The following is a 71,716-nucleotide window of genomic DNA, read 5'->3' as shown; positions in this document are numbered from 1 at the left end:
GCTATGTGAAATCCAGAGCTGCTGCACGCATGATTGTCCCAGCAAATCTGCATAATTATAAGTGATTTACTGTTGCCAGAGGAAATCAAGGTTGAATTAAAGTGTGAAGTTTAATCTGAGAAATACTTGTCCTGGTTGTTTGGATTGTGTGGGCTACATTTTTGGCGACCTTGCCAGGACCTATTAAACCAAACCACATTTCCAAATTCAGACTAGCAGATTGAACTTGACTTTGATTCTTCCCACAATTTCACACATCAGATTCCTCCAAATTGGATCCATGTAATTTGGAGTGAAGTTGCTTTTTGTCATTCATCGTAAAGTTTTTCTTGAGAGCCAGTAGTTATGTAATTGCCGTATCCACACTACCAAACATGTACTAAATTTTCCTCTCCCATGTGATATTTGAGATAGTTGGTAGCGCGACTTTCATTAACTTTGGACAAGCGTTCAGCGATGGCGGCCGGCAGCGAGTTTCAACCGATCGGACTTGCATGGTGCAAGAAAGACGATGTACGTCCCTCCCATTCCCTTCTGCTAGTTTCAAATCCCATCGCTATCTCAACTGACTCCATATTGGTTGCACTCTGTGATGTCATCCAACATCTAACTGGTGTCTCCCGACGCGAAGAATCGGGTAAGACTCTCCTTCTTCTTGAGTTTGACCAAAATACGTCAGATGTGGTTCTTCCGCCAAGTGGTGAATTGAAGGTGACATTGTCTGGGCGAGAAGTTGTGTTTGCTGTTCATCGACTTACCAGAGTTCGAAGTGACAAAGTCACAATAGCAGACCTCAAGGCCAGGGGTTTGCTGTCGTCTACTGATAAGGATGAGAGTGCACAGCCTGCAGGAGTGGAAGGACCCACTGTGGCATTACAAGCAGCTCTCTCCAAGTGCAAGATAGCTAGTTCAAGGAGACTTGCTCCATTTTCAGGTGTTGCTACAGGGGAAACCTTTGATGCCTGGGTGGAAGTGGCACAGGGACAATTGGATGAAGAGGATGAGGAGGCTGAGAAGAAGAGGCGTATCCGGGAGGCCCTCCGGGCCCCTGCGGCCAACATCATCACAGACCTGAGGCGTGAAAATCCCCAAGCCACATCAGAGGATTATCTCCAGGCACTTGAGCTAGCATTTGGAGACACTCACACTGCAGATGAGTTGAGTATCAAGTTCCATTCTCTCCATCAGAAGCAGGGAGAGAAACCCTCCGAGTTTCTGACACGTTTGCAGGTCATCCTTCTGAAACTTACACGAAAAGGTGGTGCCCCGGCTGACAAGACAAATAAAATGCTACTTACCCAGTTCATGAAGGGGACACTGTACAACGAGATGCTCTTGGTTAATCTTCAGCTGAAAGACAAGATTGAGACTCCACCTACTTACCTGGCACTACTCAAGATGGTCCGACGAGAGGAGGCTGAGCAGGCAGAAAAGGTGTCCCTGCGAGAGCCTAAGCCGGTGCCTCAGCCTATCAAGACGGCCAAGCATGGAAAACTGAGTCAGGGAGAGTCGAAAAGAACAAACACCAAAGAATCAACGCACCAACGCCCAAATTTCTGCTTTAAGTGTGGCCAGGACGGTCACTATCGCACCAGATGTGATAACCAACCTGACCCAGAGAAAGTGAACGAGAGGTTTGTTAGCTTCTACCTGCAGGGAAACGAACGGGGGCGTCAGAAGAAGGCCGATTCGGCGCCCAAAAATTGAGGCCACCTAACAGTCGACCCGTCATCTATCAACCCAACACAGACATTCCAGAGGGGTTGGTGGGGGATCTCCATACAAGACCCTGCTACGTGGATGGCATGAGGACCGAGGCACTACTGGATAGTGGTTCACAGGTGACCCTCATATATCGAGACTTCTTTGAAAGTCTTGGTCTGCCACTCCGTCCACTGCAGGATCTTGTGTTGCTGCATGGTGGTGATGGAAAAATGCCCTATCTTGGGTGGACAGAGATTAACCTTGGATTTGATGCCACTTTTTGTGGGACGGACCGGGCCTTCCCTACCTTGGCCTTGGTTGTCCCAAATAGCAAGAATACACCCAACTACAAGTTGATTGTGGGGACAAACAGTGGAGTATTTCGCGAGTGCTATTCCTCCCTTCAGGGTGGGCCGCAAAGGGTACCAATAGACAGAGTCTGCGAAGGTATTTATAAAGAAATCCGTGGTCTGCAGAGGATTGGATCGGAGGGGTTGATAGGCTATGTGAAATCCAGAGCTGCTGCACGCATGATTGTCCCAGCAAATCTGCATAATTATAAGTGATTTACTGTTGCCAGAGGAAATCAAGGTTGAATTAAAGTGTGAAGTTTAATCTGAGAAATACTTGTCCTGGTTGTTTGGATTGTGTGGGCTACATTTTTGGCGACCTTGCCAGGACCTATTAAACCAAACCACATTTCCAAATTCAGACTAGCAGATTGAACTTGACTTTGATTCTTCCCACAATTTCACACATCAGATTCCTCCAAATTGGATCCATGTAATTTGGAGTGAAGTTGCTTTTTGTCATTCATCGTAAAGTTTTTCTTGAGAGCCAGTAGTTATGTAATTGCCGTATCCACACTACCAAACATGTACTAAATTTTCCTCTCCCATGTGATATTTGAGATAGTTGGTAGCGCGACTTTCATTAACTTTGGACAAGCGTTCAGCGATGGCGGCCGGCAGCGAGTTTCAACCGATCGGACTTGCATGGTGCAAGAAAGACGATGTACGTCCCTCCCATTCCCTTCTGCTAGTTTCAAATCCCATCGCTATCTCAACTGACTCCATATTGGTTGCACTCTGTGATGTCATCCAACATCTAACTGGTGTCTCCCGACGCGAAGAATCGGGTAAGACTCTCCTTCTTCTTGAGTTTGACCAAAATACGTCAGATGTGGTTCTTCCGCCAAGTGGTGAATTGAAGGTGACATTGTCTGGGCGAGAAGTTGTGTTTGCTGTTCATCGACTTACCAGAGTTCGAAGTGACAAAGTCACAATAGCAGACCTCAAGGCCAGGGGTTTGCTGTCGTCTACTGATAAGGATGAGAGTGCACAGCCTGCAGGAGTGGAAGGACCCACTGTGGCATTACAAGCAGCTCTCTCCAAGTGCAAGATAGCTAGTTCAAGGAGACTTGCTCCATTTTCAGGTGTTGCTACAGGGGAAACCTTTGATGCCTGGGTGGAAGTGGCACAGGGACAATTGGATGAAGAGGATGAGGAGGCTGAGAAGAAGAGGCGTATCCGGGAGGCCCTCCGGGCCCCTGCGGCCAACATCATCACAGACCTGAGGCGTGAAAATCCCCAAGCCACATCAGAGGATTATCTCCAGGCACTTGAGCTAGCATTTGGAGACACTCACACTGCAGATGAGTTGAGTATCAAGTTCCATTCTCTCCATCAGAAGCAGGGAGAGAAACCCTCCGAGTTTCTGACACGTTTGCAGGTCATCCTTCTGAAACTTACACGAAAAGGTGGTGCCCCGGCTGACAAGACAAATAAAATGCTACTTACCCAGTTCATGAAGGGGACACTGTACAACGAGATGCTCTTGGTTAATCTTCAGCTGAAAGACAAGATTGAGACTCCACCTACTTACCTGGCACTACTCAAGATGGTCCGACGAGAGGAGGCTGAGCAGGCAGAAAAGGTGTCCCTGCGAGAGCCTAAGCCGGTGCCTCAGCCTATCAAGACGGCCAAGCATGGAAAACTGAGTCAGGGAGAGTCGAAAAGAACAAACACCAAAGAATCAACGCACCAACGCCCAAATTTCTGCTTTAAGTGTGGCCAGGACGGTCACTATCGCACCAGATGTGATAACCAACCTGACCCAGAGAAAGTGAACGAGAGGTTTGTTAGCTTCTACCTGCAGGGAAACGAACGGGGGCGTCAGAAGAAGGCCGATTCGGCGCCCAAAAATTGAGGCCACCTAACAGTCGACCCGTCATCTATCAACCCAACACAGACATTCCAGAGGGGTTGGTGGGGGATCTCCATACAAGACCCTGCTACGTGGATGGCATGAGGACCGAGGCACTACTGGATAGTGGTTCACAGGTGACCCTCATATATCGAGACTTCTTTGAAAGTCTTGGTCTGCCACTCCGTCCACTGCAGGATCTTGTGTTGCTGCATGGTGGTGATGGAAAAATGCCCTATCTTGGGTGGACAGAGATTAACCTTGGATTTGATGCCACTTTTTGTGGGACGGACCGGGCCTTCCCTACCTTGGCCTTGGTTGTCCCAAATAGCAAGAATACACCCAACTACAAGTTGATTGTGGGGACAAACAGTGGAGTATTTCGCGAGTGCTATTCCTCCCTTCAGGGTGGGCCGCAAAGGGTACCAATAGACAGAGTCTGCGAAGGTATTTATAAAGAAATCCGTGGTCTGCAGAGGATTGGATCGGAGGGGTTGATAGGCTATGTGAAATCCAGAGCTGCTGCACGCATGATTGTCCCAGCAAATCTGCATAATTATAAGTGATTTACTGTTGCCAGAGGAAATCAAGGTTGAATTAAAGTGTGAAGTTTAATCTGAGAAATACTTGTCCTGGTTGTTTGGATTGTGTGGGCTACATTTTTGGCGACCTTGCCAGGACCTATTAAACCAAACCACATTTCCAAATTCAGACTAGCAGATTGAACTTGACTTTGATTCTTCCCACAATTTCACACATCAGATTCCTCCAAATTGGATCCATGTAATTTGGAGTGAAGTTGCTTTTTGTCATTCATCGTAAAGTTTTTCTTGAGAGCCAGTAGTTATGTAATTGCCGTATCCACACTACCAAACATGTACTAAATTTTCCTCTCCCATGTGATATTTGAGATAGTTGGTAGCGCGACTTTCATTAACTTTGGACAAGCGTTCAGCGATGGCGGCCGGCAGCGAGTTTCAACCGATCGGACTTGCATGGTGCAAGAAAGACGATGTACGTCCCTCCCATTCCCTTCTGCTAGTTTCAAATCCCATCGCTATCTCAACTGACTCCATATTGGTTGCACTCTGTGATGTCATCCAACATCTAACTGGTGTCTCCCGACGCGAAGAATCGGGTAAGACTCTCCTTCTTCTTGAGTTTGACCAAAATACGTCAGATGTGGTTCTTCCGCCAAGTGGTGAATTGAAGGTGACATTGTCTGGGCGAGAAGTTGTGTTTGCTGTTCATCGACTTACCAGAGTTCGAAGTGACAAAGTCACAATAGCAGACCTCAAGGCCAGGGGTTTGCTGTCGTCTACTGATAAGGATAAGAGTGCACAGCCTGCAGGAGTGGAAGGACCCACTGTGGCATTACAAGCAGCTCTCTCCAAGTGCAAGATAGCTAGTTCAAGGAGACTTGCTCCATTTTCAGGTGTTGCTACAGGGGAAACCTTTGATGCCTGGGTGGAAGTGGCACAGGGACAATTGGATGAAGAGGATGAGGAGGCTGAGAAGAAGAGGCGTATCCGGGAGGCCCTCCGGGCCCCTGCGGCCAACATCATCACAGACCTGAGGCGTGAAAATCCCCAAGCCACATCAGAGGATTATCTCCAGGCACTTGAGCTAGCATTTGGAGACACTCACACTGCAGATGAGTTGAGTATCAAGTTCCATTCTCTCCATCAGAAGCAGGGAGAGAAACCCTCCGAGTTTCTGACACGTTTGCAGGTCATCCTTCTGAAACTTACACGAAAAGGTGGTGCCCCGGCTGACAAGACAAATAAAATGCTACTTACCCAGTTCATGAAGGGGACACTGTACAACGAGATGCTCTTGGTTAATCTTCAGCTGAAAGACAAGATTGAGACTCCACCTACTTACCTGGCACTACTCAAGATGGTCCGACGAGAGGAGGCTGAGCAGGCAGAAAAGGTGTCCCTGCGAGAGCCTAAGCCGGTGCCTCAGCCTATCAAGACGGCCAAGCATGGAAAACTGAGTCAGGGAGAGTCGAAAAGAACAAACACCAAAGAATCAACGCACCAACGCCCAAATTTCTGCTTTAAGTGTGGCCAGGACGGTCACTATCGCACCAGATGTGATAACCAACCTGACCCAGAGAAAGTGAACGAGAGGTTTGTTAGCTTCTACCTGCAGGGAAACGAACGGGGGCGTCAGAAGAAGGCCGATTCGGCGCCCAAAAATTGAGGCCACCTAACAGTCGACCCGTCATCTATCAACCCAACACAGACATTCCAGAGGGGTTGGTGGGGGATCTCCATACAAGACCCTGCTACGTGGATGGCATGAGGACCGAGGCACTACTGGATAGTGGTTCACAGGTGACCCTCATATATCGAGACTTCTTTGAAAGTCTTGGTCTGCCACTCCGTCCACTGCAGGATCTTGTGTTGCTGCATGGTGGTGATGGAAAAATGCCCTATCTTGGGTGGACAGAGATTAACCTTGGATTTGATGCCACTTTTTGTGGGACGGACCGGGCCTTCCCTACCTTGGCCTTGGTTGTCCCAAATAGCAAGAATACAGCCAACTACAAGTTGATTGTGGGGACAAACAGTGGAGTATTTCGCGAGTGCTATTCCTCCCTTCAGGGTGGGCCGCAAAGGGTACCAATAGACAGAGTCTGCGAAGGTATTTATAAAGAAATCCGTGGTCTGCAGAGGATTGGATCGGAGGGGTTGATAGGCTATGTGAAATCCAGAGCTGCTGCACGCATGATTGTCCCAGCAGGATCTACACAGTATGTTGTTGGGCAGATAAGGAACAGGCTTGGAAGAGCCGTGAACGGGTTACTGGACTCCACTGTCCCCAGTCGACTGCCAGGAGGGTTAACAGTTTCATGTACCCTTATCAACATCGCTCAAGGCTTTGGGAAGGTCAAAGTGTGTCTTTTGAATCAAACTGACCGTGACATATTCCTGCCCAAGAAATGCGTTCTGGCAGGGGCCTACCTTACCTCATGGGTGGCTGGAAGGACTGGCAAAGTGGAAGACAAACCTTGCACCTCCGCTGAGTTCCTAAGGGTTGCAGCGACAAGCTCCACTGAGGTGAGGGGAGACCAGAGACCTTCACTTTCAGAGAAGGAATTTTACAAATTGCCATTTGTTTGGGGCCCAGTCAGCGCAGAAGAGAAAGAGCGAGTCCTCAAAATTGCCTACCAGAGATCAGAAATCTTTTCTCTGCATGAATGGGACATTGGCTCTACGAAAGAGATCTACCATGAGATCCGCCTGACAAACGATGAGCCATTTCGTGAAAGATCACGTCGAGTTGCCCCTGGGGATCTGAGGGATCTACGGGAACACCTTCAGCACTTGATGGACATCGGAGTAATCACAGAGTCCAAGAGCAAATACGCTTCACCAATTGTGATAGTAAGAAAGAAGAACGGCCAGATAAGACTCTGTATTGACTTCCGCACGTTAAATGCCAGAACCATACCTGACCAGTATACTGTGCCGTTGGTACAGGAGGCTCTTGACTCCTTACATGGATGCAGCTGGTTTTCCGTAATAGATCTTAAGTCGGGATACTATCAAATACCCATGCATCCCAGTGACAAGGACAAGACGGCTTTCACTTGCCCAGTCGGTTTTTACCAATTCGAGAGGATGCCACAGGGTGTAAAAGGTGCACCAGCGACGTTCCAGAGATTAATGGAGCGGTGCATGGCTGGCCTCAACATGGCGGAAGTGTTGGTCTATATGGACGACATAATTGTGTTCTCCTCAAGTTTGGTCCAGATGGAAGAACGACTTGGCAAAGTTTTTGACCGTCTTGCCCAGTACGGCCTAAAGGTATCCCCGGAGAAGTGCCAACTTTGTTGTACATCCGTAAAATACCTTGGCCATATTGTCTCGAAGGAAGGAGTTCAGACAGACCCTGCCAAGTTGGAGGCACTGAAAACTTGGCCCCGCCCCGAAAACGTCAGTCAGCTTCGATCCTTTTTAGGATTTTCAAGCTATTATCGCAGATTTATTGAAGGGTTTTCTGCCATAGCCAAACCACTGTTCCAACTGACTGGAGGTGCTCGAAAGAAAACAGCAGTGGCTGGGAAGGGCGATGGGTTTGTTGATCACAGAACCCCCTTTGAGACCAGATGGACGCCTGATTGTGAAAAGGCATTTCAGACATTGAAAGTAAGACTCTGCACAGCTCCAGTGTTAGCCTTTGCCGACATGTCTCGCCCTTTTGTTCTTCATGTTGACGCATGCCGTGAAGGACTGGGGGCCGTGCTCTGCCAAGAGGCTGATGGAAGACTTCGTCCCATCGCTTATGCAAGTCGGAGCCTGAGCCGGGCTGAGAAAAACTACCCAGCTCATAAGCTGGAGTACCTTGCCCTGAAGTGGTCTATAACGGAAAAATTCCGAGACTATTTATATGCGGCAGAGGGTACCCAAGTGTTCACAGATAACAACCCATTGACATACATATTGACCTCAGCAAAACTTGACGCAACAGGTCACAGGTGGTTAGCTGCCCTTACTACCTTTGATTTCACCATACACTACAGACCCGGACGTGCGAACCAAGATGCTGATGCTTTGTCTCGAAGACCAGCTGTAGGTGGTGGTGGGACCAAAGAATTTGATCAGCAGGAGAAAATTCGGGATCTTGAAGCACGCCTGCGAGGAGAAAGCAAGGACATTGATCAGACCTGCAATCGTGAGGAAATCAATGCCATTTCAGCCCAACATCTGACTAACTCAGAGGCCAGACAGCGGTCTTCTATCTCTGACCCTACCGATGGTGAGTCTTTGGTGTATTGCATGGCAATGAGTGCAGATGCAGTCCCAAATGACTATTCCAGCCCGGGCGCTGACTTGAAAGTGTGTGGGTTGGAATCCGTTGACTGGAGAGAAGCACAAACAGCTGATGAGGACATTAGTCAAGTCATCCAGTTTGTCAAGCAGAAATCCAAACCCAAGGTGTCAACCAACTTTTCCAAAGAGTTGAAAGCCATGTGTGGACAGTTCAGCAGGTTTGTGCTGAAAGATGGTGTATTGTACCGAAGCTGTGTTGGCCCATCTGGATCTAGATTGTTTCAGTTAGTGGTGCCGCAGAAATTCCGAGAACAGGCTATGAGAGGGGTCCACAATGATGTAGGTCACTTGGGGATGGAGAGAGCAGTTGCTCTGGCAAGACCCAGATTCTATTGGCCCAGGATGGCATCCCACCTAGAGGAGTGGATTCGGTGTTGTGCCAGGTGTGTAGCGCACAAAACTGCTCCCAAGGTTTCAGCTCCTCTTGTGAATATCTCAACTACTTACCCGTTAGAGTTGGTGTGTTTGGATTTCCTCAAGCTTGAGAAGGATCGCAGTGGAGCTGAATACATCCTGGTCATAACTGACCACTTTTCGCGCTATGCGCAAGCATTCCCAACTCGGGATAAGTCTTCCCGAACTGTGGCAAAATTGCTGTGGGAGAAGTACTTCCTACATTATGGCCTGCCAACACGACTTCATTCAGACCAGGGACGTGAGTTCGATAATAGACTCATTAAAGAGCTCACAAGCCTCCTTGGTGTGCAGAAATCAAGAACGACACCTTACCACCCGCAAGGGGACCCCCAGCCAGAAAGATTTAACCGTACCTTACTTAGCATGTTGGGTACTCTGCCAACTGAGGACAAGCCAAACTGGAGTAGGTATGTAAGCTCTCTGGTACATGCCTATAACTGTACCCGCAATGATAGTACAGGATTTTCCCCGTACTACATTATGTTTGGCAGGGAGGCTCGCCTCCCCATAGACCTTTGTTTTGGCACATCCCCTGATGGTGTTGCTAATAGCGATCACTCCAAGTATGTACAACAGTTGCGACAAAATTTGGAGAGTGCCTATAGACTAGTATCCGAGGAGTCTGCTAAGACAGCAGCAGCCAACAAGCGTCGATATGATGCAAAAGTGAGAGGTAATGAGCTCCACAAGGGAGATAGAGCTCTCATACGGAATGTTGGCCTTAAGGGCACTCACAAGCTTGCTGACAAATGGGGTAAGCAGGTTTATGTTGTTGTTGGTCGTCACAATGACAGTATCCCAGTCTATCAGCTTAAACCAGAGATTGGTTCTGGACCAATCAAGACACTCCACAGAAACATGATTCTTCCTATTGGCCTGCTTACGGGAGAGATGAGTCCCACCCCTGTTCCAAGGAAGGCAGACCGGCCACGCACACGGCAGTTGGGAATGAATGAGCCATCTCTGATTTCTTCCAAGGAGGCCGACCCGTCTGACTCTGAGTCTGACGAGCCTGAAGTAATTACTGTTTGGCCAAAGGAGGATGAGGCAACCACAATTGTTCACCAGCCTCAGCCACTTACCAACTTGGGAGAAGATCTGATAGGTGTTGAACCAGACACACCCAGAGAGCAAGGCACCCAGGAGACTACTTCTGATTCAGCTCTGAGTCCGTATGCTGAGGAGTTTGTTCCTCAAACCTTTTCTTTGGACCTTAATGAGAATGCATGTGACTTGATGGGATCTGCCTTGCCATCACCAGATGATCAACCCTGTAGTGCTCCGCTAGTGAGAGAGTCCTCGGAGTCTGAGGCAGAGCCAAGTGAACAGCAGGGTAAATCTGACCAAGAGTTTGTCGAGCAGTCTGGGGTTTCCTGTGACCAGGAGAGTGGAGACAAACCATGTGTTAATGTTGTTCCTTCAGACACGTTCCCAGGAACGAGTCCTGTGTCAGAAGCTGAACAAAACCCTTGTGATGAAGTCCACAAGGAGGCTACACAGGAGAATGAGCTGTCATCTGATGGTCAACGTCAGGAGTCAGAACAGTTAGGTCCTGTGGTAGAGGAAAGCTTGTCTAACAAAGATGACATCTCAGACGATGGTAGTGCAAAACCAGATGCCTCAGCTCAACCTGCTGAGCATGATCTTTGTTCTCTCAGACCTGTGGTTGGCTCTGGTGTGGCCTCTAATGCGGATGGCTCTCTTTGCTCAAACACAGAGGGTGGCTCAACCGAAAATGATGTTGGCAATATGCCTGTTGTATCAGGGCCTAGCCCTAACACAGATACACATCCTTTGAGTCGTGAGAATATGGAAAGTGCACGTCCATCTAGAGAGCGAAAACCACCACAGAGGTTCACATATGATACACTGGGTCAACCTACCCGAACTTATGTAGTGACATCTTCTACCTTTGGGAATCTAGTCCCAACACTTTATGACACTATTTTTGGAACTGGGAGAAGGGACAGGATCGGGACGATCCAGCATGTCTAGAAGGGGAGGGTGTAGCCCAGCCCAAAATATACATAGCGCCCTCAAGCGACCACTGAGAGAGAGGCAGAAAAAGCTCATGGATGCAGCCATCTTTTTCCTTCGGAAAGCGACCGGCAGGAAAACAAAAGGGGCCTAAAATTGTAATTTAATGGCCAAAATCACTTCCTATATTACGCATTCCTGAGTTTAATAATCATTGCTTCCAGGGATACTGCAAGTAGCTACTGGCTCTCAGGTAAGGCCAAACTTTGATGATAGAAAAATAGTCGTTTGGGAGCCATGTGCTTGTACCATAACAGTTCAGTGCTATGCATACATTACTCAACCTAGGGGGATTTTGTCAATAAGCCTGTAATTGAAATCTGAAAGTAAAACCATCATATTTGCGAACAATATAGGTCTGTAACAGGGGGAAATTTAATATTTGTAAGCCTACTTATGGGACTTAACTATCTGGATGAGAAAACCAATAATGTTTGTGGGGGATATTTTGCATATACATGGGGACATACGTAACTCATGGGTGAATATTGTGCATTAAAGGGATACCATACCGGCAAGATCTATAATTTGCATAACGTAATACTTGTTTCTCAAATTAAGAATGTTGTGAGGAACATATCTCTTTGGAAATTTGTTGAAAATGCCAAGAGGTAATAATTCCCAAGCTGATTTACTATTAAAGTAAATATGATTACCAGTGGAATCTAGAAGTGTCTAGTGTTTGTGAACAAGCTTCACATGTTGCATGTGACAGGATATGTAATTGAGCCACCAGAAAATGTTACATGTATAAATGTTACATGTATATTAGGTTCAAATTTGTTTACTCTCAGGCCCAGTGCGCTGACCCGAGAGAAGTATTGGACAACTCCCACATTCAGCTCCTCTTCCTGAGCCCAGGTGTGCCAGACAGTACCGTGGGATTGTGCACTCGGGAGTTTTTGACCTGATTGGAGAGTTCCGTGATCAGCCCAGTGTGGACTTCTTCCTCCAAAGACGTCTATTGCATCTTCAACTCTGAACGTAGGCTTCAGACATCTGTGCTCTGCATACTGGCCCTACCTGATCAGGGAACTGAACAGTTGCAGTGCTGGTGTTGGACCAGCCAGGATCCTTTTGAATTTAAGAGAACTGACCATTTGTGGTTGAAATCCAAGATCTTGGTGAAAACTGTGTAGATCTACATATTCTATATCTTGTGTGTGTGTATCGAGCGCTCATTGTTATCTTGTTGTCATTGTTATCATTGTCATCGGTTTTACTACTGTTTGACCTTTGCTTTGTATTGTTATACATTTACAAGTGTTAATTCCAAATCTGCATAATTATAAGTGATTTACTGTTGCCAGAGGAAATCAAGGTTGAATTAAAGTGTGAAGTTTAATCTGAGAAATACTTGTCCTGGTTGTTTGGATTGTGTGGGCTACACGTGTACAAAGTTAATGGGCAAAAAACCTCATTTGGAGAAACACTGCTCCTTTAAGTTTGTGTCACGTGATTTGCGCTTAACCGGAACAATTTCTATGAAATATTACTTCACATTCAGACTCTTAGGCATAATTCAAATAAAATAACACGGAGTAAAGAACCCAGTTTCTACTTCGTTCTTATAGTAATCTTGCGCCGAAGTTAAAGACTCCCTGTTCACTTGTGTTCAGTAAAACAACGTGTACAAAACCTATGGGTAAAAATTAAATATTCAAAAATTAATATAAGATAAGGTGATGATGTCATCAAGACGTCATCCCTTTGCAATTAAATCTTGCATCAGGGTCTTTGTTGGCTTTTACGTTGGGAACGATCAAACACTGCAAAGTTACCGAAATTGTCGCTGAAAAACGTGTAAAAAGTCAATGGGCTATAAACTTTTTTGCAGAAACACTGCTCCTTTAAGTTCATGTGACGTGATTTGCTCTTAAACTGAACAATTTTTATGAAATATTACTTCATATTCGGACTCTTAGACACATTTCAAATAAAATAACAGGGCGTAAAGTACCCGATTTCACTTTCGTTCTGATAGTAATCTTGCGTCAAAGTTAAAGACTACTTGTTCAGTTGTGTTATGTAGAAAAACGTGTACAAATCCTATGGGGAAAAATGAAATATTGACAAATGAATATAAAATAAGGCAATGACGTCAATATGACTTCATCCCTTTGCAATAAATCTCGCAATTGTCGCTCATAAACGTGTACAAAGTCAATGGGCTAGAAACAGGTGTGCAGGAAAACTGCTCCTTTAATTTCATGTCACGTGATTTTCGTCTAAACTGGGACAAACTTATGAAATATTATTTAATATTTGGACACTTGGGTATATTTGCGATCGAACGGAAGGGAAAATTTAGTCTGATTTCTTTTTCGTCCTGGTAGTAATTCACGGTCGAAGTTGAGGACTGCTCACGCATTATGCGGAACAATGTGTGCACAAACCCTATGTTGTGCAACAACGCCATCCATGGTTCAATATGGGACAGTTCGTTGAAAATTGAAAGCCCAGGCAGGTGTGACCGTAATTCTGCAATAGCGCCCCTATAGCCTGATATAGGACAGTCCAAAAACTGTGTGCAATCTGTGTACAAAGTGGAGCTAAAAACAATACTGTTTCGGCAAAATTGCCGAAACAGCTAATGAAAAGGAAAACTTTTGAAAACATGTTATTGGAGATGCAAAACTGGAGAAAGAATGACCACGTGAAAAGTTACAGTTTGATTAACGAGCTACATACGAGTTCAATGATCAAACCAAACCACAAAGAAAGAAGTGAATTCGACAAAAAGAGCAAAAGAGAAAGATTTTCACCTTCGTTTAACCTAACGAGAACAATATGAAATGGTTAAAAGAAATAGTTGATCACTTCATGGACGTCGCAGATCAGCTGCAAAGATAAAGTGCACTAGAAAATGATTAATTCCTCAAATACGTATAATACTGGAAATATGTAAGTTCCTTGTTTGAGTGCCAAAATTGAAGGTCCAGCCGTACTACTTAGCGCCCAATTTCAAATCCAACGACCTGTAAGAAAATTCTTTGAATGACCGAAACGAAAAAGACAACCCATCAACAGAACAGGCCAGTGCATTAATTAAGGCTTGTTAAGGGCACCATGCGTAGATGCCACCATGGTCCAACCGGCCACAGACCTCGAGGAGAGAGTTTTTTTTCCTCCTTGCGGTCTATGATGCAGCCGACACAACAGTTGTTTTCACTTGGTCTTTCAAGCATGGGCATGAGTGACAGTCCAACAAACTTTTCTCTCAACATTTTTGTGACATTGTCACTAGTTCTTATAGTTTTAAACATCTTGTACAAGGCATATATAGCCAAATTCTTTGATGACCCAATATATTTTCCTCTAAAGACGGCTGTTTTATTTTTTAGGGTTTAAAGCACCCACTGTATTGGGTTGGGGTTAGGGGCACTGGCTAGCGTAACGGACCAGCTCACTGCCACATGACGTCCGCGGCAACCTTTTGTGTACATGTACTACAGACATACTGCACATACGTGAACATGTATTTGTTGGAGAGTGTGATGCCAAACCCTGCACTAATGCTTGCCATGTAGAGCTCGGGTAAACCGTGAGGCTTCTCGACAATTGCTCTACCCCGTATATAATAATGGGTCGGCCGCGCAAAGTCAACGCTAGTTAAGTCAGGGACTGTTTGGCCTGACGTTCGTCATCTTTGGCCTCGATATTTCTGTCAAAGGACACTCATACAGGAAGGCAGAAAAAAACTAATAATACTTCTTTCAGTACCCCAAGAAAAATAATTTGTCTCATTTTGGGAGAAGAGCAAAGAAGCACAATTGAACATGATGTAGGCCGACAGCCCGTTCACTGAGTTATATATTCAGCGGAGGACAGATTGAAAATAAATGCTTGAGGCCTTCAACAAGTTTGGAGTAAACGCAAGAAGCCAAGTGCAGCTTTGAGCAAACATTTGAGTGAACGAAACGACGGTCTTTCCCAGTTCCCACTGGTTTATTAATTGTTTGTTATATTCATTTCGTTTATTTTTTAGCGGAGTAACATTCGATAAATCCTTAGAGATAAAAACAGATGTTTGTTGGGAAGAAATATCTATGTCACTTCGCTCATATTGACTCGTGAATCCAAGCACGAAAAGCTTATGAAAGATGGCGGTCCAAGTCAGGGTTATATATGTATAATGCACATGACCATGTTGTGGTTGTAGCTGTTCGCATACACGCACTGTACATATACACACGCAAGGCGAACGTTTCTAGCAGTCACACGCGTGGGTTGTGAGTTATTAATAAAAAGTAATACATCCTGAGAATTTTCGGGCTGCGTGGTCCATGCGGCTGCGCCGACGTGGACGTACCGTACATGTATTGTACATGTATGTTGGGGTCTACGTGGACTTCGTATAGCATTCAGAGCAGTTGCCGTGCACTTGACCTTTCCTTTAAATTTCCCACTCGGCACAAAACAGCCTGCTGAAAAATATTCAACCAGTCCCTTTCATGCACGTTCCAATGGCGACGCGACTGAGTTTGCGCGTGCATGTCAAATTTCATTGATGACGCGGTCATTATTTGCTTATGAATATGCAATTTTGATCTTGATGAGTCATCCGTTGTCGTATCCACCAATAAAATAGCCATTTCGTAGTATTCATGAAAAGATTTCCATACCCTAATGATGCATTATTCATGAAAAAAAGAATTTGCTGAAAAAAGTAACTTTCTAGATAGTTTTGATTAAAAGTTACGAAATGTCAAAGTTTGGTGTTAGTTTTAACAGGAATATCACATTTTTGTCTTTGGTATGACTTCCTTCACATATATTTTAAAAACAGCATTTTTCCCAGGCATAAAATACTTGTTTTAATGAACTGCATGTCATGGCATTTCGTGTGGTCATGATAGCGACTGAGCTAAGATTTTTTTCTGCGTGAAAAAGGTAACCTTGAATATTGCCCGATTTAGCCCTTTTTTCGTAAATAGCTTTGAACTTGCAGTACGCCTGTGGAGGCATACTCTCTCAGACGCATAGAAAAAGTCATTTTGTTGATCTCTTCGATCGTAATATACGATAAAAAATTCATACTGTCAAGGCTTACATCGTGTTCAGGCATGTCATGGGAATGTTAAGACAGTGTGTTCCCATCATAATCCTTTTGAACGGACATGACAAACATGCATGACGAAACTGCGTCCGTAACAGTGTTTTGTTTTTCACGAAAAGGGTTAAACGGTTTTGGATACAGTTTATTGTTTGTGTAACCCTAAAGGAAGGAAAAGACAAGACTATGGGAAAGAGTATACGGACGCCACTTGACACACTGCACACATGACATGTATCATTGTATGAAACAAGTCTGAAAATTCTAAGTGTTTTCTTCGTAAAAAATTTGGTTTTTTCCCCTCCTAAATTGAAATTTTCTGGACTCATTTTTGCTTTCTGATGGCTAATAGGACACTGTAGGAAATAATTACTGGTGTCCGTTTGTGGAACTCTTCCTGATAGTGATGTACAATCATCACTTAAAGGCATGTTAACTCTTGACATTTTTTGTGTTTCTCTACCATGTACACCCTGCTGCAGACTATTACATGACTAAAGAGAATAACCTTTTCCCAATTTTCATATTTTATTGCAGTTAAGTAAGGAAACAACATGCAAACAACCTGTGAAAAGAAAATAAATGCACATGTTAGGGTTTTGTTTGTGTCGTCTTGATTGCAAAACTGAAAATCATATGGAAAATTGGCTGTTCAAGACGATACCATTTACTCTTGGCCTTGTGAAGTCATGAGACTAAATATCATGAAATTAGCCTCTAGTAGTTAAGAGAAACCAACTACTCAACCCACAGTGCCGCTCCCACATCATACACTGATAAATGCACGACTGTTCATAAAACACTGCAAATGAAATTTTGTCAACTTTGTGATGGGGGTAGACCTAAATGTTCTTTGAAACTACAGGTGGAAAGTGGCCTAATAGGTAATTTAAACTTAACCTGATATAGCCGCTACACTACTTAAGACTAATTCGAAATACCAGGGTAAAACCTATTCATACATAGCATACTATTACTAGCATTAGAATAATTAACAATCCCTTAAATCATGTTTAATTTATCCACTACTGACTACATAATGTACTACAAATGTGAAATACATGTAGATATTTTAAGAGTTTTCAACTCAACTAATTTTTTTCAGCACAAGATTAAACTTTTGAAATATTTCTGTTATACATTTAAAAGGTATAAAGGATGCTATTCGCAGAAAAATTACATAAAGGTGATGTGCAGGAATCTCATTTAAAAGTCCTACTTCCTAGTCCCTCTTTGTATTTTCGCTATACAATTCTAAATGAGTAAGACTTTCAAATCTCTTAATTTTAACTACTGTTATACAGTTATAAGGAATTTGAGCTGTTAATACATGTAGTGATATTCTGTTTAAAGTTTATCATATGAATAATAATGCAATTTACTTTACGAAATAATGTCAAAAGAATGTACTTTTTTGATTACATAAAATTAGTTTAAACACGATAAATTTATTCATTAGGTTAAACTTTTTTGAATAAACAGTGCCCGTGCTTGAAATCTAAAATTGCAGCATTATTAAAACAATACAGAAATCTTTGCAGAATACACAACATAAATTTGATACTCACCTTTTTAAAAAAAAATTACATTCAACTAGAAAACAATAAACTTCAGGATACTGAACAATGTAATGCATTTGCATACCACAAATAAAGAGGCAGAAAGTAGAAGCCGCTTTATATGTGAGATGCAAACATACATGAACATTGTTCAGTCTCTCAGCATGAAACTCACATGAAACTGTGACATTTCAACTTCATAACTTATTTACACTGTACACCTGCACATTTTATTTACACTGTACATTTGTGAAAACAACACTTGTTATGCATACACACAAACCTGTTACTTACCTGAAGAATTTATGTTGAGTGCAATCAGTCATTCAACAGGATCGTGTGATTGCATTGCGTTGTTGGTGAAATCAACGCTTAATCTTCCAATGTAAGAGTGATTTTTTGCAACCATAAATTATAAATTACGACGGCAATCATCAGAAGTTGAAATTATCAGTAGATCATACATCAACGAAAGCCGATCATGCAGAATTGAGTGATGGCACTCAACATTAAATTTTACACAGAAAGCACCAAATGAGTTCATCAGAGTCCACAGATTTCCTAGAGTTCCGTACAAAAATAAGAATGTTGGGGCAGGAACAGCCTAGAGTTCTTTCACAGTTCAAATTATTCACTAGAGTTCTTTATTCAAACAAAGATGATGGTGCGTGAGCCGGGCTGGTGAGAATCCAGTGCGTCCGGATGACAGACTGGAGAATGTCCTCGTCATCTCGCAGTCCTCGGACGTCACAACGCAGGGAGTTAAGATGGGCGTGGACCGACTCCCCTCCTTGCTTGCCGTGGAACCCTAGGCCGAAGTGCCACTGCCTGATCCAGGGGATGACATGGTCCTCAATTAGATGCATCTTCGGCGGAACAGTTTCAGTGGGAAACGCGGCCCGGAAGAATTCCAGGTAGTTCTTGCTGTCCTGGTCTAGTGCATCTACAGCTTGGTCATCCAGGATTGAGGAGGTGTTATACTTCCGGTGACAAGTGCCAAACAGGTGGAAAAGTTTGGCGTACTTGGCAGCGATCGTTCTTGCCTCAGGCACCAGGGAAGGGCATACTTGTTGGGTCTTGTTGATGATGGCCTCCGTCAGTCGCTTGATGTTCTCTTCCTGCAGTTTAAATACAAGGTAATACACATGTTCATTAGGTATAATGAACTCCATTTATGGGATTTATGTTTCTTTGTATCACAAAAAATTCAATACACAAACCTTGCAGCATTTATGTACATGATTCCCAACAAAGCTCTTCCCATGGTAGGCCTAGCGCTGCACCCGGAATTCCTGGAGTGTGATGTCAAGTTGACCAGCTAGAGGACCTTGCCCTGGCTTCAGCGCGGCCTTCTTCCTTAGGGTTGCAGCCTCCGCCAACTGCATTGAAAAAATTTATTTACTCATTAATTTATTTATCGTTTTCACTTAATTTTAGTCGGGAATAACTGATAAATTTGAGTTCTTGTTACCAGTTGTTCTCGTTGCTGCATCAATCCAGTCGTTGCAGTGATGTAATCCTGCATGTTTGCACTTCCCTCCTCAGATGTCAAGATGGTGTCGGTCAGTTGGTCTTCCATTAGCTTGAACTCCTCATCCAAGGCCTCTGCCTGCTGTTCTAACTTCCGGGCCACCTTCAACACGGAGATGAGCTTTTGGTAGCCAGAGCCAAGAGCCTGCAGGGAATCTTGCAGGACCTGAAATTAAACACCATCAGGATCCCTGCCATGAAGATGTTTGCTGCAAAGTTTCACCTCGGAATCTCTTGGACACACATCAGGGAATTGAAGAAATCTAAAATTGCAGCATTATTAAAACAATACAGAAATCTTTGCAGAATACACAACATAAATTTGATACTCACCTTTTTAAAAAAAAATTACATTCAACTAGAAAACAATAAACTTCAGGATACTGAACAATGTAATGCATTTGCATACCACAAATAAAGAGGCAGAAAGTAGAAGCCGCTTTATATGTGAGATGCAAACATACATGAACATTGTTCAGTCTCTCAGCATGAAACTCACATGAAACTGTGACATTTCAACTTCATAACTTATTTACACTGTACACCTGCACATTTTATTTACACTGTACATTTGTGAAAACAACACTTGTTATGCATACACACAAACCTGTTACTTACCTGAAGAATTTATGTTGAGTGCAATCAGTCATTCAACAGGATCGTGTGATTGCATTGCGTTGTTGGTGAAATCAACGCTTAATCTTCCAATGTAAGAGTGATTTTTTGCAACCATAAATTATAAATTACGACGGCAATCATCAGAAGTTGAAATTATCAGTAGATCATACATCAACGAAAGCCGATCATGCAGAATTGAGTGATGGCACTCAACATTAAATTTTACACAGAAAGCACCAAATGAGTTCATCAGAGTCCACAGATTTCCTAGAGTTCCGTACAAAAATAAGAATGTTGGGGCAGGAACAGCCTAGAGTTCTTTCACAGTTCAAATTATTCACTAGAGTTCTTTATTCAAACAAAGATGATGGTGCGTGAGCCGGGCTGGTGAGAATCCAGTGCGTCCGGATGACAGACTGGAGAATGTCCTCGTCATCTCGCAGTCCTCGGACGTCACAACGCAGGGAGTTAAGATGGGCGTGGACCGACTCCCCTCCTTGCTTGCCGTGGAACCCTAGGCCGAAGTACCACTGCCTGATCCAGGGGATGACATGGTCCTCAATTAGATGCATCTTCGGCGGAACAGTTTCAGTGGGAAACGCGGCCCGGAAGAATTCCAGGTAGTTCTTGCTGTCCTGGTCTAGTGCATCTACAGCTTGGTCATCCAGGATTGAGGAGGTGTTATACTTCCGGTGACAAGTGCCAAACAGGTGGAAAAGTTTGGCGTACTTGGCAGCGATCGTTCTTGCCTCAGGCACCAGGGAAGGGCATACTTGTTGGGTCTTGTTGATGATGGCCTCCGTCAGTCGCTTGATGTTCTCTTCCTGCAGTTTAAATACAAGGTAATACACATGTTCATTAGGTATAATGAACTCCATTTATGGGATTTATGTTTCTTTGTATCACAAAAAATTCAATACACAAACCTTGCAGCATTTATGTACATGATTCCCAACAAAGCTCTTCCCATGGTAGGCCTAGCGCTGCACCCGGAATTCCTGGAGTGTGATGTCAAGTTGACCAGCTAGAGGACCTTGCCCTGGCTTCAGCGCGGCCTTCTTCCTTAGGGTTGCAGCCTCCGCCAACTGCATTGAAAAAATTTATTTACTCATTAATTTATTTATCGTTTTCACTTAATTTTAGTCGGGAATAACTGATAAATTTGAGTTCTTGTTACCAGTTGTTCTCGTTGCTGCATCAATCCAGTCGTTGCAGTGATGTAATCCTGCATGTTTGCACTTCCCTCCTCAGATGTCAAGATGGTGTCGGTCAGTTGGTCTTCCATTAGCTTGAACTCCTCATCCAAGGCCTCTGCCTGCTGTTCTAACTTCCGGGCCACCTTCAACACGGAGATGAGCTTTTGGTAGCCAGAGCCAAGAGCCGGAGCATCATGATCGTCTTGGTCTTTCTCGGTTAGCACAGCTGCCGCTTGCATATCAAGGTCGTGGCATGCCCCTTTAAAGCTGTTGAAATGCTTGAGGTATAACCCGAGACTAATGTGAAGCCCGGGTGGGCAGACCTGTTGTCATAGAAATCAAGTGCAAAAGGTAAATTAAATTTTACACGCTCATTAAAAAAACATCAATCAACTACAAACCAAATATTATGAAATAAAATTAATACCTGTGTCAATGGGATGGCAACCATTGGCTCGTCAATCACGTTGTTGAAGTGTTTGGCCTTGGAGATATTGGAACCAGCTGCCTTGAATCTGTGGAGGTCTTGGTTCAGGGACTGCAGAGTTCTCTGCTGGGATGGTGGTCTTTCTCCACGGGGCAGCCGTATGTAGTCCTTGTTGATGCTACAGTACAGGCAACAGTGACGGCCTGTTTTAGGGAATTTAAAAATACTGTAAGTTTTCAGGAATTTCATGCAGTTGAAAATTAGTCACAAGAATTTTTGTTTCAATTCTGACTTAAAGTCAGAATTCTGACTTAAAGTCAGAATTGAAACAAAAAGCGTTATTTACCGCCAGCTCCGGTGATCCCATACACTCGGCAGAGATACTCATAATCCCCGAACATGAAGAGCCTGATGTTATGGCTCTTCCAAGTGCTCGACTGGAGTGCAGCAACTTGTTGGCGGAAGCGTTGAAGTCCCGTCTTCAGGTTGTCACTCGTGTCCCCCGCTGCAAAAGCACAGACAACAACGGTGTGCCTAAGAGAGTTGGGACGTTCAACATTGCCGACTTGAATCATTTGTTTAAAGGTCCCGCCTCCCTTGTCACCTCCGACTTTCACCCAAACCTCGTTGTGTGGGATGGTGCCCTTGTGCCAAGTGAGCTGTTGATGCCTGCAATATAAAGATGTGTACAGATAAATGCATATAAGTGCAGGTGTCTATTTTAATTCTTTCTTTGTGTAGCACAAATGTATAATGAAACTATTTTTCTTACTTCTCATACTCATCCAGTTGCTGTGTGACCTTGGGCACGAGGGGCTTCACACCAACGCGGGGGCTTGCTTGATGGTGACTCCTCTGTTGATTTCATCAGGGAAGGAAAAGGGAATGCTTTCAGCGAACAGGTTGTCGGCTATTACGTCATGTTGTTGGTGACGCATGGCCTGTTCACCTTCAGTTAAGATGTTCTAGCCCTTCAACCATTTCTTCAATTCCCTGATGTGTGTCCAAGAGATTCCGAGGTGAAACTTTGCAGCAAACATCTTCATGGCAGGGATCCTGATGGTGTTTAATTTCAGGTCCTGCAAGATTCCCTGCAGATTTTCTCGCAGGGAAGAGAGCTTGAGCTCATCTTTTTGCTGCATTTCTTTGTCATCCATGCTGACAAGACCTCTGGTGGTATCAAGAATCTTGGAACGCTGTCAGATGGTGCTGGAGGATGCCGCCCCACTGCTCTTCTGAGGTTGGGGAACACAAAGTGTCGTCAGAGGCTGTTAATAACAGAAGTAAAATTTATTTAATGATATGACAAAGATGCTTTAAACTATACTAAACTACATGTATATGTATTAAAAGGCGTGTATATGCAGTTTTAAATCTTACCAGGCCACCGGTTCTGTACTGTGTTGTCAATCCATCCTGTGACTGTGCCAGCTTGGTCTTCAAGATGTGGGTTCCCAGTTCTTCCATCACGGGGTCACAGGGGCAGTCAGGGGACGCTGAAGAAGACGGGAGACTGCACTCAGAGGTTCGCAAGACGTCGCATAAGAATGATCATGAAACACAAGAGAAGATGGGTTAATAGCAACAGAAGATTTATTATGTGTTTGGTAAATGTGTGAACTGACATCCCCCACAGTAACGCTCTCCTTGCATGCTGTACACTTCATCACCAGGCTCAGAAATAAGGATGCAAAGTAGCTATGGGGGGCGGTGACATACTTGAAGTGTACAGGTGCTTGGCAGTCGGGACAAGGAACTGTGGGTGATTCATAAGATTCAAAGTGCACTGCCAAGCACTCACGACAGAACAAGTGCGTGCAAGGAGTCTCCAGGGCATTGTCAAGCAACATGGTGCACAGTTTACATTCCACAGGGGCAGTGCTTGACAATGGCTCGAATTGGGGGATCCTATCCCTGGAGATTGTGGGGGAGGGGGGAGGCTAAGGAAATGTTCTCTGTATGCGGGGGGTGCTCGTGGCCGACCACAAGATGCTACCTTAGTCTTCTTTCTTCCTGGCTTGGACTGTTGGACAAACTTTGTATATACAGGGCAGGCACCAAGCCCGGGATGACTTTGCCAGTTAGGGGCAGTTTTTACCGCAGAAACAAACAGTGAACAATAACAAGAATGAAACATATAACGGGGGTGAATGTACTTGTCTTTGCTGACATCAATGTGAAATGTTGCCATGATCTTTTCGGCACTCGCACTACACAGTTTGGCACATTTACCACTTCTTGCCCCATTGATGACAGACATCGCCCCCCACAGAGTCTACATAACTTATCTAATATCACTTGATGGCTGTCCATTTCGCTGAAGGAACTGGAATTACAAAGGAGAGATAGAAAACAATTGTGTTTTCAGGAAATTATATCTCTGAAAATGTTGAAACGAACTCATGCAAAGAACCCCTGTCCTTTACTCTGTTATAACAAGTCGCAGAAACCAGAAAGTTTGTTGTAACCGGGAATGTTATTAAGTATTATGAAAACAAAAAATACATAATTAAATGAATTGGGATTCACAAAATTTTTCTTTCTTTATGACTTTTTTGCTGTAAAAATGTTAATACATGTATTTAGATGTCTTTTATAAGCACTGCACTTTTCAGTGTCCACCTTTGTTTTGCATGTATGTTCCTTCTTTGAATTGTTTATTTCATCTCCATGTCTGTTAAAGAATGAATTAAAATACAATGTGTGATTTTGGTTGCTTTGTACTTTTCATAATCATCTATGTAAATCTAATGATGAAATTCTTTACTTCAGCCTGCTTGACTCAACTTCAACTCAACTTCACTTCTCAAGGCATAGGTCTACTACTACTAGTACTACGAGGGCCTACGGTGACTTACTATATGGTGTGCCTTATCGTTTTGCGACAGAAAAGTAAAATTGTGCTGGCAAATAAATTTCCACGCACTTTAATTAATTGGCCTAGAGTTAACTTGTTAATCCTGTTGCAATGATGCCGAGATAAAAGGGGAGTTAGGCCTACTTAAGATGGTTAAACGTCAAGCCTAGCCTCCAAGGCTATGCCTAGCATAACTTCGGTCCTAGGCACAAGCTTAATCTCCAAAGTGCTGATTAAAAGGTAGGGCATAAGCCTAGGCTGAAACTTAAGTTGAGCAAGTTAAGCTGGGCCCTTTTTCTGTGATAACAGATCTCAGGCAAGCCTATGCTAAGGCTTCTGAGCTTGACGTTTATTCCTAGCCTAAACAGGCTATCTGCTTGATCTTCGACTCTTCATTCCTTTACTATAGTTCCCACAAACATTACCGATTACCGTGTTGCTTATACATGTATATTAAGAGGCCCGTGATGAAGCGCTGAATTGTGCAAAGCACCGTGTTGAGCGCGTGCAAGTACACCGACATTGCACCGCGATTCACGGTGCTTTGTCGTGAGCGCACACGGTGAGTTAGCGTTTCAACCTAAACATTGTGCATAATCCTTAACACATCCGCGTCAAAAGCCAAACGAGTTTTGCAACATCAAGCCAAGAATTTTTTTTAGCTGATTTCGTATTGTGGGCAGTTGATGGGGTAACAAATTCTGAAAAAGTCTATATCTAATATATTGCAATAAAAAATGCGGTTTCAGAGGAAAGAGAAGTTAATTTGGGGAATAAATTTCTTTTGTTTTTGTCAGCGGTTATTAAGAAACTAGACTTTTATAGCAAAATTGGTGCCAACTTACCTGGCAAACCTCCGTCCAAATCGGGTCCAGCGCTCGATATGATTGGTTGTGATTGTGAATATATTTTTGATTGGTCAATAGGATTCATTTGCATATACTGTTTATTCATGGGAATTTAGTTTCCCGCCAACTTTAAACGAATAAAATTTCGATTGCATCTTCAAAAATTTAAGAAATGCTTCCCGCTAGCAACGGTGTCAATCCCATAAGGGCGCTCTGCTTTTCTGAAATCTCGCGACGCGTCGCGGGAGTTCCTCATTAACATAATGAGCATGTTCAAACCGAATTCCCACGGGTGTCATATTACACGAACGATCGCGGGGAGCACCTTGCGCGCCCTCTGCGTTAGCCTGAGAGTACTCAAACGTTCCTCTGTTGCGTTGAAGTAAGTGTAATTTTGGAAAGAAGCAGAATAAATCTCGATGACCAGCAGTCCAAATGATACGGACCGCCCGTTTTGGAAAGTGAGTAAATTGTTAAGGTTGCATGTCGTGCAGCCCCAAGTTAACATGGAACAATTTAAATAAGGTGATATGACAGAGTCATGCAATGTTAATGAAATATTACCCGGATAATATATATATCTTAGACGATTCATGATACCAAAATTCTTGAGTTTTCTCCCTGGTTCATCAATATATTTTCATGTAATTTTTATCAATAGTAATACCCCCAAAATTAGTACTTCTAATTCTTTTTTCAATTTTTATTTACTTAACATCGTATTATTCAATAATACTTGTATCTGTATGACTGGTCCAAAATGTAAAATAATAAAATGTGATTTTAGGGCATCCATACATAAATTGTTAGCAAAGAGCCATTTACCAATTTTGTAAATTCCAAACTAAGGTTTTGACTTGCTTCATTTACTTAGTGCACAAGGTCGTATTACCGGCAAGTGAACAGAATGTCATACTGTGGGAGGGGCGCTATCTGGTGCAGGGAGCGCATGAATAGACACACCAGACAACCCTGGGCTCGGATCTCTGCTGGTGTTATTGCTATTTAATTTCAGTAGTAGACAGCCCAACAGCGGAGGCGACGGCAAACATGAGGAATGCCCCTGCCACCGCATGATGGCGCTGTTGCTACACACCAGCATACTCGCAATTATATGTGCAACATGCATGACATCCCTCACAATACAATCTGAGGTTTACATGTCGTTGATACAGAGATTAAAGAGTTGAGGGCCCGGCACAGACCTATACTCCACAGGTAATGACTCATTTGGTAGAATTTACACAAATAACATTGTTGTCTGTTACCAAAAGGTCCAGCACTGTTCCTCGCACACCATAATACTCAAATTCACTGATTAAAGTTTCAAAATCTTTAGAAAAATCCAGAAATACCCCTAAGGAGACATTTGATCAATCCCCCTATATATTTTATTAATTCCCTAATATACTGCTAGTTTTGAAGAACGTTTGACTTTAAATTAAAATTCTGGTTCAGAAAGAATCTTGTTATCATTAATGAAATATATTACTCTCTAGCAAGTAAGTCTTTCAAATAATTTACACATAGGCTACACAGTATTGATACTGGTCTGCAGTGAGTCCTGTTGTGGGTAAATCCCGTTTAGTAGATCGGTTTTATCAGCATATACTCAAGCTGTCGAACACTTATTCAACATATCTGCAAGAACCTTTGCTAATGAATACATTGCCTGTTTGATAAATGAATTTAGGTCATCAGTTGGGATCCTTAAGAATTTTCTTTGTACATGTAGATGGTTTTTACAGAAAATAGAATTGTAAATGGCATTAGATAAACACGGAGATTTTATTCTTATCATAAAATCTAGTAGTGGAAAATTTTTGTAATATCGTTGTTGAACTAGTACTGAAAAGAAATCATACATAGAGTATATCACTGATTGGTGTAACATAATTCCAGTTCAATTGTCTTGAAATCATTAGTAAAATTTTCGATATAAGTGTCATTAAAGCTACGTTTTACTCATTTTCTGCCAATTCTGCATATAGAACTTTCTTATTTGTTATTTGTAACTAGGAACACTTGAGGATGATCAGTATCATCAGTCGTGATGAATTTTTTGCAAGATCATTGGTTAAAATATTGTCTATGAGTGTTGCTCAGTTAACACTGCTCAGTTGTCAATGGTCTCAACAGTCTAAGGGTGAGATTTTGTACACTGTTGTCAGTATCATATTCCATTATGTTAATATGAAGATCACCCGTGATTTAGCACTTTGTTTTATTAGGTATGAGCGACAAAATTGTATAGACAATTTCTGTTACTCGGCACACCAGGGGGGGGGTTGTAGACAAATCCTATTATAACATTTGCTTTAACTGTAATAATCAATTCCAATAAAACATACTTTGATATCTCAATTATACTCAGTAGGTCATTGCAAGTTTTATAAACCAGGTCTATTTGTACATAAAGCGCAACCCGGTTTCCTATTCTACTTGCCCCCTGCGATAGTATAATGTGGAATTCGTGATGGAGGGACATATACGTAGGGTACAATCATTAAAATGCGCCAATTTCATATCTGTGTTATGGAAATTGTAAGTTTATCCTAATCATGGGTGATGTCCAGGATATCAAAATTGCTCTATGGTGAAAAACCTCTCAACCATCGAATACAACAGGTCAACAGAACAACCTGGATAATAATTGTTTGTCTCACACTCAAATACGTATAAGTGAAAACGAATAACAAAAGCTGATTGACGGTGCATGCTTGCTCAGTGTTTTTCTCAAAACGATAAGATTTGTACCATCCATCGCAGATAAGAACTCGTCAGATTTACTACATAAATCGAACAGTACTTTGGGAAGTGGCACCTGATGAGTACTAGTGGAAAATCTTCTCATTACATCAACGCCTTGCTTCATGAAGAGTTGGAAAGTTGCTGATTCTATCCATATGCTGTCATTTTATCATGCCAAGTGAGGAACTTGTGTTCGTGATCTAAGTGAATTAAAACACCATCAATATCACTGTAATCCCTGTGTTGTCCAGCGAAGTATTTCTTTGCTAAATGATTCAGGCAGGGACCTGCAAGCAGACATTCACAGTTTTCTGCTTGTGCGTATGTCTACTTTGAAATGTTTCTTTCCAGAATCCCTCCATGGGGGCCCCTTCTTACTTGTAAGAATTCCTGACCATGCCTAACGGGTCCGTTAGCTTACATCAGAGGGGGGGAGTAGCACTCAAGCCCCAGGCTCCATTTTCCCCGTTCCCCAGGTTTACAAAACACCATGGATCCCCACAAAGCGGGCAACAAGTGGCAAATGTCATTCCTTGGTGGCTCTGGTTCCATAATACTCAACAATGGTATTGGGGTACATTTTGCTAACTTCAAGAAGATAATTGACGGAAATGCCAGTACATCAACTCTTCATGAATCCTTTCGTTTGACCGCAACTTATGTCAAAATTATGCCAGAAATAATGCAATCGTGGCATTTGCTGTCAATGACCCCGGTAAAGAGGAATTTTGTACACGATATCTGCACTAGGGTAAGGCCTTGATCACCTGAAATTTTAAAGGAGACAGAACAACGTCATTAAAATATAAATTGATAAATTGAAGTTGTTGCAAAAGAATGCTCCTTCATCCCTACATCACAAAAAAGGATCTTTTGATTAACCACGCTAAATGCAAAAGATTTGAGGAGACTCTTTTCATTACTGTGTTGGAGTCAAGTTTACAAACATAGTGAATCAAGTCCAAGTCGAATTCACTACAAAATGCACTTACAAATCTGCTGAAAAGTCCTGTCAGCCAGCAGAAACCTGTCAACAAGTACCCCACGTAGTTTCAGCGAGACATTGTTTTATGCGCATGTGCAACATAATGTTCCTTGCCCACGTGAACTGAACATGGCTGCCCATTGATCACGGTTTTGAGCTCAGAATGTATTGGGTATCATCATCTCAAAATTGACGTTTTTCCTTTTTTCATTGCAATTGATAGGAAATTTAGACCTTCCAATTTATTTTATGAAAGTATAACTTCAAAACGACCGATATCTCTCGATTTATCTGGGATTTTATTGGCGGCGTCTACTGCGAATGTAATTGATAAAAATGAAAAAACCACTAGTTTGTGAGGTGGAAAAATGGCACATTTCTCCACTTTTACAGACCCCTTCACCCAAAAATATATGTTTGGAAAAACTAAAAATGTGCGTGGGATGAATCCAATATGGGCAAGGTGTCCTGTTAAAGAAAACGATAAGTTTTTTTATGCGTTTTCAACACCTACAGTGCCCTCCTTATAATGTACATGTACGTACCGAGAAAAAACATACGTTTTTGAGTCATCAAAAACCACACAGGGGGATACCACGCCAAGGTAAAGGGAGCTGGCCCATTCATGTGATAAAAACAAACAGCCTTGTGCAAAAAAAGAGCACTCGAATGGTCCTTTACCTAATTATGCAACCCCCACGGTCCTAACCAGTACAAAGAGCTTCACTTCAGCTCATGTATCATCACACTGACTTGGAAAGACAGTTGCATTAAAGTTGGTGATGGTGTTGGGATCGTAGGCAACATTTTGTTAGGTGACCAGATAATCGTCATCTATGAACTTTTCAAAGTGGTAGATAATTAACTTCACGACCCCGTTGCCATCGGGATGTCTTGGCATACACAAGGTAAACGGGCTAGATGGTGTACTGCATTCATGCTCCACGGTAGATATTAGATGCAAGTGTGCAATATTCCCTTGCAGAAAGGCCCACTTAGTTGTAGCCTTAAATCATTAGGTCTTTTGAATCTGTAAATAGATGCATCAAAAGTACTTTTTGACCATTGTTATTTTTAAATTAGATTTTTCTTTTCTGCCAGTTTCAAGAAACATTCCTTGAAATTTGCACTTTTTATCCCCGTCTCCAAAAGCATGGCTTTTAGAAATTAATACTTTGAAATGATCTGAGGCAGCAAATATGTAAAGTTCCTTAACCTGATTGAAGATATTATGTCACTCAGTATCTATGCAGTGATCGAGTTTGTTGAAGAGCAGGCGGTTGCATTAGCAGCAAATAGCTGGTTGGTGGACTATGAGACATCTGTAATGTGGCCGCCTTATAAGTCACAGAAAAGGGTAGACAAAGCAGTGCAGAAGCGTGAACCACCAACAGATGGATATCAGAAGTTTCCATGCCGTGTTTTATACAAAACCAGTAAGTTTCAAACAGGGTAATTACAAATTGCTCCACATGTGTAACCCCCACATTCAAAATAAAGATCTATATGTTTGCACATTTCTCTCTTAGAAATCCTTTTACAAATATTGTGTAGCCCCCCTGTTTCATCATTTAAAATCATTTACATGTTTAATTGATCATAAATGCATGTTTGTATCTCTTGATCTAGAGAAAGATGGTAGGTTGAATGAAATTGCAAATGGTTTTACCATTGTGGGGGTGAGAATCTAAGCCTAATGTAAAAAACTGATAATTCAGGATCAGGAATTTTGTTTACCAGGCAACTTCTACAAAGTATTTATAGGCAAACTATTGATATTGGCATATTTCCTGTTTTGTTTTTGAAGGTTATTATGAAAAAAAGGTTTGGCAAAAGTGAGGAAGGCAGAGGACGTTTCAGATTTGGCCACAGATGCTGAATGTGCTGTATCCCTGCAAAGAGGAAGTCAACGTAATGATTCAAACAGTGTTTAGATCGGTTACGAAAGCTTAATAAAACTAAATTGGAGTTGTCACAGTCAAATCGATCACTGAATAATGAACTTGAATACATAAAGATCCCATATTTGATAACAGAAAATGAAAAGTACGTACCTGTGAGATGAAAAAGAAGATTTTCTTTGGACCTTTTGTTTCACAGAAATTTTGCTCATTGACTTTTTATGACATGTCAATGAGACAAGATGAAGAGCGCCCTCTATCTTCCAAAAGTCACAAGTATACCTAAAAAAAGTTGGGGGCCCTCAATTCTGATATGATTTAGAGAGAATTTGATGTACGTTGTTCAAATATGGCAAAATACATTTACTCAGGAAATAGGAGGCTGGTAAAGGGAATGAGGGGCTGGTAACACACTTCCTGCCCAAAAGAAATGTCGTCCCCGACATTGAACTCTGACATCCACTAGAACAAAAGTTCAGGAGCCCAATCATCGAGTCTGTTCTTGGTCCATCATCTAATTCTAATGTTCCCATAGCATTGACGATGACTGAAATCCAAGGTGATCACAGGTGGTACCGCTTTATGCGTCCTCTAACGCACATCACTGAATGGGCTTGAATGGACACCCACCTGCGTGAAGTGAATGCAGCAGTCAGTTTGTACAAATGTCTGGTGGCACAGTTAGGCTCCTTGACTGGGGGACACACTCAACCACTTCCTGTGATACTCGGTGGTTCTCCTCGTCCCTGCTGCAGCAATTCAGTCACATCTCCTTCCTGAGCTTGCCATACTTGCAGTGTCATTTGCACAATCAATTTACAGTCATTTAAAGTTTATCAATATTCTAAACAAGTCCATTTGTGTAGGTTCATCACTTACATACAAGCAGTCTGCCATGGCTGTGTTTGCTGTGGTCCTGCAATTCCATGGACATACCTTGGATTGGCACTATTGTTGGATACCCTACTGCTCCATCAGCCCATGGGAGAAGGATCCCATTCGGAGGCCAATACCGGAACATTGGAGGTGCTGGTGCCATCAGGGCATGCTGCAGTGGTGGTTGGAGTTGTGGAACACCATACTGCAACTGATTTGGTAAAGTTAGCTGGTTTACCTGTACTGCCGAAGCGTATGGTGGCTCAATCGAAACAGGCATGCACGCAGCATCAGGGGTGCCAATCTGTCGATAGCAAAAGGTGTTGGGTTGTTGGCGTAACCGCGTGGACCGCCTCTCTGCCTTGTGCATCCCACCATGTTCCCCTGCTACTGGTTGCGTCACCGGCTGGGTCTCGGGCTGGATCACAGGCTGGGTCAGGGGCAGTGAGACACTGTCATCAGGTAGTGCAAAAGTATGTGACTGTTGTTTCGGAGTAGATCCCTCATCCGACTCTAACACCTCTACGTATTCATGTAGGTAGTCGTCGTCTTACTCATCAGAGCCCTCCGGTTTTCTGATGGTTCTTTCCGACCTCCGTGCTCTTGCCCTTGTCAAAGGCCTTTTGGTATTTGAAGTTGGACTTTCCATTGGCACTCTGTGTACATCAGTAGATAGAAAATCACAAGGCAGAAGGAGGTTACGATGGATTCTGTCTTCGGGAGTCAGCTCATACACGGGTAAATCACCTTTCTGGGCAAGGACAACGTGCACCTTATCCTCATAATATGACTGCAACTTTCCTGGACCTCCTGGTGGGACACAGTTTTTCAACAGGACTCTGTCGCCAGGGGAGAGACATGGGTGTGCAGCTTTTTCGTCATAGCATGTCTTGCCCTTCTCTGCAGACTTCTCTGCATTCTTTTTTGCCAGATCATACGCCTCAGTCATGCGTGCCTTCCACTGATTGACGTACTCGGTTCGGCTCTCGGATGTGTCGGGCTGATCAGTGGATAATCCAAAAGCAAAGTCAATGGGAAGTCTTGGTGTTCGTCCACAAAAAGAAGATAATGTGGTGAAAAACCAGTAGCTTCATGTCGGGTATTGTTGTATGCATGAACAACCTTATTCAGGTAACGTTTCCAATCCCTCTTCTGGTCCTCAGTCAAGGTTTGCTGCATGGATAAAAGGGTACGGTTAAATCTTTCGACTTGACCGTTCCCTTTCGGGTGGTATGGGGTAGTGCGCGAGCCATCAACACATGACAACTGTCCCAATCTTCCGAAGAGATGATTTTCTATTTCCTTTCCCTGATCATGATGGAGTCCTTTTGGGTACCCGAACTTGAGGATGAAATCGTTATAGACTTTATCAGCTGCCGTTCGTCCCGCTTTGTTTGATTTGGGATATGCCTGAGCAAACCGGGTGAAGTTATCCATCACTACTAGCGTTGTACTCATCACCACCCTTGCTTGGTTCCAAACGAAGGAAGTCGATACTAACAAGTTCAAATGCTCTCGTCGGTCTTGCTGGAGGTTTCTGTCTGATACAGGTACACTGCTTGGTGATGTACTCCTCGACAAAGGCTTCCATGTAGAACCGCTCTCGGGCGAGATGGAGAACTCTATCCGATGCTAAATGGCCCATATTATCATGAAGTTCCTTGCAGACAAGGAATTGCAACTTCTGGGGGATGACTTGCTCTGATCCGATTTTGGTAGTTCTCCTCAGGATGCCGTCTTTTCCTACGACCAGTTTTTTCCACTCATCGTCATGGTTCGGGTGTCTGGTTCCTCACCTTCTCGATCACGACTGTTGGGCCATCTCCCTTTAGCTCTGTACTTGATAATCCTTGCTGGGCATCTCTGATCTCGCTTTGATCAAATGGTTTGCCATCAGATGTAAGTTCTTCATTTAGTTGGTCCACAACACTGGGATTGACTGCCAGTGAGCTTGCCAATGCATGGTCTGTCTCCTGCTGCATTTGTATACCCTCAACAGCTGCTTCCATCACTGAAGGCGATATTTCTTCAGTACAGACATCTTCCAACTTGTCTGCCGGAATTGGCATACGTGACAGCGCATCTGCATCACCGTTGTCTCTTCCCGGCCTGTACTTGATGGAGAAATTGAAATCCGCGAGTTCACTCACCCAGCGATGTCCTATGGCATTAAACTTGGCAGTGCTCAAAACGTATGTAAGTGGGTTGTTATCCGTGAATACTACGAAGGATATTGCATAAAGTAGATATTCCCGGAAGTGTTCAGTTATGGCCCACGTCAAGGCAAGGAATTCAAACTTCCCAGAATGCATGAAGTAATTCTTCTCGGCTGGTGTCAAAGCACGAGACCTTCATGGGGCCCCCTTGCTTCTGGTCCAAAACTGCACCCAAACCCTCCTGGGAGGCATCAGTGTGGACGATGAAAGGCAGTTCAAAGTCTGGATACGTCATCACAGGTGCCGAAGTCAGCTCATCTAGGAAGGTATTGATGATTCCCTGGTGCTGTGGTATCCACACTATCGGTGTGCTTGATGGTGTTTGTCCACCCTTGCCAACTTGCTTCCAACTTTGGGTTTCTGTCTGTCTGGGTGAGAGGTTGTCTTGCCCTTTTCTTTCCGGTTTATGGTGAGCAGCTCAAAATAATGGTCTTGCACGTTTTGCATAATCTTGCAGGTAGCGCCAATTGTAACCAGTCAAGCCGAGTAGTTTCCTCAACTCCCCTACTGTACGTGGAGTGTTCTGCTTCAGTTTCTAGAGTGCCTCTGCTTCTTTCGGATCTGGCTTATAACCTTCAGCTGAGATTATCCGCCCCAAGTAGCGGACCTTGTCTTGAAAGAGGTTGCATTTCGCAGCCTTCAATTTCACTCCATGCTGACGGAGTTGCTGGAGAACTCTTTTGAGGTTAGTTACATGGTCTTCAAAGGTGGCACTGAAAACAGTTATGTCATCTAAGTAGACTTCACAGATGTCATGGTTCAGGCGATGCAATGTTTTCTCCCTACAGCGCTGGTATGCAGCTGGTGCATTCTTTAACCCAAAAGGGATCGGAACCCATTCATGTAGGCCAAAAGGGGTGACAAATGCCGTCAATGGCCTTCTCTCGTCCGCCATGTAGCATTGATGGTACGCCTTTCTTTGATCCAATGTGGCCAGTCCCTTGCCTTGAAACTTTTCGACGGTCCATTCTTCTCCGTCTGCGCCGGTTGGCTTGACGTACAACAGGCCCGGGTTGGCTCTCCCCGGAATCCATTTCGTGTGCAAGTGGTAGTTGGGCAAGAAATCACTCAGATCGTCTCCGTAAGGCTCAGCGCTGTGAAGTGTTCTCTTGACAAACTCGTCAATGTTGCTGGCTTTTAAAGCCTCCTCCATTTGCATAAACTTCTTGGGAAGCGCTGTTGGCCAATAGCCTGGGTTTAGATTCGTCCACGAGTGCGTTAGGGGTGTACCCACATCTTGGTTAAAATATTTGGTGTGTCCTCTGCGCAGGTTGACTACAGCCCATTTCTCAATTTCGTCTAGCACCCCTTGATCTAAATCTTTAATGGTATGTTCGTACATGTAGTTCTTGACGTACATGTCCACGTTTTTGGTCACCTGTGGTAATTTCATCTCGCTTTGTCGAAGTAGTTCACTGGCTTGGAAATTCAAATTGGGCTGTTCGTCATCACCGGGTATCTGTCGGTGATTTCCTTCCCACCAATCGTCTTCATCCATAAAGACTTCGTAGTGGTTGAGGTTACTCAGAAAATTGGTTACCAGTTTGACGGCTCCTCCTACGGAAGTCACTTCATCAATCATGGGTACTATATCGTTGATGGTAAATCCTTGTGATGCAATTCTCCAAGCGCCGTGCAGCATATTGATCATACCAAATTGATGGGGTGTCATGCTCGATCTCAAATACTGGTAGGGGATGGAATGCATCCCGTGGTTGAGCACCCATTTTCCTCCTTCTTTGGAGATACCTTCGTTTCGGGTGACTTCGAGGTAATGGGTGAAAGTCTTTTCAAAGTAGTGGCCGCCCTGTCCAGATCCTCCAGCACCGCTATCGTGTTGAGTAGGATTATCTCCGACGCCCTGCTCTCGGCTCCCAGGAGCATTCGCCTCAGACGACGCCATATCTTCCTCTGTTCGTGGTCTTTTGGGACGTCCCGGGCCTGGTTTAGTGCTTCCACCAGTCGGCGAGCTAGGTCTCTTGTCAGGTCGTGAATCACTCCTACTCGGTAAGTCAGGCTGCTCTCGATCAGTTCCATCCGGTTCTGCTGGCGGTTCAGGTTCATCTGGCGGTACTTGTGGTTGTACCGCGCCTTCTGGTTCGTCGGGTGGGGGTTGTGGCTCTGGTGTGTGCGCATGCTCAGGTTGTGGTCCGTAGTGGTCACGTGGTCCCGCCGTGGGTGCCGGATCTATTTGCGATACCGGTTCTACGGGTGCTACGGGCGCATCTCGACTCTCTTCTCCAGGATCTTCGGTATAGTATGTTCTATACGTGAGCGGTTGCCACGGCGCTCCTTGTGCACTGTATATATCTCGCCATCTTTCTGCTTCTTCCATATAGTACCAAGACGTCTTGAGTACTTCCAACTTGTCTTCCATCCATCGTCCCAGGTCATCACTGGACCATTCGATATATCCATAGCCAATAGGAGGTGGTGTAGCCGAATCCTTGCGGTAGATGTTTTCCCATTCTCTATTGCCATAGCGTCGCAGGGCATCGTTGATTTCTCCCGGCAGATAGGACTTGTCGACATGCGTATGACCCGTTTGTATGGTATTTTCTCCCGGACTGTAATGTATGTACTTGCGTTAATTGGTGCCAGTAACGCTGGTAAGACCTGGCTAGCAACCAGCCTGGCTGACCTATGTGTACATGTGGGTGAGATCACCTGTGGTGCGTCAGGGTATGCCTTCCTGTGGGCCGAGTGCCCCGATAAGAGATTAATAATCTTGAACGAACCCTACTTGGACAAGGCCATAATTGAAAAGGCTAAGGTGGTTCTAGAAGAGAGTGAAACGATGGTGCCCGTCCAGCACCAAAAGGAAGCGTTCCTAAGACGAACACCAGTGATTGCAACAGCCAATCACGAGCTTTGGAAATGGGCCCCGTCCGAACAAGAGGCCATAGAAAACAGGTGCCTCCTCTATAGGAACTTGAAGGCATGCCCCCTTTTGGCCAAGGTGACCAAAAAATGCCACCCATGTGTGTGGAATTATCTCATTGAACAGTTACGGGAGGATGACATATCAATACGCGGGGGGGGGAAGCTAGAGAGGGTGGAAGTACAACAAGTAGTATTAGAACAGCTCCCAGTCGAGCAGGCAGCACCACTTCATCATGCCACACTTCATCCGAGAACGACAGCCCGATACCGCCGACACCTCCGGCCCCCAAGCGCCAGCCCCTGCACCTGAGCCCGGGACACGAGATAGCACTCAAAAGGAGGAGGCTGTTTCCGAAATCAACAGAGACAGGAGATCAACCAACCGTAATCTCCGAAACCCCACACACCAGCAATACCACAAGCCAAGCCCACCGAGTTTAAACCCGAACAACCCTGGCGGCTTTGATTATGTTAATTGGTCATGGCAGTCTGGTGCCATACCATCCATGCCTGGTGTGGAGCCACTTCATACAAGCACCGAGTCAGTCCAGAGTCAAGAGATACATGACGTCACTATGATAACCGCAATCAGTCAGGAGGCCCCACAGGATGTGACCATGGTAACGGCCTCCCAGGACCTCTACTCACAGCACTATGAGCCACCGGCCGAGGTGATTAAAACCTACACCATAAAGGACACCCTATCGGACATTGAGAACGAGGTGATCACAATCAGCTCCGAAGAGGACCAAGAACTCCTCAACGTGTGCCAAATAATTAACGAAGCCAACCAAGTGCGAGAAGCAGCAGAGGCGGAACGAAGAGCACTGCCTGCCTGCATAGAAAGTTGGGACAGGGAGACCAACGACAGAGAACCAACAGCATGGGACACAGTGACCGATTGGGTCAGAGACCCACTGTACGGCTATCAAGCCATATACCATAACGATTTGTAAATAAATATCTACTAAATTAATTTATATATATATAATAATTTCGGAGAAGTAATTTGTCACCCCCAGTATTGTGTTAATTTCGAGGGGAGTAATATTGTAATAGGGAATGGGATACACAAACAATGAGAGACCCCCGGAGAGAAAATGAGAACCGGTGGGGATTACATCAAAAACAAGTGTCAGTGTACTGGTTTTGTTTTCCGACCCCCCTCCACTCCGCTGCGCTGCGTGGAGCCTCAGGAATGGGGTTGGGTCTTTCCAAATCAATAACCTTATTGGATCAGGTTGACTCAGGAGTGGACGTGACGTATCGGACACGTGACCCGCGCGCTCTCCTCTGCGCTGCGCTACGCGGAGCGTCAACGCGCGGGTAAACCTATATAAATAAATGTCTTGCGTCAGGTGGACTCAGTAGGAGAGCATGCATCTAGCACGCGAGGTTCTCTGGTGTATAACGCTTGCGCAAACGGCGTGTCTCTTGTGGCATGTCAATCAGGTGGCGATAGCTGTACAACCAGAAGAACCAGAGCCGCCAGATGAACCAGAGCCGCCAGCCGTGCCGGATGGAGCTGATCGAGAGCAGCCTGACTTACCGAGTGGGAGTGATTCACGACCTGACAAGAGACCTGCCGAACCGACTGGTGGAAGCACTAAACCAGGCCCGGGACGTCCCAAAAGACCACGAACAGAGGAAGATATGGCGTCGTCTGAGGCGAATGCTCCTGGGAGCCGAGAGCAGGGCGTCGGAGACAAACCTACTCAACACGATAGCGGTGCTGGAGGATCTGGACAGGGCGGCCACTACTTTGAAAAGACTTTCACGCACTACCTCGAAGTCACCCGCAACGAAGGCATCTCCAAACAGGGAGGAAAATGGGTGCTCAACCACGGCATGCATTCCATCCCCTACCAATACCTGAGAGCAAGTATGACGCCCCATCAATTTGGCATGATCAATATGCTACACGGCGCTTGGAGAATTGCAGCGCAGGGATTTACCATCCACGATATAGTACCCATGATTGACGAAGTGACGTCCGTAGGAGGTGCCGTTAAATTGGTCACGAATTTCCTCAGTCATCTCAACCACTACGAAGTCTTTATGGACGAAGATGATTGGTGGGGAGGAAATCACCGACAGATACCCGGAGATGACGAACAGCCCAACTTGAATTTCCAAGCGAGTGAACTATTGCGCCGAAACCAGATGAAACTACCACAGGTGACCAAAAACGTGGACATGTACGTTAAGAATTACATGTACGAACATACCATTAAAGATTTAGATCAAGGGGTATTGGACGAAATTGAGAAATGGGCTGTCGTCAACTTACGCAGAGGACACACCAAGTATTTTAACCAAGATGTAGGAACACCCCTGACGCACTCGTGGACGAATCCAAACCCAGGCTATTGGCCAACAGCGCTTCCCAAGAAGTTTATGCAAATGGAGGAGGCTTTAAAAGCCAGCAACATTGACGAGTTTGTCAAGAGAACACTTCACAGCGCTGAACCGTACGGTGACGATCTGAGCGACTTTCTGCCCAACTATCATTTACACACGAGATGGATTCCGGGGAGAGCCAACCCGGGCCTTTTGTACGTCAAACCAACCGGCGCCGACGGAGAAGAATGGACCGTCGAAAAGTTTCAAGGCAAGGGACTGGCGAGCTTCAAGGGACCCATGATGAAGGGCAGTCCGGAGGTGCTCATGAAACTGCCGGTGTATCTCGACGCGAGCGACAACCCAATACCCATTTTGTGCAAGCTGCAGATCACCTACTGGTGCAAGATAGAGACCATGGCTCACGGGCAAGACATCAACGATTGGATGGCGCCTCATTTTGGAGTGAGCAGGAGCACCGAGACAGACAGTCAGGGACAGCGCACGATGAAGGGTACCATTCCGACAGCCGCACAGCAGCTCGCGGGAACGGTCAAGATGGTGCGGGGCGGAGAGCTCAACAAGAACAGTCTGGACAACCTGGTGTGGCCGGCATGTCAGAGCAACAATTTCATGTATTGAGAGAGTCACGCCTGTGGAGACGCATCAGTGACACCAATACAGCCGGAACATTTAGGGGACTCACCGTCGAACGGTTGGGAGAGAGCAACAGTTTTCGTATAGACATTTTAATTGATCCTCCTCCTGTAGATCTCAATGAACCTGCTCCAGAAGCACCCATGGAGATTATGTTACACTTGGATAAAGGAGGAGGTGATCAGACCGGACACTTTGTACATACCGAAGGGGTATTGCGCAGTACAGTAGATTCAGATATGTCACGTATGGGACAAGAGCTGGTCGATTTGGAAGAAGGTCCCAACGAGTTTTTTTATGCAGATGTCATGGAAGACGAAGAGGATATGTTGCGCACGATGAAGGGTACCATTCCGACAGCCTCACAGCAGCTCGCGGGAACGGTCAAGATGGTGTGGGGCGGAGAGCTCAACAAGAACAGTCTGGACAACCTGGTGTGGCCGGCATGTCAGAGCAACAATTTCATGTATTGAGAGAGTCACGCCTGTGGAGACGCATCAGTGACACCAATACAGCCGGAACATTTAGGGGACTCACCGTCGAACGGTTGGGAGAGAGCAACAGTTTTCGTATAGACATTTGAATTGATCCTCCTCCTGTAGATCTCAATGAACCTGCTCCAGAAGCACCCATGGAGATTATGTTACACTTGGATAAAGGAGGAGGTGATCAGACCGGACACTTTGTACATACCGAAGGGGTATTGCGCAGTACAGTAGATTCAGATATGTCACGTATGGGACAAGAGCTGGTCGATTTGGAAGAAGGTCCCAACGAGTTTTTTTATGCAGATGTCATGGAAGACGAAGAGGATATGTTTATGGATATTATGTAAAGGGTGAATGTACTATTCTACTAAACTAATCTACAGATATAAAACTAATTTAGGAGATCCCACAATGCATTGCGAAAGAGAGAGGGGGGTGAATGTACTTTTCTCCGAAATTAATATTGTTAAAAGAGAATAGTTTAGGAGATCCCATGATGCATTGCGAAATAAAGCCAGAGAGCACAGAGTGAATGGAAGACATGTGGAAATATATTGTTATGATTATCCGTCTTACGCCCCGCTTAGACGACAACGGAGATTTCTCGAATCTGCCGTCTCGATCTCCACACCAAAGACGCATAGCGCGCGATTAGGGCCAAGCGCGCGTTGTCAAGGTAACGCGTTGTTGCTATGGCAACGCGTCTGCGTCTAAGCATTGTGACGTCACAATGAGCAAACAGCGCCCTCTATCTCTCGTCTAACGTCATCCTTGGGGTTAGTCTTGTTTCCAGCCGTTTAGTTAGGGTTAGCCTCTATAGATAAAGATACATTGGCTGCTTATAATGAAGCCTGTGCCATGCTACATATTGTTTTCTTGCTACAGGTTCCTGCATTCTACCCCAGGTAAGAGCAGATGAGTGTGGCGAATCATAGTAGCCCATGACTTTAGCTATTTGGGAATGGCCCGACAAGCCGTTTTCCTTAATGGATGCAGCACAATCTCCTGCTACACTTGCCGTTATTCGTCCTATACGATGCTGTGTCCACAAGGTAGAGGATGCTTGTTTCTTTGTTTCATTTGCTAACAGTATCTGCTGGTGATGATTCAGTTCAAGTTCCTTGATGACATCATCGGCACTCCCCCCACTGGACTTTTGATGTGCTTCTTCGACAGTTAAGACACCTCGAGTTGTTTCAACCTCCTCCTCCTTTACATTTGCATGAATGTTGGGTGTCTGGTGTGCAGGGTCTGCCTTTTGTTTGACATACATCAGCATTCCACAATTACCATTGGTAATATCTGCCAGTGCATCAATGTTAAAGGCAGATACTGGCCTTTTGTTTCGATGTGCCAAAACTCTGGGCTCGAATTCTGACCTGTAATTTCTACTGGACGTTTGCTGAGTTACACCAGCCTTCACACCAACAATCTTTATGTTCTTGGCAAACTGGCAATCATGGACAGGTTGTCCCTTCTTCGGACCTTGGCCCCATGCTTGCTGCTGAGATGTACACGATGAATTCTTCCCCTGTTCCACTGCTTCAACGACTGCAAACAGGAGGCCACTGATGTGTTTGCATGTTGCTTGGATTCTGAACAAAAAAAAAAAAGGAAGGTGTGTTTGTCACCGGTATGATGGTTATGTTGGGTGCAAACAGTCGATCTGCACTATTTATCAATGTTTTGAGAAATTTAAGACTTTACTTCCCTTTTTGAAGAAAGATTTCCATAGGCAGATGACACTAATTTTCCATGTAACGACTTCTTGGCCATCACAAAGCAGTAATACAGGTATACTCAAAAATTTAAATTTAAGATTGAAAATATCAAAGCATTTATTAAGAAAACACTTTTTTCCTCTCAATGTTTTAGGCCTGTCCCAGGTTGTCAAGTGTTATCCTTCTTTGGAAATCTTTCCCTCGAGTTCGCTAAAACTGCCTGATTCTTACCCAACGCAACATGTGCACTCAGCTGTGCAGACCTGCCCTGTTTCTTTATGAAGCACTACCCATGTATAGTATGGTTGTTCTGAAGTTTTCACCTGTGGTATGACCTAAAAGAGAACAGGTAAGTAGTTATGTAGCCATCACAAAGCAGTAATACAGTCAAATTTAAAGAAATGATATCATGGCATTTACCCTGAAAAAAAAATCTGGCCATTTCCATATGTTTATGGAAATCTTTCTAAATAACACATTGCATTGGCCCACAGCTGAAAAACACAATATAAATATGAATTCTAACCTTTCCACGAACAAAGCAGTAGCATAGATTAGAGCTGATGCCGTGGTATTGCAGGGAATGGATGTGCCCTGACATGTAGAGACTCTTCCCAAGGGCCAGCGTTCTTCGTCCTTCGGTTTTTATTAGGCCAATCCTTCGGTTACCTACACACACAAGAAATATAGGCCTCCAATTGTTGACATGGTCGAATAATAAGTAGGGCGTAAGTAAACTACATGTGTACAGTACTCGGTGCAGTAGGCCCCTTGGCTTAAATGTTCTAAGTGTTCATTTAACTGGCACCGGCATCATTTTAGCAAATGCTGTTCTGCCGTTCCCTACCTCTGATTGGCAAATTCTCAATACACCCCTGGCGACAGTTTAGTGAAAGAATGCCGGAAGGCTGGCATGATGTAATGAGAATTGAATAATCAGAGAAGGAAACGGCCATGAGGAGTGGTAAAACAGCATTTAATAGAAGGATGCTTGTGCCAGCTAAAAATAGGCCTACACCTACACTGCCACGACTGCCTATAATTGTATAAATGATATTTTGCAGAAAATAGTATGTTAGGCCTACTAACAAGAAATCCATTTTCTATATCTTGATCTTCACACTGCACAAAATCTGGCTGTTAACGTGCAGTCTCTCATGCATCGCCCCCATTACTTAGATTTATCTAACATTGCCTTGAAATTTTTCACATCTGGTGCTGATTTAGGCCTAGTTGCAGATGGCAAAGCATTCCACTCAGGAATGGTCCTTGTATCAAAATTTGCCTACCAGCTTTTATATAACTGTCGAGCTGATCTCTGTTAGTATCAGGCAGGCTTGAAGGGCCCTCCTCCCATCCTTCCAGAAGCGTCTCCGGACGTGGTAGATGAATTAGCCCACCATCGAAAACCAACTTGTCACGCTGTGACCTTTCAATTTCCTGCACATACTCCTTGTCTGTTGGTTTTGCAGTCAAGCTTAACTTTTCTGCCCAAAATGCCTTTTCTGCAAGCTCTGACTGAGCTTCGTCTCCATTAAGCGGTACGTTTCTTTCACGCAAAAAACGTTGCAAATCATCTACCTTCATAGAAATAAAGCTACCAGCATTTGTCATACATGTCATTGTCATACCTGTTTTTTATCGATCTGGCTTTAATTTTCGCGCTCGCGCGTAACTAAGACTAGAGAGTCTGTAGTTACGGTAGTTAGTTCGACCCAGATGTATCCCATGATGCTTTGCGGAAAGCGCCCTCTCGTGGTGAAAATGCTAATTGCGATATACCTTATGATCAGCTGTTACTGATAGTAACGTTAGTCTCCATGGTAGTCATAAGGGCGCTAAGGGGGCCACTCAAAACGTTAAATGTTTTTAAATTTTGACTTTTTTCGAAATGGTGGGTGGGTCAAGGATATAAATCGAAAATCTAGATTTATTTTTCATATTAAACTCATGATCTGCTGAATCACATAGACTTGGCACGGAACACCGAAAGTCCCCTTTATTATCTCATATTCATTGACTCAGTTCAGCAGAAGTAACTTGTATTGTCCAACAACGTTTATCTTTTTAGTGTAGGCCCTACATATTAGTTGTTTTGGTCAGCAATAATGTACATGAACATGTGGTTTGCTCCATGCAACACATATAAGTTTTTCTTATATAATAATAATAAACAGGGCATAAAAAATTAGATAAATTATTTTTGACTAAATTTTTTAAAAACAGATTTTAGGATGGAATGCTTTGTCACTTATTGTTGTACAATGATTTGTTTGGGTTGACCTTTATTGCTGATTTTTGTTTTCAGCGCAGCAATGCAATCTCTGCTCAGCTGCAACTTCTGATTGCTTGCGGCACTTCGCAACAGGGTCATTTTACACGGTCCATGGTGATCTCCATGATGTCAGCATATCTTCTGTGTGTAGAATCGTCCATCGAGTCTCCAGAGCTATCCTTGGGTTGACCAACCAGGTCATCAATTTTCCTGCCAACCTGCAAGATGTCTTTCAGGCACAGCAAGAGTTCTTTGCCATTGCTTGGGTTTCCAGAGGTGGTGGGTGCTGTAGATGGAACCCACATCCGTCTTCATGATGCACACATGATCCGCCATGATGCACACATGATAGTGCCATCCTTCACGGCAGTGTCATTGGTGACATGTTTAATGATGGCAGGTGAGAGACAAAAAAGAGGTCTTGTCCAAACCCGTAACACAGTGATCTGCAGCTAAAAATCCTAACCATTTGGCTACATGTCACATAAAGTTATTGGCAAGTTGCATAACTCTTCTTTAACTATTGTCCAGTATACAATTAGATTTGAATACAGTTATGCTTGGAATGTTATCTTCAAGCAAACCTGAAAGCTCATTTTTGACTGGACACTACATGGCAACAAGTATTGCAATTTGTACTTGTAAGGAGTCTATAAATTCATTGAGTGAATTCTTACCATTGAATTTCAGGCTTCATGGAGTACTTATTGGTGACACGGGCTACCCTCTGCGGCAATGGCTCATGACGCCCATTCTAGATCCCACCTCAAATGCTGAACGTCACTACAACAGGTAAACATAAGGACCACATTAAAAACGAAGTCAAAACCTTTTCATCAATGTGGCATATCTGATGTTGGCATGCATTTTCAAAGGGTTTCAAATTAAAACAAAATTGGTAGTCTTGTTTGACAGGATCCTGGTGTGTTCAAAGCATCTCACCTTATAGTACATGTATATTCACAATATTTAAAGGGCAGTGACTCTTTCTCCAAGTTGTCAGTCGATATTGCATAAAATGCCCGATCAGTGACATGATCAACTGAATATATCCTTTCTGTCTTCTGTTTTGTAACTGGTGACTTCTATGCAAATTTAGTTTCCATTTTGGGGTTTTTGCAGGTGCCACAGACGAACCCGTGTCCGGATTGAGCAGACGATTGGCCAGCTGAAAAAAAAAATTCCCGTGCCTTTCAGTTGGTCTCCGAGCTCATCCTGAACGAGCATGTCGTTTTATAAGGGCGTGCTGTGTTCTGTTCAATTTGTCAAAAACCTTTGGGGAGCCAGAAATTGAGTAGTATGATTCCATTGAAGATGACAACCATGACGTGATCCCATATAATGGCCCACTTCAGGATGGAGAAGCTCATCGAAATCGTATCATTGACAGATTTTTTTTGAATTTGAATTTTTTACAAAGTCAAACAGCTGCAGGTAAAATTCAAGTATTGTCTTTACTTCCCTTGCTAATCTACAATTTTAATCCTGGATAAACACAACTGTCTTGAAGCTAATATAAGGAAATTGTAACATCTAGAATAATAGACAAGTAAATGGGACGTGAGAATTGGTTCATTAGTAGACAGGGACGCAAGCTGGTGCAAGTAGACAGTCTCATACGAAAGAGACCACCGCCTATACTACCCAGTCTACAGACGGAATGGGAGCAGGCCACCACCTGGAGTTTAGAACGAGTAGCAGCTAAACGAGAAGAGATCTACGAGAATGCAAGACTTGGCCGTACAGGGGGCTTACTTCCATAGACAGGTAGTAGATAATCTGACGCCTAATGGAGAAGGACCGGGACGACTCGTCTATTGTAGAGATGAAGTAGATATTCCGCAAGAGCCTAATGATCCTAGTCCTGATCCTTGGGATAGTACTATGATGGACGCGTGGCCGCTCACATCGGGAAGACAACAGGCCGTCTGCTATTTATACGGAATATGTCGACCCTTTTACGTGAAGCGTAAGAGAACCATGTATGCCGACTACCAGTGTAGTGTCTGCAATCCTCATTACAGTCCGGGAGAGAATACCGTTCAGACGGGTCATACCCACGTAGACAAGTCGTACCTACCGGGTGAGATTAGTACAGCACTACGTGCGTATGGCAACCGAGAATGGGAAAACATCTACCGCAAGGATTCGGCTACACCGCCCCCCATTGGGTACGGGTACATCGAATGGTCCAGTGATGATTTGGGACGATGGTTTGAAGATAAGTTGGAAGTGCTTAAAACGTCTTGGTACTACACCGAAGAAGCGGAGCGGTTTCGTGATATCTATAGCGCGCAAGGAGCACCGTGGCAACCACTCACCTATAGAACCTACTATACCGAAGACCCAGGAGAAGAAAGTCGAGATGCGCCCGTCGCACCCGTAGAACCGGCAGCATTAGTGGATCCGGCACCCACCGACGGACCGCGTGACCACCATGGACCACAGCCTGAGCATGCGCACACCCCAGAACCACAACCCCCACCCGACGAGCCAGAAGGAGCTGTACAACCAGAAGAACCAGAGCCGCCAGATGAACCAGAGCTGCCAGCCGTGCCGGATGGAGCTGATCGAGAGCAGCCTGACTTACCGAGTGGGAGTGATTCACGACCTGACAAGAGACCTGCCGAACCGACTGGTGGAAGCACTAAACCAGGCCCGGGACGTCCCAAAAGACCACGAACAGAGGAAGATATGGCGTCGTCTGAGGCGAATGCTCCTGGGAGCCGAGAGCAGGGCGTCGGAGACAATCCTACTCAACACGATAGCGGTGCTGGAGGATCTGGACAGGGCGGCCACTACTTTGAAAAGACTTTCACGCACTACCTCGAAGTCACCCGCAACGAAGGCATCTCCAAACAGGGAGGAAAATGGGTGCTCAACCACGGCATGCATTCCATCCCCTACCAATACCTGAGAGCAAGTATGACGCCCCATCAATTTGGCATGATCAATATGCTACACGGCGCTTGGAGAATTGCAGCGCAGGGATTTACCATCCACGATATAGTACCCATGATTGACGAAGTGACGTCCGTAGGAGGTGCCGTTAAATTGGTCACGAATTTCCTCAGTCATCTCAACCACTACGAAGTCTTTATGGACGAAGATGATTGGTGGGGAGGAAATCACCGACAGATACCCGGAGATGAATTCCGGGGAGAGCCAACCCGGGCCTTTTGTACGTCAAACCAACCGGCGCCGACGGAGAAGAATGGACCGTCGAAAAGTTTCAAGGCAAGGGACTGGCGAGCTTCAAGGGACCCATGATGAAGGGCAGTCCGGAGGTGCTCATGAAACTGCCGGTGTATCTCGACGCGAGCGACAACCCAATACCCATTTTGTGCAAGCTGCAGATCACCTACTGGTGCAAGATAGAGACCATGGCTCACGGGCAAGACATCAACGATTGGACGGCGCCTCATTTTGGAGTGAGCAGGAGCACCGAGACAGACAGTCAGGGACAGCGCACGATGAAGGGTACCATTCCGACAGCCGCACAGCAGCTCGCGGGAACGGTCAAGATGGTGCGGGGCGGAGAGCTCAACAAGAACAGTCTGGACAACCTGGTGTGGCCGGCATGTCAGAGCAACAATTTCATGTATTGAGAGAGTCACGCCTGCGGAGACGCATCAGTGACACCAATACAGCCGGAACATTTAGGGGACTCACCGTCGAACGGTTGGGAGAGAGCAACAGTTTTCGTATAGACATTTGAATTGATCCTCCTCCTGTAGATCTCAATGAACCTGCTCCAGAAGCACCCATGGAGATTATGTTACACTTGGATAAAGGAGGAGGTGATCAGACCGGACACTTTGTACATACCGAAGGGGTATTGCGCAGTACAGTAGATTCAGATATATCACGTATGGGACAAGAGCTGGTCGATTTGGAAGAAGGTCCCAACGAGTTTTTTTATGCAGATGTCATGGAAGACGAAGAGGATATGTTGCGCACGATGAAGGGTACCATTCCGACAGCCGCACAGCAGCTCGCGGGAACGGTCAAGATGGTGCGGGGCGGAGAGCTCAACAAGAACAGTCTGGACAACCTGGTGTGGCCGGCATGTCAGAGCAACAATTTCATGTATTGAGAGAGTCACGCCTGTGGAGACGCATCAGTGACACCAATACAGCCGGAACATTTAGGGGACTCACCGTCGAACGGTTGGGAGAGAGCAACAGTTTTCGTATAGACATTTGAATTGATCCTCCTCCTGTAGATCTCAATGAACCTGCTCCAGAAGCACCCATGGAGATTATGTTACACTTGGATAAAGGAGGAGGTGATCAGACCGGACACTTTGTACATACCGAAGGGGTATTGCGCAGTACAGTAGATTCAGATATGTCACGTATGGGACAAGAGCTGGTCGATTTGGAAGAAGGTCCCAACGAGTTTTTTTATGCAGATGTCATGGAAGACGAAGAGGATATGTTTATGGATATTATGTAAAGGGTGAATGTACTATTCTACTAAACTAATCTACAGATATAAAACTAATTTAGGAGATCCCACAATGCATTGCGAAAGAGAGAGGGGGGTGAATGTACTTTTCTCCGAAATTAATATTGTTAAAAGAGAATAGTTTAGGAGATCCCATGATGCATTGCGAAATAAAGCCAGAGAGCACAGAGTGAATGGAAGACATGTGGAAATATATTGTTATGATTATCCGTCTTACGCCCCGCTTAGACGACAACGGAGATTTCTCGAATCTGCCGTCTCGATCTCCACACCAAAGACGCATAGCGCGCGATTAGGGCCAAGCGCGCGTTGTCAAGGTAACGCGTTGTTGCTATGGCAACGCGTCTGCGTCTAAGCATTGTGACGTCACAATGAGCAAACAGCGCCCTCTATCTCTCGTCTAACGTCATCCTTGGGGTTAGTCTTGTTTCCTCAGGTCACGTGACCTCTGACGTCATGATTTACATTTTTTATCTCATTTGCGTATTCATATGATGACGTCACATATGACATCACTGATGACGTAATAGTTGACCTCATTTGCATATTAATGAAATGACATCATTGATTGACCTCATTTGCATATTACTGTGTTGCATATTTGAATATTTAATGAGTAGTCTGTCATTACTAGTATGGTACCCTGACTTCTCATGCATTTTAGATGGCACAAGCGATGTTGACAGCGCGGGTGAACAACTTGCAAGCATTTCGATTGGCTCAGGCGCCAAATGGGCACGAAGTGATGCCGGCCAAGGGCAAAATCAATTATAAAGAGACCTATTACTATAGTGCCATTATCTTTAGAGCAAACTGGCACGCAGATGCCCAATTAAGTGTGGTCGAAAAGGTGTGTATGGAGAGCTTGATGGACTACCAGTGGCAGCTCTTTGAGCATGACCCTAAATTGGGAGGGTCCAAGTGTAAACACAGTGGTAGACATTACCACCTGTTGGTAGCGACACACGCAGAGCAAAAGAACGACTATCGCCTCAAGAAACTGAGTCGAAACTTGAAATGTCTCTGTATGGACATTACATGTCAGGCGGTAAAGAACCCCGCTTCCATTGTCAGCTACCTACGTATTCCACCACGCAAAAAAGTGGTGGAACATTTACCCCCTCTCTTTGAAGAGAGGTGCTCCCTCTTCAAGATTGAGCCTAGTGCTCAAGAGATTGAAGAAATGAGAGAGCGAAAAGAGCATGAGAGGGGTGCTATGAGACCCCCCAAACCGGATCCTACACGAGCTCCTCCACCACCCGATCTCGACGAAATGACCGAGCTTCAATTAATTAAGTACCTCATTGATAAATATCAACCTCGGTCGAGCAACGATTTCATTTACCGTGCCATGAGATATGAGGATTACTTGGTAGCGGGTAAGTTAGAACGGGCTTACTTTGCCCAAAATTGGTACATTAAATTTAGAAAAGCCCTAGCCCTGAGCCAGAACAGCATCATCGATGCCAACCTGACCGAACTGACGCACAAGTGGAACGAAGCACACCCCAACGGAAGCCACAGCCATCTCAGTGTAGAAGCCTCTGCCCAAGTCATTAGAGAGTGGTGTCAATTTCAGGACTTACCTCTTGAACTCTTGGTAGAAGATGTACAACGGGTAGTCGACATGACTTTACCCAAGTTGAACACCCTGGCCCTCATTGGAGCAAGCAACGCGGGTAAGACATGGCTGGCTACCAGTTTAGCTGATCTTTGTGTACATGTAGGAGACATTACATGTGGGGCTTCGGGATATGCCTTTTTGTGGGCCGAGTGCCCCGATAAAAGACTTATTGTCTTGAATGAACCCTACCTGGATCAATCGATCATTGAAAAGGCCAAGGTCATTTTGGAAGGGAGTGAAACGATGGTGCCAGTGAAGCACCAGAAGGAGGCTTTCCTCCGAAGAACACCTGTCATTGCAACAGCCAACCACGAATTGTGGAAATGGGCACCGAGTGAACAAGAGGCCATTGAAAACAGATGCCTCCTCTATAGAAACCTAAAGGCATGTCCCTTATTGGCTAAGGTCTCTAAGAAATGTCACCCCTGTGTATGGCACTACTTGATTGAGCAACTCCAAGAGGACGATATATCCATCCGCGGAGGATCAGCCAGAGCAGGTGGGTCGACACAGAGCAGTATCAGACAAGTGCCCAGTCAGACTAGCAGCTCAGCCCCATCATGCGCAAGTTCGTCAGGGAGCGACTCGCCGATACCACCAACACCACCGGCCCCGAAGCGCCCGCCCCTGGACCTGAGCCCGGGACACGAGGTGACGCAGAAGAGAAGGAGGCTCTTTCAGACCATAACCGAGATAGACGAGCCAATCATTGCAATCTCCGAAACCCCACCTGCCACCAGTACCACCTCCCCAAGCCCAAGCCCTCCGAGCTCAAACCAGAGCAGCCATGGAGGCTTTGATTTTGATAATTGGTCGTGGCGATCGGGAACAGTACCCACCATGCCAGGAGTAGAGCCCCTCCACACGAGTACAGAGTCAGTCAGTAGTGAGTTACCGGACATTACTATGGTGACTGCCATCAGTCAGGAGCAACCACAAGACATCACCATGGTCACCGCTGCCTCCCAAGACCTATACAGCCAACACTATGAGCCACCGGCTGAAGTCATAGATACCTATACGGTCAAGGACTCTATGAGTGACATGGAAAACGAAGTCATCACCATCAGTTCAGAGGGAGACACAGAGCTGCTGAACATTTGTCAGATTGTCGATGAAGCCAATCAAGTCCTCGAAGCAGCCGAAGCAGAACGCAGGGCAGGACCGGCATGCATGGCCGACTGGGACAGGGAAACAACAGACAGGGAACCCACAGCATGGGACAATGTCAACTGGGTGAGGGATCCTCTGTACGGATACCAGGCCATCTACCATAATGACCGATAAACATCACCTAAACTAAATTTTATTTATTAAATTAATTTAGTAGAATTTGTCACCCCCACTGTATGTGTTAATTTCGAGGGGAGTAGTATTGTATTAGGGACATGGGATGAAACAAACAATGAGAGACCCCCGGTCAGAAAATGGAATATTCCGGTGGGGATGGAACCTGAAACAAAGTGTCCTAGTGAGTCATTTGAGAGCATGCATCTGATGCGAGAGGTTCTCTGGTGTATCACGCTTGCGCAGACTGCGTGTCTCTTGTGGCATGTCAATCAGGTGGCGATACCTATATTACGAGTGCTTACTGCGTACGTTGAGGGAATTAAGCAGAGTCATCCGAGGTGTGATGCCCAAACGCAAACCCCGACGGTACAAAAGGACGACCAGCTAAACGATGCCGCCGGTGAGACTACGATGGGCCAAGGACGGGAGCGACGGGCTGCTCATCCTGGATTGGAGGGTCAACAATTTGCCCATCCATCTGCAGGAAGGTATTGCCGAAATGTTGTTGGACGCACCCACACCGATTAAAGTGGATTACATCAAGGATGACGGGATACAGTTGGGAGAGAATCACTTACGGCCGGAGCCGCCGTGGCAACAGGAATCGTCTTGGGATAGAACGGTACGTAAACGAATGAACTGGGTACGTCTCTTGACAGTCGAATGGCAGAATAGAAATAGGGATAGAGAAGCCGAACACGGATTCAATTGGAGAGATCCTTATTCAAAACCGCCCAACCAACTCAATTATGACGATATACAGCCCTATCTGATGGATCAAGAAGAAGCGGATAAACCTTTTATTCCGGTACCGGTCCATTTATTGGGGTATAACTTTTGTGGTCCGGGGACCCGAGACTTCTCCCGCAAGCCAGTCAACCATGTAGACAATGTATGTAGGATACATGACCTCATGTATGCCGACGAATCCATCTCGACCGAACTGGCCGATAAGGTGATGGTGTATAACTTGTGGCAGACGCCGGGCATGACGGCTGCTTTCCTCAAGAATATCTTTCAAACCAAGATATGGTTTGATACCCAATTTCCGGGACTGTCCGATAGAGTGTTTCGACCGAGTGCAGGGGCGTATTACTGCAATTGAAAATCCTGTACGCATTTTCAATTGCAGTAATTTTTAGAAATTAGCAGATTTTTGTCGTTTTTATTCACTGTAAGTACAAATCCATTGTTTTATTCCATATTTTGGTATCAGTCTCGAGCAAAATCAAGAGAAAAATTGATCTTTTTTTCAGCTTACGGAGCTGCTCGCGTAAATTTGCATGCAAAAATCCATGGACCACAGGACGTTTTCACAGCATCTGCACACGCAGCAGAGATCCGGATTTGAAGTCAGACAAGAAACATGACCTCATTTTCTGTTATTTCTGGATCAAACCCGACAAATTTACCTTGAAATTTCGTTCCCTTCTTTTAAAAATACAATGTCGTGGCGTGGATTCGAAATATGAACAATGCGTGATCCTGTAGTATAGCAACCGCGATCACGACTCACTCAGTGTCACAGCACCGCGACACGCTCCAACCAAAGTGCCGCCCGCGCTGCACATGCACTCGCCTCCGTCCGATGCACGGTCAAATGACAGCCTGCACGCTGTCCACACGCTGTAGTTGCATGTCAAAACACCATTCCAATCAGTAAATGTGACAAATACTCGAGTATTGTGGGCGTACAGGTCCCTTGTGTAGGATAACGGGAAAAGAAATGTCTGGAAATAGCATATTTTGTCCCCCAAAACGGCCGTTGAAACGAACTCGAAAAACAAGTAGCCATGTTTTTTGGGGTTGGGCTGTACCATTACTTCTGAGGGGGTGATTATAAGACAATATACCGTTTTGCAAGAGAAAGCACCATTTCATTTAGAAATTTTAACTGAACATCAATCAAAATTCTCTTTGAGCTTACCAAGTACAATTCTACATTGACTTTTGCCAGTTTATAACACGTTTGAGTTGTACAATAAGCGTGTTCACGGTTGTTTTTAATGCTACCCGCTAACATAGCGGTAGACTCTTCCATCCAAGAGCCGGTCCAGCCTGCGTGCACATTTTTGAATTTGGCGTTATGCACTGACGATAACGCCTGTTGGTGTAGAGCTGCTCTGGTAAACAGTTGTGAGATTTGAACGTAGCGCATTTTCCAAAGATTGTCCGGACGAACCATTTTTGGAAAATTGACAACATTTTGATTTTTCTCAAGAACGGCAGCACTTTAGGAGAAGAAATTTTGCAAATTGCTTTTTTGCATTATATGCTTTCCTTACATTAGGAAATTTCAATGAAATTCGGTAGTCCCGAGTTCTGAGGTGCGCAAATCCCGTACACTTCCTTTAAAATGTTGGAGCTACTTGCTCTAGTATAAACTGAAAAATCGTGGTTTTTAGGCAGCAAGTACTTGATCCCGTCACCCATGCCAGTGATAATCTCTTGGATTTTCTAACACAGGAAATTTCCACAAGCTAGGCTACTCCTTGAGCTTAAAAAGCAATCACCATTCTTCATTTTTTTCAAAACAGTTAAATTAAAATATGAAACAAATTAATGGATTTGTACCAAAGTAAACAACACCCAAATATGCTAATTACTAACAATTTCTTGTAAATGCAAATATCGGAACCCACACCATACTGTCTAAGGCCATGAAGAACACTGAAGTGACATATGCACTCGCACGGATGCAAACAGTAGAACCTACAGACTAGTAACTGTTTTCTCTTATTTCTGTAAATAAAGGCCATGTAAGCATTCATAATCATACCTTTTTGTACAGTTTAATTAATATCATGCATTAAAAACAATGGTATTCAAAAACCCTATCTTTCCATGTGCAAAATTTCAAATTTGCCAGTTTGGCCGCAGTGCCCTGTGATTTTCGGAGGCACTTAAGGCCAGTTGGCCTTGCCCCTCAAAAAGTTAAGGTTGAGGCCTGCGTATAAAATTCTTGAATTGGTGTACACGTACAAAAATACTTATTGTTTGTGCAAGCTTGCTTGTTGGGTGAGTCGGACATTCCATCGATTGGTTACAGTTGCTGCAGATAAATTTGATTTTTGCCGCAGCGAATAAAATGCGCCTCATACATGTACGTGGGTATTTACGGTATTTGTTGGGTATTATACATACTGTTATGAATATTTATAGCCAAGGCGAAATATGTCATTTAAGAAAATGTTCAAAAATTTGCTTAGACACAAAAAACTTTTTACAAAACACAGATAACATAAATGTATCTTATGCATGCCAGTTACTTTTATACGCAGCATGACGGTGTGAGTCCGAAACAAAATCTATACCCCAGATCTGCACTCAAGCCCATATTTTTTTTAGGAGTGTGGGAAGAGAAAGGTACTGTCATATTTGTAACAAATTCCCAGTGGGAACTTGTTCTACAGTTCAGCGGCCTAATTTTATGAATGAAGTAGTCTAGAATATTCTGTATCATTCTCTAAATCTCTTTTGCTTGTTTGTACTTTTTTTTAGGAAACACTGAAATCAAACAGACCAAAGAGACCATGCGTTTTCTGTGGGGAGATGCAAGCACAGCTTGTGCGACTATGAAACGAAAGCACAAAAAAGAAGAAGCTGTAAAAGCTGCGCTGCTTTTGCCACGGCCAGAGATGCTGAGGGCAATAACCCAGCTTCGTAAGGATGGAATTTACAATGAAAAACAGAAGAGGATACAGTCACATGGGGACACTGACTTCTTGAGAGAGAGATTCCAAAATACACAGGATAACATAGTAATGTGCAGCAATTGTAACGGCTTTTACAGCAACAAATGTATCTGGCGACACAAGCAGACCTGCAGTGACAGTGCACTTGCATATATATTCAAAGTGTACCTGTAACATCACTTACCGGTAGTATGGACAGTGCTCCTTGTGATGACAAATTCTGAAAGTCAATTTTGGACAGGTTTCGGACTGACGTCGTTGGCAACATCTGTCGTACAGACAAAATGATCACACAGGTCGGCAAAAGAATGTGGAACAAATCAAGCAAGGACCGTAAGGCTGTCATGAACAACATGAGGCGACTAGCAAACTTGGTGGTCGCCTTCCAAGATGCCCACCATCCACCCAATAAGAGTCTTGGTGGTGACGATTTGCTTGACCGCCAAAGATTTACAGAACTGGAAGAGGCCTTGCAAGTCATGGCAGAGAAAGAAGGCGGCGGCATAAAGGCAGGCTTGAAGCTAGGTCTCGGCTTCCTGCTAAAAAAATCTGCAAGGGTAATGAGGGCACTGTACATCGTTAACAACGAACTTCAGAAGTCAAAGGAGGTTGACAGATTCCTCAAGGCCATAGATCTAAGCTGGGAGTACGTATTTGGCCTAACCCAGTACGAAGTTGAAAACAAGCGGCAGGCTGTCCTCAGGAAGCCACAGTCGATGCCCTTAGAGGAGAACATAGCAAGTTCGAAGGCTTTCACCATAAGCGCCATGGAAAACATGATTGAGGATCCATATTTGAAGTGGGATAGCCACGAGTTCAAAAAGATGCGTGCCCTCATTGTCAGCAGGCTGACACTTTTTAATGCAAGACGGGGTGGCGAACCATCAAGACTCACCTTGCAAGAATGGGAGGATGCGAAGCGGCAGTCCTGGGTGGATCTGCAACTGCTGCAAACAGTGGATGACCCGCTGGAGAAATCCCTCCTGAAGTCATTCAGGTTGACTTACCAACGAGGTAAGGGGTCCAGGAAACTTGTGCCAGTTTAAATTCCGGAAGACTGTATGACTCCAATTGAGATGCTCATAGACAACAGAAAAGAAGCTGGTGTTTGTCCCAACAATGAATTCTTATTCCTCTTCACCCAAAGGTCCATGGACCACGTGAACGGTTGGGTTGCAATAAAAGAAGTGACACAGTCCATGGGCGAACAGCTGAAAAGCCCTCATCTGATTACCGCCACCAAGTTCAGACACAGGGCTTCAACGCTCTACTCTCTATTTGATGTTCCTGAGAATGAACGGAGTGTTCTTGCAAACACATGGATCACTCTGCCGAAATAAATCAGAACATCTACCAATGTCCTGCAGCCATCAAGGAAATAGTAACAGTTGGTGGTTGTATATATTTTTTGCGTAGGGGAGATGTTAATTATATATAACAGGTTTTGCCCTTACCCAACGTATATATTAATAAGCACTGCATGCTCAGTGCTTGTCCGGGAGCTTGCGAAAAAACCTCACAAGCTTACTCGGGTCGGACTCGAACCCACGACCTCCTGCTTACTAGTGAAGATGTCTTAACCCGTCGACCACCGAGCTTGCCGTGGTCGGCAAAGTCAAATGAAGCAGCGGGTAACGCGAACTATTTTCAAGATGTATTTTTTTTACTCGACTCGACCCCAGCAAGTCCCACCCGAGTAAGCTTGTGAGGTTTTTTTTTTTTTTCGCAAGCTCTTGGACAAGCACTGAGCATGCAGTGCTTATTAATATATACGTTGGGTGAGGGCAAAACCTGTTATATATAATTAACATCTCCCCAACGCCCCCCCCCCCCCAAATACATCTTGAAAATAGTTCGCGGTATCCGCTGCTTCATTTGACTCGGACCGGCCAGCCCCCGGCAAGCTCGGTGGTCGAGTGGTTAAGACATTTGCACTAGTAAGCAGGAGGTTGTGGGTTCGAGTCCCACCCGAGTAAGCTTTTGAGGTTTTTTTTTTTTGGCAACCTCTCGGACAAGCACTGAGTATGCAGGGCTTATTAATATATAAGTTGGGTAAGGGCAAAACCTGTTATATATAGTTGGTGGCTACCTCAGCAAAATTGATGGTCATGTAGCACAAGGTACATTAATTTTTTTTCATGCATATCAAAGTCTTTTATGGCCATTTTTTATTTTCATTCATGAGGAATGATGAAAGATGTATGGGCTCCCTCTTTTAATCACCGAGGGGCACTCCATTTAATCTTACCTTTTCTTGATAGTGGACATGCATGCTTTAAATTCTGTATGACAGAGGAATGACATACATGTATAACGTGATTTTTTTCCTGATATTTTAACATCAAAAAGTGCATATCGAATAGGACTACCCAGACCAATCACCGGTAAGTTTTAAAATAAATGGGCCAAGTGGCAAGTTGATTTTACAAACTTACATATATAAAGAATAATCCTTGTACTTGCAGGACCCATTGGAAATCAGCTGACAACATCCCGAAGCAGCTCATATTCCTCAGCCATGTCAGCTGCGGACAGAACAAGACCAGGTGAAGTTTACTTTAATCAAATATGTTTGTGCCGGGTTTGACAATGATGGGATCTGCAACTGTGTCAATAATTGTTTTTTTCATAAAATTTGATCATTTTGGATAAACACACATGTAGGCTTTGAAATTTAAATATACATAAAGCCTGTATAAAGGCTTTTTACTATTATTATTATTTATTCCTGCCAAAAATTCAATATACATCACAAGCAAGATGGGCATAGGGGAGACAAAAGTAATACGGAATCACTGTGGTCACAGACCTGTCTCCCCACATCAAGATGTGGGAAATTAACAAATTAATAAAATAAGTATATACATGTACATGTAAAAACACTGAACATGAAGACATTAAGAATAAAATTTAGAAAACACACATTTAAAAATACTTTATGGCACCTTGTATAATTAAACAATAAATAAATAAATACATCCAACAATAAAGCGTTACTTCTTCTGTAATTAAATATTTAAAAAGCAGAATAATAATAAAAAAATTATCCAGGATATACACATACAATAAATGACATTATGAGATTGCATATGGGAACAAAAACAAAATAATGAATAGAGGATTGCACTAACAGAACAAGGGTAGCCAAACATGAGGCAAAAAGATATAAAATGGAGATAAAAGAAGAACTTCCACACTACATGAATTGAATAGCAGTAGGCCTAAATGTAAAAACAAAACAAAATAAAACAAATAAACAAGAACAAAAAACAAGCCTAAGAATCAGGGTGAAGGACAGTATTTTTCAATACTACCAGGAATTGTGAAAAAAGGTTTCAAAATAAGAGTGTTAGAAACGTGTTCAGGGAGATTAGACCACAACCGGGGAAACTGATGAAAGCAGGATAAATGAAGAGATTGTGTTCTAGCCTGGAGATGATTAAAACTAACAATATTGGTATGTCTGGAATTCACGGTAACCTTAGTCTGACACATTTCACACTTGACAAGATTAAGAAGACATTTACATACAAGGGACAACACTGCAAAATTACGGCGATTGGATAAAGTTGACCAGTTGAGGATCTCAAGTCTCTCTGTGTAAGACATAACTCCAGGTTTCTGACCTAAAATGAATCGAGTGGCACGTCGTTGAATATTTTCTAGCGTATCATCCTGCTTCTTTGTTTGGGGCAGCCAAGCAGGAAGTCCATATTCTACGATGGGGAGAACAAGAGCCTTATAAAGGGCCAGTTTAGCGTGTACAGAGGCATTAAAAGCCACGGTTTTGATAAACCCGAGCATACAATTGGCTGATGAGCTGACAGATTTAATGTGGTCATTCCATGAGAGCTGAGCGCTTAGAGTGACGCCAAGATATTTGACCGTGTTTGATGCTGTGAGAGCAGTGCCGGAATGAATGTAAGCTGGAAAGAACTGAGCCCGCTTACGGGAAATGTGCATAATTTTAGTTTTAGATGTGTTGAAGGTCATACCATTAGAGGCACTCCAAGCACTCAGCTCATTAAGATCATTCTGAAGTTCAGAGACATCCAAATCTGTACGAATGGAACGATATAATAGTACGTCATCTGCAAACAAAACACAAGGTGAGTTAATGTTGCGGGAAATGTCATTGATGAAAAGGTTGAAAAGTAGGGGCCCCAAAACACTGCCCTGAGGAACCCCGGACTTCACCAAAGACCACTCCGAGGTTCGACCAACAAAAGTCACTCTCTGAAGTCGGCCCACCAAGAAATCTTTTATCCAACTCCAGAGAGCACCTCCTATGCTGAACCCAGAAGCGAGCTTATGCAGAAGTGTGTCATGGGGCATGCGGTTAAAGGCTTTGCTCATGTCCAAAAAAACAGCATCAATTCTGGGTGGATTACGCTGATCAAGCTGTGCGGCCCAAGTATGATAGACATACATAAAGCATACTTAACTTAAAATGTTGAAAGGGAGTGTATTGATCCCCATCTCTTTTTTGGAAACAAACAAATGTACAAACATCTATTCAAAATGTTTCAATGTTGAATACAAACTGGTGTTTTTCAATTCAAGATGTAGTCAACGTGAGTCCGGGTTTTACTCTGCATAAGTTTTTCAATTATTGGTCGTCTTAAGAGGGTGTTATACTTTAAGCCCACTTAACTAAGATTTTGAAAGGGAGTGTATTGCTCCCCACCCCTCTTATGTGAACAATAAACAAACACCCCCAGCAACCCAATAACCATGCATTTCTCAGAGCTAGTAGGATGGGTTTTTTCGTGTCCTATTTGGCGAGAATGGCTTGCCACCTGGGAACTGATGGTTATCCCCTTCGAAATTTTTCACAATGTCACCATGCAGTCTGTAATTGACGGCTTACTCAAGCGGCATTGCATTCGCCTGTTAAGCAAGATTCTTGCACCGACAGAGATAGAGGGGCAAACCACGGGTAAGGTCACGGAGCTAAACTGGCCATGGATCGCCGATATTGCGCCCATTTTCCCCCACCCCCCACCCCATAAGAAGCTGGCAATGCCACTGAATAATTATCTTTTGCAGCAACTAGAAACTGCTTTGTATTTCAATACAGGCTGTCTTGGTCAACGTAAGTCCAGGTTTTACTCAATTGGTCAGCGCAAGAACAGCTTTTCACTTATTGGTCGTCTTAAGGGGGTCTTATATATTAAAGGGCAGCTGTAACCAATTCTGTTTAAGACAAACCTTCAAATCTAGTGCACGTGTGTCTCAGTTAACCTTATTTTCAACAAATAATTTCTACATTCTTGTTGAGCAAAACTGTGATGTCATCTCAGAAAAAGCCTCGAGGTTACATTGATTTGTAAATAAAAAGGGCTGCATATTTGTTGATTTTTCTGGACTCAGTTTTTTCTTCTTTGCTGATTCTTCGTTGTTGATGTGCAGAGCAATAGGAAAGCATCAATCCCTTTCCAGAAATTCTGGGTTTCCGATTTGAACAGAAACACCTATGCACTGAACCATGTCTTCCCCTGAATGGCCTCAGTTGTCTAGGAAGGTGTGGATAATTTTGTTTAAAAACATGCATTTTTTAATGTTTTGAAAAAATTGGAAATGGAGGGTTTTCATACATTGAAGCACAATATAAAGTTGAAGAAAAATTGTATTTTAGAAAAATTCACTGCAGCCACACATTAAGCCTATACCTAACTGTAAAATTTTAAGGGCTGTATATTTTCCCCCACTTCTCATTTGAAAACAAACAGCCCCAATATCCCCAGCAAAAAAAGTTTATTCAGATAAAAGCAAGCTGGACTTTTTCATGTAAATTTGGCTAATATTCCCCTCCCCCTCTCAAGGAATGCCTCCCCTGCCCTCTTTAGGAATTTGGGATGTGTTGTTGAAAGTTGTCTCCACGCAATCTGTAGTATCTTCCTTGATGGGTTACTTTAGTATAGGCAGCCTGGAGGTGCTGATCAAATTGCCGGTCTATCTATACGCCAACGACAACCCAATACCTATTTTGTACAAACTCCAGATCACGTACTGGTTCAAGAACATAAACAGGTGTTCCCTTTTGGAATTGAGCGAGAGATGAGATGCTGCGCATCCCAACCAAAACGGTTCTTCCCCTTGGTTGACGGTACAAGAGAGTGCCCAATACATTAAAGACTGGTGCCAATGGCAGGACGTTCCCGTGGAGTTACTGAACATTGCCAAGTTCTGGGAATCCATGACAGGCAGATTCCCCAACCTGTCTGCCATCGCCAAAGAGATCATCTGGATGCCCGTTGCTAGTGTTGACAATGAGCGCAGCTTTTTGCAGTATAAACACCTCAACGACAGAAGGGAGAGTCTAACCCAGCAAAACACAAAAATGCTAGCAATTATGTATTTCAATGGAGACATTGAAGACCAGTTTGCCTGAATTCTGAGAAGATAATCTGCAGTCCTGTTATGTTTTTTAGTTGTTTTCCCTCAAATTTACTCAAGCACTGAAGCCATTTAAGTGGAACAAAAGCCAGGAGCCCCAGACCAGACACTGGCACAAGCATGTCTGACGGAGATGCTAAAGCACCTGGAACTCGAGAGCAGCTTCCTGGAGACGATCCGAAGCTTCACGACAGCGGAGCAGGAGGATCTGGACCGGGAATACAATATTTTGAAAAGACTTTTACCCACTACCTCGAGGACACCCGAAACTAGGGAATCTCAAAGAATGGAAACAAGTGGGTGACTGGGTACGCACATGGATCCTGCAATCCAGTGGACCTTGTGCCTTTGATAACATTTTCAAAAGCCGAAAGCAGCTTTTCTTCATGCTTTTGCATATACTCAGGACTTCATCATACTCGCGTGACTTCTCCTCTGCATCCCCTGAAACTTCCATCCATTCCTGATACAAACCCTCATCCTGCTAATATGGACTAACCTCAGTCTTTTTCTGTATAAAATTCTTCAAGGCAATCGTAGTACCGAACTACCAATCCCAACAATATATGTAGAATGTGTGGTGCAATGTGACACAGGTCATATATTATAGGTAAGATTGCCTCATCAGCAATTGAATTATAACGATGTCCGTTGGCCTTGGTGTTGTCCCCATTTCTTGGATCACTCCTGCTATGAGCAAGATCCTGCACGATGTCACCAGGTTCCCGATTTTTATACCACTCTGGGTTGGCCACATACCACCTTCCGTAATCATAGGGGAATGCACTGGGCCACCTGGTGGCAGTGCTTGAAACCAAAAACAGGCGACAAATGTTGACTTCCTTGCCAACGTTTTGCAATTTCAATACCTGTTCCTTATATGGGAAGAAGACACGACTCATGTTTTCGTATGAATCAGTTGCCTCATACATCGCAAGTAAGTCGGTTTTGTCGGGTGAGTTGCAATCGTTGAAATTGCATAGTTGCAGTGCAAGTTTCGTGGATGATCCACCCTTGTCTCCCTGTAGGAAACATTTAAAAGTAACATTACCACTTTTAAAACCAAACCATTTAGCAAAGGAATGTTATACACTGTTTTATACTTTAAAATTGACATGATCCTACATATTGAGTTTAAGGAAACTTCTGCATGTTGCTTTGTTATATACACTTGATAGATCATTTTCAGATTTTAACGCATCATTCAGTTTGAAAATACTGATAAATGTAAACAGAGCGTGAGTACTAGGTACCTTGACAATTCAGTACAACTGGCGACTTATGACCCATTATGTCAGGTTGAGCAGTAAGTGCGGATTTCTGGTCTGCAGCATGTTCAGTAATTTCATGCGCATCTTCTTCCTAGATTTTATTTGATTAAAGTAACCCCAACCAGATAACAAGTTCATTTTTAAACATACCCACTCTCCAAATTTGTAGTCTTGTAGATGCACGTGCAATGTATGGAGGGAGGTTACCATGTGCATATGCAAATAAGTCATCAATTGCTGCCTTCTAGTGGTACATGTAAAATAAAGACAAATAATTGTGATTGCTGCACTCTTTGACCAAACACGGCCTCAAGACATACACGATTCTGCAATGGAATTCCGTTACCCATGTAATTCCGTTACCAATGTTTTCATAGGAGTAAATTTTTGTATTTGAGAATTTATGTTTAAGGTTATTAGTAGGCAGATTAAGGAAGAAAATCTGCAATGGTGAAATGAGTCTGAAAGAAATAAGGCCAGGAGAAAAACTTCTGTAACTTTTTGGTAACGGAATTACAGCTAGATCAACCCAAATTTTGTAGTTTTCTCTCTCAAGTACCATATCCAGAGGAAGGAAGTGCCTCTGGCACAAGCATCTATGGCTCTAAACCTTTGCAACTATAGACTATTCAGAGGGATTAGATAAGCATTTAGGACATTTTATTGTATTTAGCTTCAGGGGTCCTTAATATAAGCCAAAAAGAATATCAAATTTCAAATTCGATTTTCCGGGAAACCAAACATTATTTTCAAAAACGGTTTTTTGCTCCATGCCAAGTGTACATTTATTAACAAATCAAAGTCAATTTAATTTCTATTTGATCAACTATAAAATTAGCCATTTTTCTCATTTCCCATACGGAATTGCCCATCAGTTAAAGAACGGTGGACTATGCCTTAGGGGCTGTTCGTTTGGTGGAGGTTTAACACTGCTCTGTGATTAGGTAATTGATCCCAATAAAGATTACCATAAATGTCAATAAATGATACAGGACTGAACTAAATCTCACGGTAACCAGTGATTTCCAAGGCAATTATATGATTGGTTTATTCAATGTCAGTGCTCAGTTATCCGTTATTTACAACAACTATTAACTGTATACAGAATTATCCTCACGGGGAGGTAGTCCTACATGGTCAACTGCACCACAAACGTGATTAATCAGCGTTTTCCTTAACCTACACCAGAATAAGCCTCATAATGATTAGCGTAACCCTCAAAATAACCAGGTATCCCTCAAAGTGATCAGGGTAACCCTCAGGTCTAAATAAATAATCTACTGATGGCTTACAACTGATAAGTCTTGACCACACAAGCAATTACAATCTTCGTAACTGGAACACAACACAACGGTGTAGACTTGTACAACAATAATCTATACTGCCTTACGAAGCAACAGTTACCAAACTGCAAGGTTTAAGGTGACTTAAATAAACCTCACCCACTTCAAATTATTACGAAAAAACACATGTAAGTTGATTAAGAAGGCAATTACAATAGTCGTCACCAGACTCTAACGGAAACCTAAACCCAGTAAATCTAAACGAGGAAAGCAAGCTCCCAGACCAGGACCGCAACCCACCGTCGCTATGCCAACAAGCATGGAACAACGCCACATAAACCTTCTAGTCTAAGCTCCGCTAATTCCCCAATTAACTGGTTCACACAGGTTCCCTAACCGTATAATTTACCACTTCTTAAATAAACGAGACTATCTAACGATTCCCCAATCTTCAAAGAGATCTGATATAATCGGCAGCTCCGGCAACTGAGAACAAGCACCACACTAACCGATAGCATCAGGTACACATGAGGTAGATCCCCAACCACCAGCGGTTGTTTGTCAGATTTACACTCGAAACTCAGAACAAAACACAACTCCACAGAGCTCTGGTTAGCAGGCTGCCATCTTGAGAAGTCCTGGCAATCTACGCAGCCAACGCCCAGACCTAAGGTAATGTGCGCCTCTAATTGGTTGCCGCGCGCATGTTTAATGCATGATTTAGACGCGCCTGACTTATTAATAACCCAGACTAAACACAAGTCTGCGCAGCTACCCTGTTTCGCCACACTATGAAATGAGTCCTATGTAGGATTAAATTTGAATTAAAAGAGATATTCTGTTTTAGTGTGCACAATATATAGTTATACATGGTAAATAACAGACTATAACAAGTTTTTCCATTCTAGTCCTTGATTTTCATTGTGTGCACAGATCTTGCAAAAACTGAGTACACTCAGTAGAACTTCCTGCAGTTGTTCTGTAAGCCAGGTTTTCTAACGGCCACCATGGAAGCAACAGAACCAAACGAGGCAGCTGCAAAGGGCTTTGTGTTCAGATTCAATTTAAGCAAACTACTTGTTGGAAGACCACAAACAGCAAAACACAATGTTCCCCAAGTTACAGGACAGAAGGACATCAGCAGTAAACAAAGCGCTGAAGCATAGAGACCGTGACTCTAGAAGCAACAAAAAGAGACGCAGGAGCAAAAGCTAGCCCAAGAACAAGGACAATGACAGGGGAAGGTCCAAAGACATGAACACAGGCAGGGGAGAGGCTAAGGAAAAGGACAGGAGCATGGGGGAAAAGGCAATGACAAGATCTACGAAAACGACCTGGGCAAGGTTAAAAGGAAGGACAGGAGCAGGCACAATGACAAAGGCAAGAGCAAGGATAAGAACAATGACAAGAGCAGACAGGAGTAAGGGTAAAAGCAAGGACAGGAGCAAAGACAAAGGAAAGGACAAGGGATGCATACAGAAGTAGGTCAGTCAGAAAATAAAACCGCTTTGGAAATATTCTTACAATAATTGTTGACACATACGCTGTAGAATTTAAACACCAGCAATTATCCATTTATTCGTTACTGCAGGTAATTTTATTATATTCACCATAACAGTGTCTACATAATTTTTTTCTGGATCTGTCCGGGGAGGGGCTGAAATTTGAATGTTAGTTATTTCTTAAAATAGGGTGACAAGAAAACGCTCATGACAAGTCAATGAACAATGCCCCTTGATATCTCAGTTTATAGTTGGCCGAGGATGTAAGGACTCTGCAGAAGGGAATTTCTGTTAACGTTTTCTACATGTGCAATGAAACAATGGAAATGAAATAATGTATTTGCAATACATAAATCTCTATTCACCGGCAATTATACACTCAGATTTTTAAGTGTAAACATGCTATCTAGGTAAAAGAATATATTTTGTCCCTGTGACAAGTTCATTATGTGTACATGTACAACATTTGTAAAGTACGGCTAATGTAGCAAAGAATGTTACTCATTAAAACTAGCTTTTTAATTTAAAATTGAGAAATTATTTTACAGAACCTCTTCCTATGCACCATGATTGTAGAACCAGTTGCCAATACATACCTGCCATCTTTGAAGACCGCGGCCAATGGCCGTGGTAAAGATGAATGTTTAATGAACCACTTTTTCGGGGAAGAGGACAGTTTGTAAGTCTACTTCTAAAACCCCTCTAACGTCAGATGATGAAGATGACACCAATACATCCCACAAACCATGGGAGGATGAGAAATTCAGTGATTTGTTCTCAATTCTTCAAATGAGGAGCTTGTATGCCCAGCAGGCCAGAGGGAATTACCACCCCCATGCTCAAAATGACAATATATTGAAAGATGTTGCGTACAGCAGTACTTGTATAATACAGGCAGAGGCCTCGTCAGAAGCAACTTCAACTTTACAAAACATCAAGTGCTAGTAACTCATCAGAAATCCAGGTGCTAACCACTTCAAATCAAGATGGGTGTGTCTATGATAGACCTCAGTGCTGTCTATTTTGTTATCTGCTAGAGAGGATACGACTTTGTTATTTGAAAACACCATACCTTAAAAATAAATTCGCTGTCTAGGAATGGCTTGGAACAGTGGACAAGAAGTAAAAGGAAACAACTCACACTTCTGCGCAACTATGGGGATTTTTCAGACGATATTTTAGTCTTCCTGAAAGGAAATGTTACTCTGACCTTTGGAAGCACAGGTGCTGCAACAGAAAGCTCAGATGAGTCGGAGAACAGCCAGTCATTCGCAAGCAGAAAGAAGCAATTGGTTTGGTAATAACCAGCAGGATGATGCTTCCGATAGCACCAGGGGTGTTTATGCTGACGCATGAGATCACGATGAGTGCTTGGAATTTGACATTCGTTTCTACTTCCATAGAAAAGGCTGGAAAATACGCCTTACATGACCAAGACACACTGTAGTAAGATCACCTGTATGGGGATCCGGATACAGGTGATTGGTAAGAACTTAACAAAAAACCATATGGAAATTAAGGTAAAATCATACACTGCACTCATGCAAGAGATCAAAGGAAAAAAGCTGTGCCCAGTGGCACCTTTCATTCAACTGATTGAACATTTTAATCTGTCGTGCACAAGACTGTGTTAAAAACCAGAATCAAATGTGAACAAAGAGGACTCAATATTGTTCTACAATATTACCGTTGGTGTAACCAAGGTGAGAAAGTTTCATGTCAAGACTGATCATCAATAAGTACTTTCGATCTACAAAAACCACTCCATCCAAATAATGGGAGCAACGATACTCTCTGAGCATTAATTTGGGCATAAACATGTAATGTCAATAATGAAACACAAAAGTGTATCGTCACTGGCTATTTACCAACGGTTGTCTGTTGTCGAGAAACTACAATCTAGAAAAGCACTTTCATTCAGCCTTGGCACTGTCGTTGAAACAACCACTACAGCGCATAACCACCTCTGAACTTCCTATCAATCCAACTGCAGCTGTCGTTAGTTACAGATAACAACCTGAGGCTCAGCCAATCATTCGGCGATCTTGGCATACTCAATTCCCCTCAGAGAAGTTGCCAACCAATATTCCACGGTTGCAAGATCAACAATTAAATGTAAATGTGTGCAACACAAAACGAACAGGTTTAAATATCTAGGCCTACATGCTGTGACCCGGAGTATTTTCAATCTGTACATATCAAATTAATATTTTCATGGCACTTAGTTTTAATACATATAGGTAAATGGTCAATTTCAACTTTTAATATGTTTAATTTAATTTGGCCTAGTTTTTAATTTATGCACTGTGAACTCCTCTGGTGTGGAACATCAAGTCTCCAGATATTGAAGGACATCTTCAGCCTAGTTGTGTAGTTATTGATATGCGTACTTAAAACAATGTTGGAGCGTTCAATTAAATTGAATTATAATTTAAATATTCAGTAAAAGCATGGTAAAAAACTCTGTTATAGCTGTTATTGAAATAAGCTTAATAAAATCAATGCTCACATAAAATACATGACAAAATTGAAACATTAACGCATAAGGTGACCATGTAATAAAATTTTACAATGCCTTTTTCTTAAAACACGATGCTAGTCAGTATAATCCATTCCTATTGGTCGAGAGAATGCATGTGCTGCGGCACGCCGAACGCGCGTGAAGTTAATATTGACTCCTTAAAGGAGATTCACTGGACTACTCGTACAAGGAATGCACCATAAACTTAACAGGAGAGTGTGTTGGGAAAACGAAAATAAGATTCGTGAACAATTTCTTTGGAAGTATATTGTATACTGACTTTTTTATCTCTCCGACTAAACGGTATTTATGAATGGGCTGGGAATATTTATGTATTCGACCAGTCTAAGAGCAGTCAAGCAGTTGTTCATTCCCACATTAAACTTGCCTTTTGAAGGTGTCTCTGTCTGCATCTCTCAGTGCTCATTCTACAAAAGATACGTCCTGGCGGCATAATTAGTAATACTGTCAGCCAATTTTCCCAACATGTCTAGTAGCTTAGTAATCAATCTGTAGAAAGCAGGCAGGACAATCTTGCTCGAACGGTGGAAAATTCATCATTCAAAAATCCTCAGAAGTAACAGAAGAAATTCACATAATTGAGATCTCTGTTTCTCTTTCAGTAACACTGATATCAGCCTTACAAATATGTGAGTTTGAATGAAGCATTGTCAAATTCCACTTAATTAGGCACTTTGATACGCTGCCATTAAGGTTTAAAATTCAAGATCTGTGTTTCTCGTAATGCACCACTCCACCTCATTTCCTTACACATTTGCCCTAGAAAAAAATTAAACCCAACACATATCGTTGATTACGCCACGATCTCACCTCAATTTCGGTTTTTAGTATATTCTTGTTCTGCATGCTTGAATCATTATTTTCTGAAAAATTCAAACTCATAGGTGCTCTAAAAGGCTAAGTAAATTAGTTTGGGTAATTAAAAATGTTGACCTACCTCTCCAAATTTTAAAATTATTATTTCACGGACAAAAGCATTGAGATAGGTCACTCCGTGAAACGTGTAGACAATTCCATTTTATTTCAACGAAGTGACCTAAACAGTCTGGTATCTTGACTGTAAGCGATACCTATCGATGTCATTTAAAGTTTATCGATTTGGAACCAGTCTTTAGCGCTGTTTGGTGCCATTCAGCGGCTGAATGTTGAACCTTAATCTCAACTGTTTCTGTAATGGCTGAGTACAAGTATATTCCTTTTGTGGGGGATGATATTCGAATAAAATCGTGATGGATTTTCGTACGATGACACAAAATTCTGAGCAAGGTACCTGTGTAGTCAGTCAAGGCAACAACACTGTGGCTATCTCATCTTTTGGAGCCCAGTCGGGCGGCCGACGTCAGCGAGTGATCTAGCCTAAAAGGCTGTCGAAGCCGATCCACTTTGGCAGCAGTTTACCGCCTGACCCGCAGCACAACAGCCGTGATGAACGGGGACAGTAACAAGGGGACAGATACAGTTAAATATTGGATAGTTACAATTTAATCCTTCAAGTTTTTTTAAGATTTGATAATTTCGTTTCAGGCTGCCTGGTTCAAATCACAAATATCATTTATACCTGTTTGGTTCTTGACGTTTTGTGCTTTGTGTTTCTCTTTTAGGATGATTTAGTAAACCAGTCCTGAAAACGTTTTAAAGTCTGTACAGTTAAAAAGAACTCAAACGCAATGAGCTGTAACAAGTTATATTCAGTTGCCAGGTTTCTGCTTAATATTGCAAAGCATGCAAAAACCTAAAGCATTTTTTGCTACATACTGCAAGAATTAGTACACATGACGCGAAGAAACGCGTATCGAATCTCTGTCGACTATATTTTTTTGGTAAAAAGCCATACGAAACTTTTCATTTTAATTCTTAAATTGAAATTAACGAAAAACTATTTGTTACTTAGCGCTTGGACACCTCTAGTATTTGCCGCTGAATTTAAGGAGCAAACGGTCAGACTTAAAGATCAGTGTAGAACTCCCTTTACGCGTGCTAAGATCCTATTTATTTCATTTTTCTTTCCAGGGTACCACTGTTTGTGTACACTTTCCCTCAAAGTATTGATAAATTGCAGTGCTGGCACTCCAGATCATAGAATGTTAGCCAGCTGCTACTGTACTCAAACATTGGGTGTAATGTCATTTGAAAGTCATTGATGTCCTATAAGACGACTAAGGCCCGCTTCAAACTTCGAACTTCTGCCGTGTCTAATTAAAAAAAAATGACCCAAAATTTGAATTAGACATGGCAGAAATTTGACGTTTGAAGCCGTGCCGCTCTTGTGCCGTTAAAAGCGGTAAGACCTGTGGAACTTTCGGCAGAAAGCCAGCAGTTGCTTCAAACGTCGAATTTGTGTCGTGTTTGATTCAATTTAAACGTCCCAACTCGGAACATCATCAGGGCATTTTTAAACTACGCATTGGCACACAACAGCTGCTCGTTTCGGCGTTAAAACAAGATGGCGGTGCACCAACACCTGTCATTTCTGCAACAGTATAATTATAGTCACCTCTGGCTAGTCTGTAAAGACAGATTTCTAGCCTGTGCCTTGGAGATACGGGGAATTCTGGCACCGTGTTACGCTCAAATTCATGTTTTATGTGTGACATGATGAATTTGAAGGTTCCTTTTGAATCTTTTCTCGGAGTTCGTATTACGCATCAATTCTAGCTAAACCTGTATTCTTGGCCAACCGTCGACAAGACCAGGGTCTTTGTAACAATTACCCCGGAAAGGAGGAGAAGCAGGACAAGTTAACAAACGATTGGAACTCTCCTTTTTAGCAATAGTGTGGAGATCTGGGGCATAGTACATTAACATAATGTATGAAGGCGACGTCACCGTGGCCTACGTGCCGAAACACGCACGCGGAGTAAGTCATTTCGCATTCTGAAGATCATGGCTGTCGCTTCCGCCGAGCAGTCGTCGTGGAAACAAACCAAGTATAGCAACTGTGATCATGTGACGCAGAAACTTCAAGACAGCTGCTAGAAGTCAGGGTTCAAGGGTCTCAACAGAAGCTTCTTTTATTCGCAAGGCTACATGACATACATGGCACATGTATCACTTTTTCGCTTAGCTCCTGATTTAAACTCATTTCTAAGCTCCATCCTAGTTCCATGTTCTCAGCCTCTATATTGTAGTTCCTATAGGTTCCATGCAGAGCTCCGTGAAAACTAACAATAAAGAGTAATAAAGATTTCCATAAACATGTGTGAAAGGACATCACATATGCACGTAACATGAACACAAATACATGTACTA

At 43.6% G+C, this 71,716-nt stretch overlaps 6 protein-coding genes, 2 long non-coding RNA genes and 1 pseudogene across 10 annotated transcripts in view; 6 read left to right on the top strand and 3 right to left on the bottom strand.

Moving 5' to 3' along the window:
• Positions 1 to 123, top strand: part of LOC147797809 (paraneoplastic antigen Ma2-like) — a 2,278-nt gene extending 2,155 nt beyond the window's left edge. The window contains exon 1 of the mRNA XM_087142244.1: positions 1 to 123. This exon is cut by the window's left edge and continues 2,155 nt beyond it. The gene's annotated coding sequence lies outside the window, so the exon portion shown is untranslated.
• A 138-nt stretch (positions 124 to 261) lies between these two features.
• LOC147797808 (paraneoplastic antigen Ma2-like) lies at positions 262 to 2,039 on the top strand. The gene has a single exon (XM_087142245.1). It carries the CDS (start codon positions 457 to 459, stop codon positions 1,705 to 1,707), a length of 1,251 nt encoding a protein of 416 aa, XP_086998371.1. The 5' UTR covers positions 262 to 456; the 3' UTR covers positions 1,708 to 2,039.
• Positions 2,040 to 2,255: 216 nt separating this feature from the next.
• LOC147797807 (paraneoplastic antigen Ma2-like) lies at positions 2,256 to 4,244 on the top strand. The gene has a single exon (XM_087142243.1). It carries the CDS (start codon positions 2,662 to 2,664, stop codon positions 3,910 to 3,912), a length of 1,251 nt encoding a protein of 416 aa, XP_086998369.1. The 5' UTR covers positions 2,256 to 2,661; the 3' UTR covers positions 3,913 to 4,244.
• A 216-nt stretch (positions 4,245 to 4,460) lies between these two features.
• LOC147797806 (paraneoplastic antigen Ma3 homolog) lies at positions 4,461 to 6,117 on the top strand. Its single transcript, XM_087142242.1, has one exon. The coding sequence runs from the start codon at positions 4,867 to 4,869 to the stop codon at positions 6,115 to 6,117; it is 1,251 nt and encodes a 416-aa protein (XP_086998368.1). The 5' UTR covers positions 4,461 to 4,866.
• A 9,774-nt stretch (positions 6,118 to 15,891) lies between these two features.
• LOC110990641 (uncharacterized) lies at positions 15,892 to 24,524 on the top strand. Its single transcript, XR_002599902.2, has 5 exons — positions 15,892 to 16,100; positions 18,481 to 18,958; positions 19,368 to 20,812; positions 21,222 to 21,517; positions 22,383 to 24,524. It is a non-coding gene; the product is annotated as an uncharacterized LOC110990641 (long non-coding RNA).
• On the bottom strand, positions 16,768 to 23,906 carry LOC147797805 (uncharacterized; annotated as a pseudogene). Its single transcript, XR_015427016.1, has 7 exons — positions 22,974 to 23,906; positions 22,366 to 22,861; positions 21,940 to 22,262; positions 21,594 to 21,796; positions 21,148 to 21,489; positions 20,897 to 21,055; positions 16,768 to 18,940 (listed from the first exon to the last, which is right to left on the bottom strand). The product of XR_015427016.1 is annotated as an uncharacterized LOC147797805 (transcript).
• A 17,340-nt stretch (positions 24,525 to 41,864) lies between the features above and the next one.
• Positions 41,865 to 43,550, bottom strand: LOC147797804 (uncharacterized). Its single transcript, XR_015426826.1, has 3 exons — positions 42,643 to 43,550; positions 42,348 to 42,451; positions 41,865 to 41,990 (listed from the first exon to the last, which is right to left on the bottom strand). It is a non-coding gene; the product is annotated as an uncharacterized LOC147797804 (long non-coding RNA).
• A 12,187-nt stretch (positions 43,551 to 55,737) lies between these two features.
• LOC110985553 (uncharacterized) lies at positions 55,738 to 58,325 on the top strand. The gene is made up of 2 exons (XM_022246651.2): positions 55,738 to 56,484; positions 57,936 to 58,325. Exons 1-2 carry the CDS (start codon positions 55,755 to 55,757, stop codon positions 58,055 to 58,057), a joined length of 852 nt encoding a protein of 283 aa, XP_022102343.1. The 5' UTR covers positions 55,738 to 55,754; the 3' UTR covers positions 58,058 to 58,325.
• Positions 58,326 to 71,561: 13,236 nt separating this feature from the next.
• Positions 71,562 to 71,716, bottom strand: part of LOC147797803 (uncharacterized) — a 7,158-nt gene continuing 7,003 nt past the window's right edge. The window contains exon 2 of one of the 2 annotated variants that reach the window (XR_015426894.1): positions 71,562 to 71,628. The gene's annotated coding sequence lies outside the window, so the exon portion shown is untranslated. The other variant, XM_087142646.1, reaches the window with a different exon arrangement.

This window comes from Acanthaster planci, linkage group LG10 (genome assembly GCF_054643075.1).
Source record: "Acanthaster planci isolate LZ-2023a linkage group LG10, COTS_SCS, whole genome shotgun sequence".
NCBI classification, from domain to species: domain Eukaryota; kingdom Metazoa; phylum Echinodermata; class Asteroidea; order Valvatida; family Acanthasteridae; genus Acanthaster; species Acanthaster planci.
The sequence above is the reverse complement of the archived record's forward strand: the minus strand, read 5'-3'. Positions and strand labels throughout refer to the sequence as shown.

Coding starts and splice junctions, on each gene's coding strand:
- LOC147797808 (XM_087142245.1), top strand. CDS start 457: ATGGCGGCCGGCAGCGAGTTTCAACCGATCGGACTTGCATGGTGCAAG.
- LOC147797807 (XM_087142243.1), top strand. CDS start 2,662: ATGGCGGCCGGCAGCGAGTTTCAACCGATCGGACTTGCATGGTGCAAG.
- LOC147797806 (XM_087142242.1), top strand. CDS start 4,867: ATGGCGGCCGGCAGCGAGTTTCAACCGATCGGACTTGCATGGTGCAAG.
- LOC110985553 (XM_022246651.2), top strand. CDS start 55,755: ATGATCACACAGGTCGGCAAAAGAATGTGGAACAAATCAAGCAAGGAC. Junction 56,485..57,935: donor CAGGTTGACTTACCAACGAG/GTAAGGGGTCCA, acceptor TTGTACTTGCAG/GACCCATTGGAAATCAGCTG.